At 45.5% G+C, this 72089-nt stretch overlaps 2 protein-coding genes across 11 annotated transcripts in view; one reads left to right on the top strand and one right to left on the bottom strand.

Moving 5' to 3' along the window:
* ZYG11B (zyg-11 family member B, cell cycle regulator) overlaps positions 1–32512 on the bottom strand; it is a 39205-nt gene extending 6693 nt beyond the window's left edge. The window contains exons 1-7 of one of the 10 annotated variants that reach the window (XM_030206651.1): positions 32421–32512; positions 30610–30775; positions 28057–28222; positions 26152–26906; positions 15803–15958; positions 6126–6302; positions 5563–5627 (exon numbers count right to left, since the gene is read on the bottom strand). In XM_030206651.1, the coding sequence (XP_030062511.1) occupies positions 5563–5627; positions 6126–6302; positions 15803–15958; positions 26152–26906; positions 28057–28222; positions 30610–30621 (1331 nt within the window). In that variant the 5' untranslated portion in view covers positions 30622–30775; positions 32421–32512. Of the gene's footprint in view, positions 1–5562; positions 5628–6125; positions 6303–15802; positions 15959–26151; positions 26907–28056; positions 28223–30609; positions 30776–31868; positions 32040–32163; positions 32396–32420 lie in introns of those variants that run through there. The other 9 variants (XM_030206652.1, XM_030206653.1, XM_030206649.1 and 6 more) reach the window with 9 other exon arrangements.
* A 16797-nt stretch (positions 32513–49309) lies between these two features.
* LOC115472251 (cytochrome c oxidase assembly factor 7) lies at positions 49310–64119 on the top strand. Its single transcript, XM_030206454.1, has 3 exons — positions 49310–49494; positions 53779–53919; positions 63147–64119. Exons 1-3 carry the CDS (start codon positions 49389–49391, stop codon positions 63593–63595), a joined length of 696 nt encoding a protein of 231 aa, XP_030062314.1. The 5' UTR covers positions 49310–49388; the 3' UTR covers positions 63596–64119.
* Positions 64120–72089: the final 7970 nt, after the last annotated feature.

Below are 72089 nucleotides of genomic sequence, written 5' to 3'. Positions count from 1 at the left end.
CAAGCTTCTGCTACTAACCTACAAATGTACTCGATCTGCAGCCCCTCCCTACCTCTCAACCCTCATCTCCCCATACGTTCCTACCCGTAACCTCCGCTCTCAAGACAAATCCCTCCTTTCAGTACCCTTCTCCACCACCGCCAACTCCAGGCTCCGCCCTTTCTGCCTCCCCTCACCCCACGCGTGGAACAAACTCCCTGAGCCCATACGCCAGGCCCCTCCCTGCCCATCTTCAAATCTCTGCTTAAAGCCCACCTCTTCAAGGTCGCCTTCGGCACCTAACCTCTACACCTCTACCCAAGAAATCTAGACTGCCCCAACTTGACATTTCGTTCTTTAGATTGTAAGCTCCTTTGAGCAGGGACCGTCCTTTTTTGTTTATTTTGTACAGCGCTGCGTAACCCTAGTAGCGCTCTAGAAATGTTAAGTAGTAGTAGAATAAATTTAAATTGAGGATACTGGTTCTCAAATTTGAACGCAAGATGACAAACTGGTCTTCAAGGGACTGAAGCCATACTCTTACAAAATACTGGGAACCCACACATTTCATGAATATTTATTGTGGGCTTCCCAACAATCAAACCTTTTGTGGCCCCCAAGGATAAGCAACTCAACAATGATTACAATTTGACTAATTTGAACCCCCCACCCCCTCTGTGAGCAGTTCATATAACACAGATTCTCAAAATGGAGGTGGTAATGGAACATCAGAGGACAGAAATGAAGAAAATCTTAATGGGGCCTCAGGGCCTACACGGTGGCAAGGAACATCAGCATAATTCTCTTCCAACCCAAGGAGCAGCCAAGTTCAGAACACTGTCACATGTGACCTTATACAGCAGGCGATCAATCAGTTTGTGCAGTGTGAAGTCTGACAGCAAACTTATATGGACCCAATCAGATCCAGTACTTTTTTGGGATCTTGCCAGGTATTTGCAGTGCATTTTGTCTAGCAAAAAAGGTGCCGGTACTCAAATGCCAGGCCACCCTTCAGGGATGGAGTGATCATTGAGGGACCCACCCCACAATAGCCAGGCCCCCTGCAACCAGACAGAATCTATGACAAGGCAGAATTTCTATGTAGAACCTGAGCTCTTTCATTAAAATATGAGAACTATGGGTCAATTTTAGCAGACAGTGGAAAAGGTGCCGGTACTCAGTACCCCCAAGTACCCCCTCAAAAAAAGCCCTGGGTATTTGTGACCTGGATTGGCCACTGTTGGAAACAGGATGCTGGGCCTGATAGACTTTTGGTCTGTCCCCTTATGGCACTACTTATGTACTTTTGAAGATGATGCAAGTAACGGCTCTCTTGCTAAGATGGCAGCTTGCATAAGTTCAAGAACAGCATCTTAAAAAGCTTCTATAATAATGACTTAACAGTCACATTTTTAATGGATAAATACAACACACTTGTATCCTCTGGTCATTGTCTTTTAAAACAATCAGTGATTCACTCAGTAGGTAATAATCCAGCATTTGGAGACTGAAGTTCGATGGCAGAGTTTTGAAACAAAAAGAAAGTCCTTGATCCCATCCTGCCCCTCAAATAACGTTTGCAGAGTGTAAGCATTTTAAGATCATGCAGACAAAGCCTGGAATGCCATACACTAGCTTTTATCTACAACAAATTGTAGGTCTTTCTTTTGTGATGAAAGGAAAACTACAAACAGCCAATTCTTCCTCTCCAAAAGAACTTACTGCAACCAAAAGGTCTGCTCAAAAAAGCTATAATCACAGAAAATGCTACTATAACATCTGAAGAAATATGCCTCAATGAATACAGCTCAACTCCAGGCATTTCAGCCTGTAAGACTGCAGCAAAGGTAGGGACGAATCAACTGAGCAAACCTTAGTAAACAGGGCCCTGAGTGCGTGCTTTACTCACAGAAAGGCATGAGCCAAACAGAGATTAGAACGGGGCTGCCCAAAAGTGATGAATGCTGTGGTTTAAGCCACTGATTCCCTATCCACCTGTTACCATGCAACCTTCAGAAAATCACTTAAACTTGGGCATAGAGAGAGGTTAAGTTGTAAATCCTTTGCAACAAGGAAGGAGAGTGATCCCATGTGAATTATATTGTACAACACAATGCACAATGGCAGATGTCTAAGCATGTCAAAAGCATACAGACTCATTATTTTCCCATCCCAAATCATACAGCATTTCAAACAATGGGAAAAAGGTTTGTTTTTGTTTGCTATGAAAACAAACAGGCATGGGTATCTTATCTCAAAACTTAAATATCAAAAAATAAGACAAATGCCTTTATGATACTTTTTCAATTAATACAAAATGTTTAAATCCTAAAATTTAAAAGTGTTAGGGCATCAGAGATTCCTTAAAAAAGGTCACCCCTCAACGTATTAATAAATGGGACCCCCAAATGCCCACTCTTTGTTGGAGAGGCTGTAAATCTTTGGGTACTGCCCCTTTATGTTTGGTCTCTGGTTCTAAATCATATTAGCAAAATTGTAGGTCAACGAATCCAATTAGATCATAAGTACATAAGTAATGCCATACTGGGAAAAGACCAAAGGTCCATCGAGCCCAGCATCTTGTCCACGACAGCGGCCAATCCAGGCCAAGGGCACCTGGCAAGCTTCCCAAACGTACAAACATTCTATACATGTTATTCCTGGGATTTTGGATTTTTCCAAGTCCATTTAGTAGCGGTTTATGGACTTGTCCTTTAGGAAACCGTCCAACCCCTTTTTAAACTCTGCTAAGCTAACCACCTTCACCACATTTTCCGGCAATGAATTCCAGAGTTTAATTACACGTTGGGTGAAGAAAAATTTTCTCCGATTTGTTTTAAATTTACTACACTGTAGTTTAATCGCATGCCCCCTAGTCCTAGTATTTTTGGAAAGCGTGAACAGACGCTTCACATCCACCTGTTCCACTCCACTCATTTTATATACCTCTATCATGTCTCCCCTCAGCCGTCTCTTCTCCAAGCTGAATAGCCCTAGCCTCCTTAGTCTTTCTTCATAGGGAAGTCGTCCCATCCCCGCTATCATTTTAGTCGCCCTTCGCTGCACCTTTTCCAATTCTACTATATCTTTCTTGAGATGCGACGACCAGAATTGAACACAATACTCAAGGTGCGGTCGCACCATGGAGCGATACAACGGCATTATAACATCCTCACACCTGTTTTCCATACCTTTCCTAATAATACCCAACATTCTATTCGCTTTCCTAGCCGCAGCAGCACACTGAGCAGAAGGTTTCAGCGTGTTATCGACGACGACACCCAGATCCCTTTCTTGGTCCGTAACTCCTAACGTGGAACCTTGCATGACGTAGCTATAATTCGGGTTCTTTTTTCCCACATGCATCACCTTGCACTTGCTCACATTAAACGTCATCTGCCATTTAGCCGCCCAGTCTCGTAAGGTCCTCTTGTAATTTTTCACAATCCTGTCGCGAGTTAACGACTTTGAATAACTTTGTGTCATCAGCAAATTTAATTACCTCGCTAGTTACTCCCATCTCTAAATCATTTATAAATATATTAAAAAGCAGCGGTCCTAGCACAGACCCCTGAGGAACCCCACTAACTACCCTTCTCCAATGTGAATACTGCCCATTTAACCCCACTCTCTGTTTCCTATCCTTCAACCAGTTTTTAATCCACAATAGGATATTTCCTCCTATCCATCTTTAATATTGTTTGGAACACCCATGGTTCCCATTGAGAACGTAACTCACTTAGATCTTATTATGTGTGGCTCATGGATGGTGCCAATTCTCTTTACCTCCTGCAGGAGGTAAATGCCCTCCCGCGGCAGGTGGTGGAAATGAAAATGGTAACGGAATTCAAACAGGCATGGGATAAACATAAAGGAATCCTGTTCAGAAGGAATGGATCCTCAGCAGCTTAGCCGAGATTGGGTGGCGGAGCCGGTGGTTGGGAGGCAGGGATAGTGCTGGGCAGACTTATACGGTCTGTACCAGAGCTGGTGGTGGGAGGCGGGGATAGTGCTGGACAGACTTATACGGTCTGTGCTAGGGCTGGTGGTTGGGAGGCGGGAATAATGCTGGGCAGACTTATACGGTCTGTACCAGAGCTGGTGGTGGGAGGCGGGGCTGGTAGTTGGGAGGCGGGGATAGTGCTGGGCAGACTTATACAGTCTGTACCAGAGCTGGTGGTGGGAGGCGAGGCAGGGATAGTGCTGGGCAGACTTATACAGTCTGTGCCCTGAAGAGGCAAGGTACAAATCAAGGTAACGTATACACAAAAAGTAGTACATATGAGTTTATCTTGTTGGGCAGACTGGATGGACCGTGCAGGTCTTTTTCTGCAGTCATCTACTATGTTACTATGTTACATGTAGTTAGAGAAAGTATGGCATGTAGCCGATATGGAAAAGCTTAAACTGGCTCATGAAACAAACCATGAAGATACTATCAAATATGGAACCCTCTACTACACTCCTCTTTTTAACTATAGGTTTACCTATATTCTCTAGAATTATATTTATTTAACTCCAGGATTTGCTATTTATTTCATTTGCTCATATGACTGACCTATATCAGTTGCTCTATGATGATATCTCTCCTAATTTCCATTAGATTATTAACCATACATCTCCCTTCTACTTTGCTCCTTTTCTCTTTACATTTTATAATCACAGCTTCGTTTTGATATACTTCTCTGTTTTTAAATATCGTTAAATGTTTGAGATTGTTATTTTAAATTATAAAAAAATTGCTTTAATATGTATAGTTTTTTCTCTACGAGGTTTTTCTTTTGTGTTCTTACGATGGTACTATTGGCTAATGAAGTTATTTGATATATATAAAAAAAAAGTCAGAGGACTTTCCCAAGGAAAAAGCCTTGAGAATGTCCAGGGTGGTCTGAATTTTGACTCTCTGTTTGCAGTGTTGCTTCAGAAAAGTACTTGCCTGCCATTTAATAACTTTCTTTATCTTTTCAAGTTTGCGGATGCACATTTGAAGCACTATTTGTGTTAACAATTAATGGGGCAGATGATTGAGAAAGGTTTTCAGGTCAGGACAATGCTCAAGGCTTTATCCCTGGGAACGCCCTTTCACCTTTTTTTTTTTTAACTGCAGGAATCTCTGATGCCTTAACACTTTAACAAAAAATATCATTTTTTGATATTTAAGTTTTGAGATATATTTTATTTATTATTAAGATTCTGGTCACACCTTTTTCAGTAGTAGTTCAATGTCAGTTACATTCAGGTACACTGGCTATTTCTCTGTCCTAGGAGGGCTCACAAGCTAAGCAAACCATTGAAAAGAATTTAGTGCTCAGGTAAGCTGCTGGATTTGCAGCACTGGAAATCAAAGTCAGCAGCAGCACAAGCTTCCCTACGCTATCTTGCCTAGTTAGTGCCAAAAGCAACAAAATCTCTGTGCAAATTCAACCCCAGGCCGTTCTGCTAAGACTGCCAACAACACCACAAATCCACTCAAAACTCCGTGGGGGGGGGGGGGGGGGGGGGGGGGGGGGGGGGGCGCTAAGAAAATGTATAAGAAATTGTACTGCACAGCTGAAATACTACCTTTATTCTGCCATAACTTGCCTATTGAATGGAACATCCTGCAGGATCCGATCACTGCACAGTGACAGAAGGCAGTTCTTCTGCAGCTGTCAAAAGAGAAGAGGCAGGTTTTAATGTTTGTATTTGAAGGATTTTTAATAAAGTTGTCCTTCCAGAGAAAAGCGATGTCATGTACTGACAGTCTTGTCAGCTGCACTGACAGACACTGAAGGTCACATCTCTGGACCTGTGCCTAAGAAAAAAAAAAATAAATTTCTCTCTAGACTTTTTAGAAAGGTTAAATGTGATTCTTGCTTGGTGTCTTAGTTCACTGCTTTCTTGCTCTCTCAAATCCTTCCAGACTACCATCCTGTATTAAAAGATTATCAGTGTTTGGGGCTGTGTGGTAGATGCAGGGTTCAGCCAGCCATCCAATTGTCTATTTGTGTTACTGAATCCAATAAGATGTCTCAACCTCCCTTTCAGTATACGCAAAATGCATCTTCTAACAGGTATTTTTTGCCACTTTATTGTATTAGTGGTGAGGTTAGAGAATGGCAGGAAAAGCTGAAAGGAAGAAATTGGTTGCATGGGTTGCCCATTACCTGCTGGTGGTTTGGAAAGTGTTCCATTGCTTGCAGAAGTAAATGGGTGACATCAGCCAAGAGTCGGACTGGCATGCCAGCTGCCAGGTCCTGCTTTGTCAAATTGAAGACACATGCACTTGCTGCTAACTGGACTGGTAAGTTGGAAGGGTGATTTCTCATTCCAAGAACCACAAGCTGAAACACAATTGGCAGGATCACATTACAGTAACAGTCTGATTTAAATCTAAAGGTTGCGCTTGGGGTAGGAGAAAGGCAGTCTATGTTTTAAGAAAGCGAAGATACTTACCTGTGGCAGGTATTCTCAGTCATTCTCACATATAGGTGACATCATTCATGTGACCCGGTGTGGAACGCTTTCACGACGAATACAACTTTAAGAGCACACACCAGCTTCCCCACTGTGCACGCGTGACTGCCCACTGTGAGAGCGCGGAACCAGATGTAAGTGTATCAGCTATACAAAAACAACTCCAAGGGGAGGTGGGAGGGTATGTGAAATTGACTGGCCTGCTGTCCTCGGAAAATACTTGCTACCGGTAAGTATCTTCACTTTCTCCGAGCACAAGCAGGCCACGTCAAACATGTGGGAATCCTTAGCTCCCAGGCTCATCGAAAATAACAGTAGGACAACTGGAACGTGCAATTGTGAGGTCAAAAAAATTAATTAACCTGGAACTATATACATACTGTGTGAGGATGCAGCCTGGAACAGAACAAAACGGGCCTAGGAGGGTGGAGTTGGATTCTAGACCCCAAACAAATTCTGCAGAACTTGTCTCTCCAAACCAACCATTGTAACAGGTATTCTACTCAGGGCAATAGTGAGATGTGAATGTGTGGATCGAAGACCACGTTGCAACCTTGCAAATTTTTTTTATAAAAGCTGCTCTTAAGTGAGCTACCAATGCAGCCAATAATCTGACATTATGACCCTCAAAAGTCAGCCCAGCTTCGGTGTAAGTGAAAGAAATGCAATCTGCGAGACAACTGGAGATTGTACGTTTCCCGATGGCAACCCCCATCCTGTTGGAATCATAATAAACAAAAAGTTGGGTGGACTGTCTATAGGGCCTAGTCCGCTCCAAGTAAAAGGCCAATGTTTACTTGCAGTCACTGCTTAATGCATACCCACTCCCAGTGTCAGACATGGGTCTAGCAGCCATGGGGACCGATGCACCTGATGCTGTGCCTGCACCGATGCCAATGTTGATGATTTGGACCGGGCTCCAAAAATGTTCTCTCTCTGGACAGGTAGGTTCTTTTCTGCATATGCAGGCAAAGAAGACAGCTGGCAGGGGAATGTTCTGGCCCCAAACACTGGAGACACCAAGAAAGGGTGTCTGCCAGAGATGGTCAAATTGCATTGAGCACAGCGCTTGAAGCCACTGGGAACCTTCGATGACATGGAAGGCAAAACTGCTGTGACCAAAGTCAAATGACTCGATGGAGATATCCAAAAGGGGCAAATCACCAAGAAAAAGAAGAAGGGGAAAAATTCCAATGGAGCTCATGCCTAAGTATGTGAAGCATCTGTTCACGCTTTCCAAAAATACTAGGACTAGGGGGCATGGGATGAAACTACAGTGTAGTAAATTTAAAACAAATCGGAAAAACTTTTTCTTCACCCAATGCGTAATTAAACTCTGGAATTCGTTGCCGGAGAATGTGGTGAAGGTGGTTAGCTTGGCAGAGTTTAAAAAGGGGTTAGCCGGTTTCCTAAAGGACAAGTCCATAAACTGCTACTAAATGGACTTGGAAAAAATCCACAGTTCCAGGAATAACATGTATAGAATGTTTGTACGTTTGGGACGCTTGCCAGGGGCCCTTGGCCTGGATTGGCCGCTGTCGTGGACAGGATGCTGGGCTTGATGGACCCTTGGTCTTTTCCCAGTGTGGCATTACTTATGTACTTATGTCCTCTACTTGGCTCACTTTTATTACATAGAGCAGTGATTTAACCTATTGTGATGTCATAGTGGCTCATTCCACCAATAAGAGCCAACCTCATTAGTGATGTCACAATGGCTTGATTGTATAGAATGTTTGTACGTTTGGGAAGCTCGCCAGGTGCCCTTGGCCTGGATTGGCCGCTGTCGTGAACAGGATGCTGGGCTCGATGGACCCTTGGTCTTTTCCCAGTGTGGCATTACTTATGTACTTAAGTAGGCCTCTGGAGCATGGAAAAAATAAGCAAACTAAACTTGGTGAAAAAAACCTTTAAAACTGTAAGGGGAGGGATAGAAAAGCCTCTTGAAAAAGAAAAACTACTCTAAGGAAGGCACAAAAAACTCGATCGAAAAGTAGAAACACAAGAGACGCTGCGAGAAGCCGTGAACAGCGCGCTCTCTCCTCACGGTGGATGGAGAGAGACTTCTGGTCCCGCGCTCTCACGGTGGGCAGGAAGGCACTCGCACATATGAAGTGCGGACACTGGTGCGTGCTCATAAAGTTGTATATGCTGTGAAAACGTTCTGCAGCAGGTAACATGGATACCGTCACCCACATGCTCATCCTCAGAGAATCTCTTATACAATTGCCCAAAATGTAATGACAGTTTTGAAAACATTGCAAACCACTAATGGTGGTCCACTATTTAAGTGTAGGAAAGCTCTTAAGGTGTGTTTATTTCTCCAAGACAGAAAAGGACAACCAGCAGTCCTAACACTTGGCACTCATTCATATACATGGGAAGCCCTGAAACATTTACACGAACAATGAACTTGCTTTTACAGACTCAGCTTCCACAGCAGGGCTATGGGTCATGGGCACCTTGAGAAGGCCACAGGATGATCATCACAGACCCAAATAATCAGACCATAGCATTAGAACCCTGGCAACAATCCAAAGTGCAGACCAGCAAAGACAGCAAGACACTCACAGGCCTACTGGTTCCATTGGTATGTACTCCAAACCAGTAATTCCCAAGCCTGTCCTGGGGACTTCTCAACCAGTCAGGGTTTCAAGATATTCATAATGAATATTCATGAGAGATTTGCAAGCAGTGAAGGTAGTGAACGCAAATGTTTCTCATGAATATTCATTGTGGATATCCTGAAAACCTGACTGGCTGAGGAGCCCCTAGGACAACTTTGGAAACCATTGCCCTAAACTAAGAAATGCAACAGCTTTTTAGGGATTATTCTGGCACAAGAGTTGCATCCTTTTAGCATCTTGAGGTGTAGCTGTATATGAAAACTTGGTTAAAATGGAAGAGTTGATGCCCGATACTGAATTTATTTTTGGGGGGGCTCAAATAAGAGCAACATAATTCTATCCCAACAATTTGGACAGGCTTTCTTACTAGTTTTTCAGAAATGTAAAACATAGCAGCTCATTGGTGGAAGGCTTAGACAGTATAGTGAATGATACATACCTGTAGCAGGTGTTCTCCGAGGACAGCAGGCTGATTGTTCTCACGACTGGGTGACGTCCGCGGCAGCCCCCACCAACCGGAAAAGGCTTCGCGGGACGGTCGGCACGCAGGGCACGCCCACCGCGCATGCGCGGCCGTCCTCCCGCCTGTGCGCGACCGCTCCCGCCAGTTGAATGACAAGCAATAAAATATGAAACACAACTCCAAAGGGGAGGAGGGAGGGTAGGTGAGAACAATCAGCCTGCTGTCCTCGGAGAACACCTGCTACAGGTATGTATCATTCACTTTCTCCGAGGACAAGCAGGCTGCTTGTTCTCACGACTGGGGTATCCCTAGCTTTCAGGCTCACTCAAAACAAGAACCCAGGTCAATTGAACCTCGCAACGGCGAGGGTACAACAGAAATTGACCTACGAAGAACAACTAACTGAGAGTGCAGCCTGACCAGAATAAATTCGGGTCCTGGAGGGTGGAGTTGGATTTACACCCCAAACAGATTCTGCAGCACCGACTGCCCGAACCGACTGTCGCGTCGGGTATCCTGCTGGAGGCAGTAATGTGATGTGAATGTGTGGACAGATGACCACGTCGCAGCCTTGCAAATCTCTTCAATAGTGGCTGACTTCAAGTGGGCCACTGACGCTGCCATGGCTCTAACACTATGAGCCGTGACATGACCCTCAAGAGTCAGCCCAGCCTGGGCGTAAGTGAAGGAAATGCAATCTGCTAGCCAATTGGAGATGGTGCGTTTCCCGACAGCGACCCCTAGCCTGTTAGGGTCGAAAGAAACAAACAATTGGGCGGACTGTCTGTGGGGCTGTGTCCGCTCCAAGTAGAAGGCCAATGCTCTCTTGCAGTCCAATGTGTGCAACTGACGTTCAGCAGGGCGGGTATGCGGCCTGGGGAAGAATGTTGGCAAGACAATTGACTGGTTAAGATGGAACTCCGACACCACCTTCGGCAGGAACTTTGGGTGGGTGCGGAGCACTACTCTGTTGTGATGAAATTTGGTATATGGAGCATGAGCTACTAGGGCTTGAAGCTCACTGACCCTACGAGCTGAAGTAACTGCCACCAAGAAAATGACCTTCCAGGTCAAGTACTTCAGATGGCAGGTATTCAGTGGCTCAAAAGGAGGTTTCATCAGCTGGGTGAGGACGACGTTGAGATCCCATGACACTGTAGGAGGCTTGAAAGGGGGCTTTGACAAAAGCAAGCCTCTCATGAATCGAACGACTAAAGGCTCTCCAGAGATGGCTTTACCTTCCACACGATAATGGTAAGCACTAATCGCACTAAGGTGATTCCTTACTGAGTTGGTCTTGAGGCCAGACTCTGATAAGTGCAGAAGGTATTCAAGCAGGTTCTGTGCAGGGCAAGAACGAGGTTCTAGGGCCTTGCTCTCACACCAAACGACAAACCTCCTCCACTTGAAAAAGTAACTCTTTTTAGTGGAATCCTTCCTGGAGGCAAGCAGGACCCGGGAGACACCCTCCGACAGACCCAACGCAGCGAAGTCTACGCCCTCAACATCCAGGCCGTGAGAGCCAGAGACTGAAGGTTGGGGTGCAGTAATGCTCCGTCGTTCTGCGAAACGAGAGTCGGAAAACACTCCAATCTCCACGGTTCTTCTGAGGACAACTCCAGAAGAAGAGGGAACCAGATCTGACGGGGCCAAAAGGGCGCTATCAGAATCATGGTGCCGCGGTCGTGCTTGAGCTTCAGTAAGGTCTTCCCCACCAAAGGTATGGGAGGATAAGCATACAGGAGGCCGGTCCCCCAATGGAGGAGAAAGGCGTCCGACGCTAGCCTGCCGTGTGTCTGAAGTCTGGAACAGAACAGAGGCAGCTTGTGGTTGGTCTGAGAGGCGAAAAGGTCCACCGAGGGGGTGCCCCACTCTCGGAAGATCTTGTGTACCACTCTAGAATGGAGCGACCACTCGTGCGGTTGCATGACTCTGCTCAGTCTGTCGGCCAGACTGTTGTTTACGCCTGCCAGGTATGTGGCTTGGAGGAGCATGCCAAACTGGCACGCCCAGCGCCACAGCCCGACGGCTTCCTGACACAGGGGGCGAGATCCGGTGCCCCCCTGCTTGTTGACGTAATACATTGCAACCTGATTGTCTGTCCGAATTTGGATAATTTGGCAGGACAGCCGATCTCTGAAAGCCTTCAGCGCGTTCCAGATCGCTCGGAGCTCCAGGAGGTTGATCTGCAGATCCTTTTCCTGGAGGGACCACAGACCCTGGGTGTGAAGCCCATCGACATGAGCTCCCCAACCCAGGCGAGATGCATCCGTCGTCAGCACCTTCGTGGGCTGCGGAATTTGGAATGGACGTCCCAGGGTCAAATTGGTCCGGATGGTCCACCAGAGCAGTGAAGTGCGGCAACTGGTGGAGAGGCGGATGACATCTTCTAGATTCCCGGTGGCTTGGAACCACTGGGAAGCTAGGGTCCATTGAGCAGATCTCATGTGAAGACGAGCCATGGAAGTCACATGAACTGTGGAGGCCATATGACCCAGAAGTCTCAACATCTGCCGAGCTGTGACCTGCTGAGACGCTCTGGTCTGCGAAGCGAGGGACAGGAGGTTGTTGGCCCTCGCTTCGGGAAGGAAGGCCTGAGCCGTCTGGGTATTCAGCAGAGCTCCTATGAATTCCAGAGACTGGGTTGGCTGGAGATGGGACTTTGGGTAATTTATCACAAACCCCAGCAGCTCCAGGAGTTGAATAGTGCACTGCATGGACCGGAGGGCTCCTGCCTCCGAGGTGTTCTTGACCAGCCAATCGTCGAGATATGGGAACACGTGCACTCCCAGCCTGCGTAGGTACGCCGCCACCACCACGAGGCACTTTGTAAACACTCGTGGGGCGGAGGCGAGCCCAAAGGGCAGCACACAGTACTGAAAGTGCCGTGCGCCCAGGCGGAATCTGAGATACTGTCTGTGAGCTGGCAGTATCGGGATGTGAGTGTATGCGTCCTTTAAATCCAGGGAACATAGCCAATCGTTTTTCTGAATCATTGGCAGAAGGGTGCCCAAGGAAAGCATCCTGAACTTTTCTTTGACCAGGAATTTGTTCAGGCCTCTCAGGTCTAGGATGGGACGCATCCCCCCTGTTTTCTTTTCCACAAGGAAGTACCTGGAATAGAATCCCTGCCCTTCCTGCCCGGGTGGTACGGGCTCGACCGCATTGGCGCTGAGAAGGGCGGAGAGTTCCTCTGCAAGTACCTGCTTGTGATGAGAGCTGAAGGATTGAGCTCCCGGAGGACAATTTGGAGGCAGGGAGGCCGAATTCAGGGCGTATCCGCACCGCACTATTTGGAGAACCCACTGGTCGGAGGTTATGAGAGGCCACCTTTGGTGAAAAAATTTTAACCTCCCCCCGACCGGCAGATCGTCCGGTACGGACACTTTGAGGGCGGCTATGTTCCCGTGGATCCAGTCAAAAGCCCGTCCCTGGCTTTTGCTGTGGAGGCGCAGGGGGCTGCTTAGGCGCACGCTGTTGACGGGAACGAGCGCGCTGGGGCTGTCCCTGTGCCTGACGAGGCCTTCGGGCCGGCTGGTTGTACCTACGCTTTGCAAAAGAATAGGGTGCAGCCTGCCGGGCCCGGGAAAAACGTCCACCTGCTGAGGTGGATGCTGAAGGCGCCCGGTGGGAGAGCTTGTCGAGAGCGGTTTCCTGCTGATGCAGTTGGTCCACCATCTGCTCGACCTTCTCACCAAAAATGTTATCCCCCCGGCAAGGGACGTCGGCCAGTCTCTGCTGGGTGCGGTTGTCCAGGTCAGAGGCACGCAGCCATGAGAGCCTGCGCATCACTATACCTTGGGCCGCAGCACGAGATGCCACGTCACAGGTGTCATAGATACCCCTGGACAGGAACTTTCTGCACGCCTTCAGCTGCCTGACCACCTCCTGATAAGGCCTGGACTGCTCCGGCGGGAGCTTATCGACCAGGTCCGCCAGTTGTTGCACATTAGTCCGCATGTGGATGCTCATATAGAGCAGGTATGACTGGATGCGGGTCACGAGCATGGAGGATTGGTAGGCCTTCCTCCCAAACGAATCCAGAGTGCGAGACTCCCGCCCCGGGGGCGCCGAGGCGGTATCCCTCGAACTCCGTGCCCTCTTGAGAGCAGAATCCACGACCGCCGAGTCATGGGGCAATTGGGGCCGCATTAACTCTGGGTCCGAGTGGATCCTGTACTGGGACTCTGCTTTCTTGGGAATGGTGGGGTTAGTTAACGGTCGCACCCAGTTCCGAAGCAGTGTCTCCTTGAGGACATAGTGCAGCGGCACCGTGGAGGACTCTCTAGGTGGTGATGGATAGTCGAGGACCTCGAGCATCTCGGCCCTCGGCTCTTCCACAGAGACCACGGGAAAGGGAATGCTAATAGACATATCCCGCACAAAGGAGGCAAAGGAGAGACTCTCAGGAGGTGAGAGCTTCCTCTCCGGTGAAGGCGTGGGGTCCGAGGGAAGGCCCGTAGACTCCTCTGAGGAGAAATATCTAGGGTCCTCCTCTTCCCCCCACGAGGCCTCATCCTCGGTATCGGACATGAGCTCATGTAGCTGAGTCCTGAACCGGGCCCGGCTCGACGTCGAGGCACCGAGGTCTCGGTGTCGTCGAGCGGTGGACTCCCGCGTCGGCGGGGACGGAGCTCCCTCCATCGACGGGGACTCCACCTGCGTGGCGGTCGAGACCGGCGCCGCAAGCGGCGGCGGTGTCGACGGCCCCGGCGCCGGGCTAGAGCTCGCCGGCGCCACAGACATCGGCGCCGAGGGCGCAAGCACCCCCGGCGCCGGCACAGCCTGGCGCATCAGCCCTTCCAGGATCCCCGGAAGGATGGCTCTGAGGCACTCGTCCAGGCCCGCTGCCGGGAAAGGCGGTGGGGCCGGCAGGGGTGTCGGTGTCAGAAGCTGATGGGGGCCAGGAGACGGCACCGAGGTGCCGGAACCCTGACGCGTCGGTACCTCCACAACCGACGGGGACCTCTCCTCTCGGCGATGACGCTTCGGCGTCGCCTCCTCTCCGATGTCCGGATGCACCGAGGGTGACCGGTGACGACGCTTCTTGTCCTTCTTTCGATGCGCGTCACCGGCGCCGGGAGGTATGGAGGAGGAGGAGGACGATCCCCCTCGGTCTCGAGGAGCCGGGTCAGACAGGGTTCAGTCCCGTGGACCACGGGCTGAGGGAGTGACCGGGGCCGACTGCCCACGCGGCCGCTCACCTCCACCCTCGCCGGCGGACCGGCGGGCCGACGGGACCTGTTCTCCTGGGGTCGATGCCATCGGTGCCGATGTCTCGGGCATCGATACCGGTACCGAAGGACCGGGCGTCGATACCGATGCCGTCGAGGTCGACGTCGAGGGGCCGGCACAAGTTCCAAAAAGACGGTCCCGCAGAACTTGCCTCGCAACTTGAGTCCGTTTCCGGAGACCGAGACACAGGGAACACGACTTGATATTGTGCTCCGGCCCGAGGCACTGGAGGCACCAAGCGTGGGTGTCGGTCTGCGAGATCGGCCGGCCGCAGCGACCACACTTTTTAAATCCACTCGGGACCTTCGAGGACATCGACGGAAAAATCGCGTCGGCGAAGTCAAAGTCGTCAATGGTGGCGAAAATCACACCTCGAAAAAGAAAACGACCGTGCGGCCACTAGGCCGCAACGCGGCGTCCCCGCTGGAAACGAGGGAAAAAGGGAGCGCGTGCTCCACACGCTCAGGTTTTTTTTTTTTTTTTTTGAAAAAGAAAAGGGAAACCGGCGGTAACAAAAAATTAAATAGAAAAACAACGATCCGCGTAAACGCGATCGACTTTCCGGCGGCTGAAAGCAGAGAGAGCGGCAAAGCACGACTCTCTCCAGACGCGGAAAAAAAGGAACTGGCGGGAGCGGTCGCGCACGGGCGGGAGGACGGCCGCGCATGCGCGGTGGGCGTGCCCTGCGTGCCGACCGTCCCGCGAAGCCTTTTCCGGTTGGTGGGGGCTGCCGCGGACGTCACCCAGTCGTGAGAACAAGCAGCCTGCTTGTCCTCGGAGAAATCTGGTATACACCCTGCACAGCAGACCTGAACATGGAGAGGAGAGAAGGAATGACAGTAATCCTCAACTCCAGGTGAGCAGAGACCATAAAGGTACTATAACTTGGCTAACATCACTAATTTGATAGCAAAATTGGGGCTGCATAACATAAATAAATACTAACATTTAACTCACTCTGAGGCAGTCACATGCTGCTATTTTTATCCATGAATAAACCCATCCCCTTCTCCAGCAGGCAACATTTCATTTTACATTTTACCTTCAGCATCTCAGGGGTTGCTCTGTCCATCACATGCGTGAGACTGAAAAGGTGAAAGAGCGCCTCCCTCACAAAGAACGACCTCTCACTGTATCGCCTTAAAGCTTCTGCAATCTGAGTCGCATTTCCTTCTCCGGACACCTTAATATTCAAAAACTGGTGTGAAACTAGTTAATGAATGTACAGGAACAACACCTAGTGTATTAAAAGTTCAGAATGCACAGAATGCAACAAACAGGTTCCAAAAACTAAAAAGCCATACCCCTCCTCATTGTTCAATATATTAAAACTATGTAAAGCAAAAGAGCCTTTTAGAGACTTAACAGAACTTATTGTTTCGTAAATTCTCTAGGTGGCCTGCCTAGAATTTCCCTGACATAGTGTACAAGACATGTTCACCCACTCCTACCCTAGCTGAGATATTTAACCATCTCTCTGACCTCATGTGCAACTTTCTTTAAATCAGTCACCTTACCTTCTAACTCTTCTCACTCTCTTACCTGTCTATATGTTCCATCTTTGCTTTACCCTTTACTATCAATTATGTTCTATTACATAGTGTGTTGACATTTGTAAGTAGTATACTATGCCATACTTTGTATTGTTACTTGAATATTTTTACTGCTGTAATTGCCTGTTGCTCATGCTTGACCTATTCTTACTGTACACCGCCTTTCAAAAAGGTAGTAAACAAATAAATAAATTACCCTAATGGAACGGAATGTGATCGGTCCACACCGTGTGGACCAATCAGATCCAGTGACCGATCTATAACTCATTTTGTGGCTACCTACAGGGACTCAGGGGAACTAAAGAGGAGCCACTCCAAACACCATGATAAAAGGAATGGGACGACTACCTTATGAGGAAAGGTTAAGACGGCTAGGACTCTTTAGCCTGGAGAAAAGGCGGCTGAGGGGTGATATGATAGAGGTCTACAAAATAATGAGTGGGGTAGAGCGGACAGATGTGAAGCGTTTGTTTACGCTTTCTAACAATAATAGAGCTAGGGGAAACAAGATGAAATTAGAATGTGGTAGGTTTAAAACAAATCGGAGAAAGCTTTTCTTTACTCAGCGCGTGGTTAGACTCTGGAACTCATTGCCGGAGAAGGTAGTGACGGCAGCTGGCCTTGCTGAGTTTAAAGGGGGTCTGGACAGATTCCTGAAGGAAAAGTCCATTGATCGTTATTAAATTCTGGGTTTTTCCCAGGTTCTTGGGGCCTGGATTGGCCGCTGTCAGAGACAGAGTGCTGGGCTTGATGGCCCTTTGGTCTTTTCCCAGCGTGGCAGTGCTTATGTACCATTGCTTGACAGTGGAAACCCTAAATACTCTGGAATACTGCAGAACAGACACAGTATGGTTTTAAATTCAGGTTTCCCCACTCCTCTGCCTGTGCATTGATAGAATTAGGTCAGTTAGAGGCAGAAGTCATTCCTAGTGACACTCCTGCATCTCAGTTGGAACAAGCTACTGATGATAGATGAGTGTTCTGGCTAAATATGTATCTGTGGCAAAACGGGGGGGTTTTCAAGCCTGTGAATTGTAATATGTTCATGCAGTGTTTCTGTTTGGCCAGCAGGTGGTGTTTGCTCCGTGTTTTACGGCTGTTGAAGAGAAAACTATTTATTTTTAGCTTAAGCCCTGAGGAAAAAGTATCCTGCCCAGCTATTGGACAGATTATTTCAAAACTTAATGCTCTGGGCTCTGATTGACCCTGGAGTTCAAAATCCAGCCAGGTGGTTCTAGATTTTCCCCAGTCTCAGCTAGGGAGTGCAGAGGGTAAACATCTCTGCCCTGGGACCCTGTTCCAGTTGTTATTTTCCTGAAACTCCCCAGGTGCTACCCAGGTAGTAACAAAGTGTTTAGATAGCTTTAATATTGATCCTTACTCATAAGTACATAAGTACATAAGTACATAAGTAGTGCCATACTGGGAAAGACCAAAGGTCCATCTAGCCCAGCATCCTGTCACCGACAGTGGCCAATCCAGGTCAAGGGCACCTGGCACGCTCCCCAAACGTAAAAACATTCCAGACAAGTTATACCTAAAAATGCGGAATTTTTCCAAGTCCATTTAATAGCGGTCTATGGACTTGTCCTTTAGGAATCTATCTAACCCCTTTTTAAACTCCGTCAAGCTAACCGCCCGTACCACGTTCTCCGGCAACGAATTCCAGAGTCTAATTACACGTTGGGTGAAGAAAAATTTTCTCCGATTCGTTTTAAATTTACCACACTGTAGCTTCAACTCATGCCCTCTAGTCCTATTATTTTTGGATAGCGTGAACAGTCGCTTCACATCCACCCGATCCATTCCACTCATTATTTTATACACTTCTATCATATCTCCCCTCAGCCGTCTCTTCTCCAAGCTGAAAAGCCCTAGCCTTCTCAGCCTCTCTTCATAGGAAAGTCGTCCCATCCCCACTATCATTTTCGTCGCCCTTCGCTGTACCTTTTCCAATTCTACTATATCTTTTTTGAGATACGGAGACCAGTACTGAACACAATACTCCAGGTGCGGTCGCACCATGGAGCGATACAACGGCATTATAACATCCGCACACCTGGACTCCATACCCTTCCTAATAACACCCAACATTCTATTTGCTTTCCTAGCCGCAGCAGCACACTGAGCAGAAGGTTTCAGCGTATCATCGACGACGACACCCAGATCCCTTTCTTGATCCGTAACTCCTAACGCGGAACCTTGCAAGACGTAGCTATAATTCGGGTTCCTCTTACCCACAATCATCACTTTGCACGTCAACATTGAACTTCATCTGCCACTTGCACGCCCATTCTCCCAGTTGTTGCTTGTTGTTTTCCCACCTGTTTTATATCGTTCACTGTTCTATTTTATGATAATAAACCCATTGAGTTTATTAGCTCTATTGTCCTGGACTGACAAAGAATCCTGGTGGTTTGGGTTTTAGATCTGTGTTTTCTAGGAACTTATGTATATGTATAACTGTGGGACCCCTATGAGTGTGGCCCCAGTGTCCTAAGAAATCACAGGGGCATAACTTAAGAGTGGGAGACTTGCCCAGAGACAAGCCGGACCCAGACAGTGGGAGGTGGGTAATAGTGTAGAGCACATGCCCAGGTGCAGGCGGGCCTGAGCAGTGCTGGGGACAGACCCTCCAGGTGGCTGCATAGTTAACCCCAGGTAGGTGCTAGGCATTTTGTGACAGACCTTGTCTTTCTTTTTTTGTGGCAGCGTGGTGGGATTGTCAGGCTCATTGTATGGGGTGAGGGTCACCATCCACTCAGTGGTTCACAGTTTGTTTTTATCTGTACCCTCCAGACACAAAGCACAATGAACGACTGCAGCAGTAACAGGGTCCCTTCCCCATTCAGTTTTTTTTTGTAATGTTAGATTAGCAGCGTGCTGATGGCGACTGGAAGTGGCCCTCAGCCACAAGAGCGACTGGATGACCTCAATGAGGAGTGGAAGGACCTGCCTGTTTGGAGTTCTCCTGGGAGCAGACTCCATAGGGCCGGATGCCACACCAACTGAGATCCGACAGATCTACATGGTAGAGCGACAGCAGTTAGACCAACAGTGACGAGAGGACCGGGAAGAGTGACAGCAGCTAGACCAGCTGCAGCATGACGAGAATAAGCGGGAATTCCAGCTGTAGAAAATGAGGTTGGAGATGGAAATGGCTCAAATCCAATACTCCAGCCCAACCCCTACGCCAAGGCCAGAGGTAGGATCCACAGCCCGGATTGGGCCCAACCTGTTTGCGCAGTTTGATGGATATCTAACTGCCTTTGAGAAAATTTGCTGCCTCGATGAGATTCCCAAGAAAGACTGGGTGCGCTATTTGGGAGGAAAGCTCACTGGTAGAGCATTTGAGGCATTCCAAGGCCTGTCCACAGAAACATGCTCCCAGTTTGAGGAGGTGTGCGAAGCTTTGTTGAACCGTTATGTCATTTTACCCCCAAGACTTACAGACTGAAGTTCCGGACTTTGCAAAAGGGGATGGATGATACTCACAGCGAGTTTGTGATTCAGCTAAGACACCAGCACCAGCAGTGGCTCAGTGAAGCTGAGGTTAAAACCCCGGAGGACAGCTAAAACCTGATGGTCCTGGAGCAGTTTTTTCAGTGTTGTCATCCAGAGGTGAGGGAACATGTTCAAGATCACCAGCCTCGTACCCCAAAGAAGGCGGCTGAACTGGCTAACTTCTTTGTGGCTAACCATCCCTGGTTGGCGAACAGAAGTTGTCAGTATACACAGCAACCAGGATCTAAGAGCATCCAAGGACCTAAGCCAAATATTCCTGCAACCTCAGAGAAGTCACCAAACCCTCCAGTGTTCCCCAAAACCCAATGACTTTTAGGCATGAAAGTCCTTGTTACCAGTGTGGGCATGCAGGACATTTCAAAGTGGATTGCCCAGATAACCCCAAGCCTGCACTGAAGAGTATTCCAGTTCCTGCACCAAAGCTGGCAGCTTTCATGTGTAGGTCCAGCCCCACGAAGGAGGCCTAAGCAGTTGCCGCAGCACAAAAAGTTACTAGCCATTCATCAAGTAAGGAAGCAGATGGGTTTCCACAACACTATAGCACCCCAGTAACTGTGAATCAGACCCAGGTGGCTGGGCTTGTGGACACTGGCTCTAGCATAACTTTATTACGACCAGAGTTAGTGCTGGAAGACGCTATTCTTCCACTGCATACTGCAAAAGTAGTGTTAGCCAATGGATCCAGAGAGACTGTACCCATTGCTCGAGTATTCCTGGATTGGGGTACCAAGCCTGGATACAGAAAAACATAGTAACATAGTAAATGACGGCAGAAAAAGACCTGCATGGTCCATCCAGTCTGCCCAACAAGACAAACTCATATGTGCTACTTTTTCTGTATACCCTACTTTGATTTGTACCTGTTCTCTTCAGGGCACAGACTGTATAAGTCTGTCCAGCACTATCCCCGCCTCCCAACCACCAGCCCCGCCTCCCACCACTGGCTCTGGCACAGACCGTATAAGTCTGCCCAGCACTATCCTCGCCTCCCACCACCGGCTGGCTCTGCCACCCAATCTCGGCTAAGCTCCTTAGGATCCATTAGGATAATGGAAGGAATAATGAAAAACATGCCAGTACCGATGCTGTCTGGGACCAACATGGGTCTAATGAACATTACCCTTGATAGCAGAGTCAGCATTTCTGCTATGGTGATCAGAAGTCAGGCAAGGGTGGCCTAAAAAGCGGAAGCAGCAGAGACCACCTCTCCATTTCCAGATCCTGAGCCAGTCCAGGTGAAATCAGCTGACCCAGGGGCAGGAGGAGGTGCTTCCAGCAGCACCAGTTCCTGAGGTGACTGGGACCGTGAGTATGGGACTGCCTGACTTATTTGACACACCTATTGATCAGATTGTTGACTCTGATTTGTCAGAAATCACCAGCCCAGCCCCTTCCAACTATGGATACTGATATAGAACAGAGACATGCTTTTCAGGAAGCACAGCACTCTGACCCAGACCTGGAAGCCCTGCGGCAGAGGGTTGGTCAGCCAACTGATGAGACTCGTAAAGACCATATCCTATGGAAAGGGGGATTGATATACAGATAGACTTATCCCGTCGATCCTAACAGAGCCTGGACATCAGGCAAGCAGCTTATATTGTCCCAAGCATACAGACAACAACTCCTACAGATTGCACATGACATTCCACTAGCAGGACATCAGAGGGTGACAAGCACATGCACTAGGTTGACACAAAACTTCTATAGGCCGTATCTCGAGCCGTAGCTGATTATTGTCGAACCTGTGATGCGTGCCAAAGAGTGGGTAAGACCCAAGATCACCCCGAAACCTTTACCCATTATCAGTGAGCCATTTGAAAGAATAGCTGTGGATAAAGTGGGGCCTCTAACTTTTCCTAGCCAGATTAGGAAAAGGTATATATTGACAATGGTGGACCTTGTTACCAGATATCCTGAAGCGGTAGCCTTATCCTCAATAGAAGCAGAGAAAGTTGCCACTGCCCTGCTAGAAATATTTTCCCAGGTAGGACATCCATTAGAAACACTCTAGGACCAAGGGACACAGTTTATGTCTGAGTTGATCCAAAATCTGTGGGCACACTGTGGAGTGAAATCTGTATGTACCACCCCATATCACCCTGAAACTAATGGGTTGGCGGAGAGATTTAATGGAACATTAACGCATATGTTAGACTTTTGTGGAGTCTGAAGATATGGACTGGGAAAAGTACTTACCCTACCTACTGTTTGCATACAGAGAAGTACCCCAGGAGTCTACTGGGTTCTCCCCATTTGAGCTGCTTTATGGACAGAGGGTGAGAGGGTCCCTTGATCTAATAAGAGAACACTGGGAGGGGAAAGTTGACACCTCCCAACACCCCTGTAATTGAATATGTAGTTAATATGCGGCAGAGATTAGAAGACTTTGTGGGCTTTGTAAGAAATAACTTGCAGGCAACCCAGACTAAGCAAAAGACCTGGTATGATCGTAGAGCCCAAAAGAGTTTCATGAGGGCCAGCAGGTACTTATTTTAGTCCCAGTACGTTGTAAACTTCAGGCTAACTGGGCGGGACCTTACAAGGTCATTCAATGGCTAAATGATACAAACTGTTATATCCATGGACTCTTAAGACAGAAAGCGGTGTACCTTTCATGCAAATATGTTAAAGGCCTATGCAGATCGCACAGCTATGGTGTTAGCTGTATGTAGCCCACCAGAAGAGTGTCAGGATAGTGAACCCATACTTGACCTCCTAGGAGACATTACCAGAGGGATCTACATAACTTGTAGTGGGAGAGCAGTTAACCCCCATTCAGAAACAGCAGCTAGAAGCAGTACTGCAAACGTACTAAACCAGGAATTACTCATTTAGCTAATCACAATGCAGACAATGGTGATTATAAACTACTGAAGCAGAGTGCCTATCGAACATATGCTGAGGTGGAGAAGCACATGAAGCAGGAGATTGATGAGATGCTAGCCCTAGGTGTCATAAAGAAATCTCCGAGTCCCTGGGCTTCTCCTGTAGTTCTTGTTCCTAAGAAAGATGGCACAACCCGCTTCTCTGTGGATTACAGGAGGCTTAATGAATGTACTGTATCTGACACCTATCCGATACCCCGGATGGACGAGTTGCTAGACTACTTAGCTGGGGCCCAGTACCCAACCACAATGGACCTTAGTCAAGGGTACTGACAGATTCCCCTAATAGCTGCTGCTCAGGTGTGATCAGCATTCATTACTCCATTTGGCATTTATGAACTTACTGTTATGCCTTTTGGAATGAAAAATGCCCCTGGTACATTCCAGTGCTTGGTGAATCGTCTGTTAGATGGACTCCAGGCGCATGCTAGGGCTTATCTTGATGACATTGTTGTGTACAGTCAGACTTGGGATGACCACCTGATCCATTTAAGTAGGGTGTTAGATCTGATCAGAAAGGCCTGCCTGACCATCAAGCCCAGTAAATGTCAGATTGGGATGGCAGAAATGCAATACTTGGGGCACAGAGTGAGAGGTGGACAGCTAAAGCCTGAGCCACCTAAAGTGGAAGCTATATAGACTTGACCCACTCCCAAAACCAAAAAGCAAGTATTGGCCTTCCTTGGGATAACAGGGTATTACAGAAAGTTTGTGCCTCACTATAGCGCTATAGCCATCCCCTGACTGACCTGACTAAAAAGAGACTGCCTCAAATCATTACCTGGTCGCCAGAATGTGAAACACCTTCCAAGAATTAAAGACTGCATTAGCTACACTCGTTGTGCCTGATTACCAACAAAGATTTGTGGTACAGACTGATGCCTCGACATACGGCACTGGGGCTGTACTCAGTCAAGTAAACAGCAGAGGAGGGGAGCACCCCATTGTGTACCTGAGTTGCAAGCTCCTTGACCGAGGAGCAGTATATGCCACTACTGAGAAAGAATGTTTGGCCTTAGTGTGGGCCCTTAAGAAATTGCAATCATATCTGATGCAACTTCCTGTTGCGAGGGCCGGTTGCCTTCTCAGTTCAGGTGGCGGCGGGAGGGAAGTCAGGATTTGCCTCTGCACCCCTGAGAGTTCACTTGGCACACCAGGGTGCTGCAGCGCACAGTTTGGGAACTGCTGGCTTAAGCCCTGAGGAAAAAGTATCCTGCCCAGCTGTTGACCAGATTCTTTGAAAAATTAATGCTCTGGGCTCTGATTGACCATGGAGTTCAAAATCCAGCCAGGAGGTACTCGATTTTCCCCAGTCTCAGCTAGGGAGTGCAGAGGGTAAACATCTCTGCCCTGGGACCTTGTTCAAGACCTGTAAGCAGTTATTTTCCTGAAACTCCCCAGGTGCTACCCAGGTAGTAACAAAGTGTTTAGCTAGCTTTAATATTGATCCTTATTTAGTTGCCTATTATTGCTTGCTGTTTTTCCACCTACTTTATATCGTTCACTATTCTATTTTCATGATAATAAACCCATTAGTTTATTAGCTCTGTTGTCCTGGACTGACTAAGAATCCTGGTGGTTTGTGTTTGGGTCTGTAGCTGCTTTCTAGGAACTGTGAGACCCCTGAGAGTGTGGCCCTAGTGTCCTTAGAAATCACCGAGGAATAACTTGAGAGTGGGAAACTTGCCTAGAGGCAAGCGAAACCCAGTTGGTGGGAGGAGGGTAGTAGTGTACAGCACATGCCCAGGTGCAGGCGGGCCTGAACAGCGCTGGGGACAGACCCTCCAGTTGGCCGCAGAGTTAACCCCAAGTGGGTGCTAAATATCCTATGAAGAAAAATAGAAGGATCTATCTCCACAAACAGGTATCAGAAGCAAAACACAGGAGAGATAACCAAAGACCAGTGCGGAGCCAAAGGAATCTCTATACAAATTTTAATTAACAAAAATAAGTGGCAAACAGGGACTTAATACAGGCCATGTTTCAGCTACAGCACCTGCATTAGGAGTCTACAATATATAAGTTGAAATGCGCGTGTGTCACATGCACGAAGTTGTATTTGGGTCACAAAGAATAGCAGTAAACCTTTTGGGGAAACATTAAAAAAAAACCTCTCCCCCGGCAAAGGAGGACAATAAAGCAAACAAATTCAGCATTCAGTAGAATCAGTCCAGCAGCATTTCACCTCTACTGAATTTGTTTGCATGTTTTGATCTATGTATTGCAGACTTCTGACGCAGGCACTCCAGTCTAGCCAAAACATAGCCCGTCTCGAGTCCCTATTGTTTGGGACTTATTTTTAATATGCAACACTTTCTAGCCCTCTATCAACTAGGATTCAGGACACCACTGTCCTTCCCATCACTCACACCCTCCCAATACTGCTAAACAGCCTTTTAGAAGGCACCTAAAAAAAGTTTTGTTTTTTTTTTAAGACAGGAAAGGAAATGTAGCCATCCTAGTTTTGGAATAGACGACACAAATGAGCAGATTTAAATGGCCAGGCAAAACAGTGCAAAAAGTCTGTATGAAAGTTCTCTCTTTGCCTCATGCAAATTCTGGAAGAGAAATACAATCCTCAGGAGAAAATGGGCAATTCAAGATGTGCTGATGAACTTTGGCTATAACTTTGCATTTAACTCTTTCAGGCTAAAGTTTTGAAGTTCTGAGGGAGCTTATTTATCTACTTTAGTTTGCATCACATTTAAAGATCAAGGGGCAAGGAACAGCAAAGAACCTCAAGGAAGAAAGACTGGGAACCACATGGATGCCTTAGTGTCCGCTGTGTGGTATGGAAGTATTTCATGTTATGGTTCCAGTGGTTTGGAGGTTTCTAGAATAGTGCATGGTATAAGTGGCACAGACAAACCCAATCAGAACATGGTGTGAAGGAACTCGTGTGTACTAGAACAGGGTTTTCATCAATGGGATAACAATGTGTTAAAAAAACTACAACTCAAGGGCTTATTTCCAAAACCTGCTAAGTCCATTTTAGTTGCATCAGAGAAAACTCAAATTTTTCATGTAAACATGCATATTTTTCATTCCCTACAAGAAGTATTTTAACTGGCTGCAGGCAAAGGACAAACACACTTTCGATCTCAACAATTAATTACACAGGTATATAACAATATCCTTTGTCCATACAAAACTATAGCTCAAGTTTTGCCAAAAATGGACTTAAGTTTTGGAAATAAGCCCTTGAATTATGACACATGAATTTGCGGCTAGCTGGACTGGCAAGTTGAAGAGTGATTTCTCATTTATTAAGCCATTGGCTAAAACTTGTATTTCTCTCCTTGCTATGCTTTTCAGACAGGTGATGTCATTTATTTCTACAATAGATATTCTAACTGCGTTTGTTTTATTTTAACCAATATTAACTTTCCCTGATCAGAATTTGTGACTACTGAACTAATTCCAACCTTCAGACTTCCTTCTCCAGAGAGGAATTCTGAATACCCAGCTTCTGTGGCGAGCAATCCCACGAAGCGCATCCTGGGCCGCTGTCTGACAAAGGCTTCCATAGCTTTTTCTGTAACATGCTTCCTCCCAGAAATGTCCAGGGACATTAAGTTAGGCAGGATGTCCTTTTCTTCGAGCAGACGACAGGCTATATCCGATGTAAACTGCTTGTCATCAGAAATGTCTAGGTGATTCAGGTGTTTCAGCTGCCTAATGACATCCAGTATTTGGGTTGTTGTCATCTTTAAACACTTCAGATGATGGATGGTCAGAGACCTGAGTCTGTCCTTACAGGCCACCAGGGCTGTTATGTCAGTCACTGAAGTGTTGGATATGTCTAAACTCTCCAGCCTTGGAAGCGAGGCCACGTCAGCCAGATCCTCATTATAGAATAGGACGTTCGTAATGCTCAAAGAGCGCAGCCCAGACAAGTGGCTGAAGCACCGTTCATAAGGGTCCTCCAGTGAAAGGGTTAAGGAATTCAGCACAAGGCACTGAAGGTTCTGCTGTAACCATTTGCTTCTGCTGAGTCCGCTTATAATGTCTGTAATTGTAATGTCTGCATTCACCCCTGTGGCATCGAGCTCCACCAGCTTGTGGTGGCAAAATGCCTTCTGGAACGCTATTGCAGAGATTTTGGCTTTTTGGATGCATGCACGCTTCAAGCGCATTTGGTTGCCACGAAAAATCCCTACAGTCACTTCATTCAGCTGCCCTGGAGAGAAGCAGTAGCAAGAATATGATTAAAATGAAGATTCTTATCACAGATTTCTTTAAAGATGCTAATTCTAAATGTGTTTGGACCCACCCATGGTACCTGATTTACTTGGAGGTAGGCCACAGAATTAAAGGAGCATCCAGTCAGTCAAGTGACAGAAAAAAAAAACCAGCACAGGAATCTGACAATTATTGCAAACCTACAGAATTGACAAAACCTCTACATATGAATTCTGAAGTGAACTAAGATTTTGATGTACTTTGGGGTTCTATCAGTATGTCTAATGGAAGGTTCGGCAACTACTAACCTAAGAAAAAGATAGTTATCTACAGTATAATCTTATGTACTGTACAGATCTAAATTCTGAAAAACCAGGTTCATATCCCATCTAGGTAATTCAGCCAGACCTTCAGGAAGCTGCTTCTACCTTAAAAGGAAGGGAACTGATGGCCACGTGATCCATCTGCTCCAGCAACATGCACCCTGACAAGGCTCTGGTGATATGTTACAATATTCTGAAGACAGTGTCCACATTTCCTAAATACACAACACTATTATCGCTCAGTGGATTGTTTTTTCTCTATAGTCCCCTGTAAATAAAACTCTTAGCAGAATGCCTCGTACACATGCATACGCTGTGTGAAGACAAACAGTTTTGCTCAGGATAGGTGAACTCCATCACTTCCCACCCTCAAATTACTGTTCTTTTCTGATATTACACTACTGTTCTACTCATTACACAAATGTCTTCATCTTTCACTGAAGATACTGTTTATATAATTCTCCAGTCAAACTGGAATTATTAGGCCGGGCAGGATGTTTCACATGCGCACACGTGCTAAGCAGAGAACAAGAGGCATGAGAAACCCCCTACACAGGTAAACTACTTGCCAGGATCCGGTTCAGTCTCTTGACAGCAGAGACCTGTAAGCAGGGCCGGCATTAGGGGATGGCAACCAGGGCGATTGCCTGGGCCCCCATGCTATAGGGGACCCCAAGCCTGCCTCAAACTGAAGGGGGCATAACCTGCAGGTAAGCTTTGGGGTCCTCTCACCAGGTTTTTGCCCTGGACTCCTGCGTGTCAGCACCTGGGTAAGTGGGAGAAAAAGACTGTGAAAGCGAAGACAGCAAAATGCAGCAATTTTACCCTGAAATGCCATAGTCTGTAGTAACCGGTCAGCCACTTCCTGAGGAAACACAGCTGATTCCTGCAGGCAAAATGTTCCATCTTGTCTTTCCCAGCAAAACTTCTCTAGGTTAGCACTCAGAAAATTCAGGCAGATATCAAGTAATGACCTTGGTGATGATTCCTCCTGTTAAAGCACAGCATTCAGGGAAAATGAGTAAATTACACAGCAGACAAAATAAGCAATTTTCTAAGCCCTGTACAGCCTGCAGAGTCCGAATCACTCCAAAAGGACAAACTCCGAGCAACTCTGAAGTTAACATTTTTGCCTACCTAACCATTCCTATTCTTGCAGCCAAATGGAATCTGTTTTAACCCCGCTCTCTGCCCTAGACCAAAGGTCACTGGCACAGTTGCTCGATGTCCATGATTCCCCACCTCCCAGGGGCTGAAAGTGCTTCATCTACAGATCTTCAAAACACCTGTCAGTCCAAATACTAGGACTTGGGTTTGGGAACTGATGCTCTGTCATCAGGTGGCACTTTTTTTTTGTTTTAATTGGATCAACAGCACATAATTCTAATAACATATAGCCTATAACGATATTTAAGTGGATTAGGTCAATATTGTCGACCACAGATATTTTTATTTGATATTATGTGAACTACCAAACCATTAATAATCAATTGTAAAGCAACATGGCTCTATTTCTGCAGAAAATGTCATGGTATGCATGGGACGGGGAACAGGGAAGGCAGGAAGGATTAGGGTATATATACACACATACAGTTCAGGTTAAAGAGAAAGGAAGTAGGGCTCAGTGGGATGAGGTTTGGTAAGATGGGTGCAAAAAAAACATGACAAGAACAGCTGTTATAAGAAAAGGCAGACTAAGTGATGGATTATAAAATGAAGAACTACACCTATCAGAAGCAAGATTCAGCAGTCATGATCAAACAGGCAGGATACCAACACACCATTACTTTAAATTCCATTTTCTTATTGAACAAGCCAGTAATTCTTATAGTTAGCAAGATATTGATCTCAAGATATTTAGCATTCAGTCCCCACAGATATGCAGAGGAAAGACATACTGAGACAAATTGACAAATTAAAGAGTAGTAAATCACCTGGACCAAATGCCATGCACCCTAGGGTACTGAAAGAACGCAAACATGAAATTGCTAATCTGCTGTTAGTAATATGTAACATGCTGTTAAAGTCATCCGTAGCACCTTAAGATTGAAGGCTGACCAACGTAATGCTGATTTTAAAAAGGGTTCCAGGGTGATCTGGGTATTTACAGACCTTATGGCAAGCCTGACTTCAGTGCTGGGCAAAATAGTGGAAACTATTATAAAGAATAAAATTACAGAACTCATAGACAAACATGGTTTAACTGGACTGATTCAGCCAAGTGAAGTCTTGCCTCACCAATTTGCTTCATTTCTTTGAAGGCATGAACAAGGCATGAACAAACATGTCAATAAAGATGAGCCGGTTGATGTACTTAATGTTCGGAATGCTTTTGACACGTTCCTCATTAAGAGACTCCTGAGAAAATTAAGAGAGTCATGGGATAGGAGGCAATGCTCAGAGGATGTGGTAACAGTGGTTAGCATATCTGGGTTTAAAAAAAAGGTTTGGTTAAGTTTCTGGAGGAAAAGTCATTAGTTTGCTACTGAGATAGACACAGGGAAGCCACTGCTTGCCCTGGGACTGGTAGCATGGAATGCTGATACTATTTGGGTTTTTGCAAGGTATTTGTGACCTGGATTGGCCACTGATGGAAACAGGATACTGGGCTAGATGGACCACTGGTGTGACCCAGTATGGCTTTCTTATGTTCTTACTCACCTGGCAGACAGCAATACATTAGGTTCCACCGACATTACAGAGAACCATGACACTGTAGTTTTTAATCTGTGTGATGTTGGAGGAGTCCTACCTTGAGATCACAACCCTTTAACAGTCAGAGTCTTAAAGCCCTGTTTCCAGAACACTCTGAGAATTCATGAACATTTATACATAAAAACGCATAAGACAGCGATTAACAGGCCCATCTAATTTGTTCTCACAAACACATCTGCTGGCAACTTCCAAAGACTGCAGCATACATCCCTCTATCTACCTAACAAATGCCTCTAATAATATTCTCTCATATGATTAGGGTAGCTACCTTCATATTCTGGCACGAAGTATCTGCATGCCATGTTCTATGAAGCTGCCATGACAAATTATAAATATTTATACTCCTCTTACAAGGTTGCTTTTTAGCCTAAAGCAACTTGTATAAGAACAGACTAGTCAATCAACCCAAGAAACTATAATTTGGAGACCTCTTTAAAAGCAGGATTGATTTTATACGTTGTACTTTTGACAGCAGGAACCTGTATTTTAATATCACAGATAGAATTTCACCAGCTCCACACTGGAGTAACATGTTACTATATTTACACACTGTATTCCTTGAATAAAAAAGTTCAACGCAAAGCCATTAACCACAAATAAATTAATCACAGTACCACATTAAAAATTAGGCAAATGCTGCAGTTACATGAAAGTCAATCTTACCCTATCTGACATTTGGCAGGCTGTGAAGAGTGAGCTGGCAGTTTGGTTCCAAACAGGACACAACTGCTACATCAGAGAGAGGATACCATCAAGACTGGCTACTTGTCAACCTCAGGCGTATTCAATAATTTTACACACTACAGCTGCTTCTATTAAAATATGTAGTCTGGTTTAAAAAAAAAATAAGAAATGAACAAATTGATGTGATATGTTGAAATACATGGGCGTGCCCAAACTGGCTGACTTCCTTAGCTCAGGGCAGATCTGAGGCATGGGCACTGCCAGCACATTCAGGCAGCAGGCTCTCCCCTCCCTTTCTGTACAGGTGGCACCAAACTCAGCACATCTCCAGCTATAACGAGAGGGGTATTCCCTTACTGCACTGCTACCCTATTGAGACAGTATGCTCTCCCCTCTCTGTATAGATGGCACCAAGTTCAGTACTTCTCAGGCAGCAGGCTCTCCCTTATCTGTACAGTTGCCACAGAATCCAGTACTTCCCTGGCTACAGTGAGAGGGGTATTCCCTTAAGCACTACCACACTATTCAAGTAGCAGACTGCCTCTTATCTTTACAGGTGGTACCAAAGTCTGCCCTTCCCCAGCTATACCAAGAGGAATATTCTCTAATTGCACCGTCTTCCTATTCAGGCAGCAGGCTCTCCCTTACCTGTACAGGTGCCACAGAATGCAGCATTTCCTCTGCTATAGCGAGAGGGGTATTCCCTTAAGCACTAGAATGTTATTCAAGCAGCAGGCTGACTCTTTTGGTGGTACCAAAGTCAGCCTTCCCTGGCTATACCAAGAAGAATATTCTCTTATTGCACTGTCATCCCAGCCAGGCAGCAGGCTCTCCCTTACCTGTACAGGTGCCACAGAATCCAGCACTTCCCCATCTATGGTGAGAGAGGTATTCCCTTAGGCACTACTACACTATTCAAGCAACAGGATGGCTCTTATCTTTACAGGTGGTACCAAAGTCAGTCCTTCCCTGGTTATACCAATGGGAATATTCTCTTATTGCACTGTCATCCTAGTCAGGCAGCAGGCGCTCCCTTACCTGTACAGGTGCCACAGAATCCAGCACTTCCCCAGCTATGGTGAGAGAGGTATTCCCTTAGGCACTACTACACTATTCAAGCAACAGGATGGCTCTTATCTTTACAGGTGGTACCAAAGTCAGTCCTTCCCTGGTTATACCAATGGGAATATTCTCTTATTGCATTGTCATCCTAGTCAGGCAGGCACTCTCTCCCTTACCTGTACAGGTGCCACAGAATCCAGCATTTCCTGGGCTACAGTGAGAGGGGTATTCCCTAAAAACTACCACACTATTCAAGCAGCTGACTGGCTCTTATCTTTCCAGGTGGTACCAAACTCAGCCCTTCCCCGGCTATATCAAGAGGAGTATTCTCTTACTGCACTGTCATCCTGTTCAGTTCTCCCTTATTATCTGTAAGGAGAAAGATCCTCCTCTCTCTTCCTCTTCTGCAGTTGAAGGCCAGGGTAAGCCTTGGGGGGGGGGGGGGGGGGAGAGAAAACACAGCCCTCCTACCCCTGCTGTGGTCTAATTCCTGTCCCCCTCTCAGGGCATTTTAATGCGACCCAGGCCTTTTTCCCATCTGCTCCCCGTGCGCTGATCAGAAATGCACGTGGGCCCTGAGGCGGGGCGGACAGCTCATTATATCGCTCTTTTGAAGGTGAGTGGGTGCTCTGGGGCGATTTCGGGGGCCGCTGCGCTCTATATGCGAGCAGGCACTGTACATATAAAAACATATGTATGTATGCACACGAAGGGGGGGGGGGACTCACCATGTTTGCGGTGTGAGGGCCACTCGGGCCCTGGAGGACCCCCCCGGCCAGCAGCTGCCCGGCGTAGAGTAAACAAAGCGCGCAGGGGGGGGGAGGGGAGGGGGAAGGGGCGGGAAGAGCTGCCGGCGCCGACCTGGAAGTGAACAGGAGGGATCCGCCTCCTTAAAGGGATCGTCCAGCTCTAACCTCTGTCTCAGTACCGCCGGGTCGACTCTGCGTTTACATCTCCCGCCCACCCTCCCACCCCATTGGTCGGCCACCAAGTTGCAGATACCCATGCCACGCCACGCCTCCGTCCTTTACCGTCTTCCTTGTTTAAAGTTCATAGTTTAGTTTATCACTCTACATAGCACCAGCTAAGAATCAAGTAAGATAACGTATGTCAAACTTGCAACAAATAATAAAGAAAAATAAATGCATGATGATGCCATCAGCAGAGGTCGATCGATGTTTCTTATGCTGTGAAACCCAGTCATCAGTGGCATAAATAAATTCCACTCCAACAGACACACAAAAGGAAGGAGCCTAGTTATAGTTTATAATATAATATTTTGGGTGTTAAGGAATACCCAAAGGAATGGAATACTGTGAAAATCTTAGAAGATAATATCAGTGTCATCACTTCCATGAAAAGTATCATTTCTTTTTTTTTTTAATGGAAATCCGTATTCTTAGGGAAATAAAGTACTAACCTATGATTCCTGCTGCCACCCTTGTAAAAATTAGTAATTACTAGTAAAACAGGCCCGTTTCTGACACAAATGAAACGGGCGCTAGCAAGGTTTTTCTCAGAGTGTCTATTTTTGAGAGAGTGACTGTGTGTGAGAGAGAGTGAATGTGCGAGTGTGTATGTGTGACAGAGAGTGAGACCGCTGGATGCGAGTGTGTCTCCTCTGTCCCCTGCCCCCCTCCAGCCACCCAGTGATTCTCCTCTCTCCCCTGCTCCCCTTCCAGCCACCCAGCGATTCTCCTCTGTCCCCTGCCCCCCCCTGTAGCCACCCAGCGATTCTCCTCTCTCCCCTGCCCCCCTTCCAGCCACCCAGCGAGTCTCCTCTGTCCCCTGCTCCCCCTCCAGCCACCCAGTGATTCTCCTCTCTCCCCTGCCCCCCTCCAGCCACCCAGCGATTCTCCTCTCTCCCCTGCTCCCCCTCCAGCCACACAGTGATTCTCCTCTCTCCCCTGCCCCCCCTCCAGCCACCCACCAATGTTCTCTCCCCTGCTGTGAGAGCCTGCTCCAGCCACCCAGCGATTCTCCTCTATCCCCTGCCCCCCTCCAGCCACCCAGGGATTCTCCTCTCTCCCCTGCCCCCCCTCCAGCCACCCAGCGATTGTCCTCTCTCCCCTGCCCCCCCTCCAGCCACCCAGCGATTCTCCTGTCTCCCCTGCCCCCCCTCCAGCCACCCTGTGATTCTCCTCTCTCCCCTGCCCCCCCTCCAGCCACCCAGCGATTGTCCTCTCTCCCCTGCTCCCCCTCCAGCCACCCAGAGATTCTCCTCACTCCCCTGGCCCCCCTCCAGCCACCCATCGATTCTCCTCGTTCCCATGTTTACCTCCATCAAAACGGCCGGGTCTTTGAAAGCCCTGCCCGTCTGTAGCCTTCCCTTCTACTTCGTTCCCTCTAAGTCCCGCTTGCTGACATCATTTCCTCTTTCCGCGAGGGCAGGACTGAGGGAACAAACTCAAAGGGAAGGCTATAGACGTTGAGGTTGTGCCTCGTGCTGCTATCCTGTGGTTGGTCAGTGCTGTTTGTGACAAACCCGGAAGTGCGTGACGTCAATTCAGGAGATGGATACAGTGTTAGAGGCAGCACGAACCCTTCAAACTTTCACTGCCACGGAGTCAGCTTCAGAACGTTGGAGGTGCTTTTTATTATATAGGATTGTGCATAACAGATTTGCATTAGGAAAGGGAGTTAATTCTCCCATTTTGACAATAGTCTGATGGAGTTGGGTGGCAGAGCAAGAAGGGATAACCCTCAGATTCAGTGGTGTGCTGGAGCAGGCTCTCACAGGCTCTCAAGAGCCGTTTGTTAAGTTTTTAAGAATTTTGGGAGCCGGTTCTCCATGGCTACTTTAACAAATGGATCCCAAAATGTGGGCTTGGGCCCCTCCTGAATTCTCTTTTACTTTGCTGGCGAGAGAGAGCCCCCTGTTAACAATTTACCAGCACACCCCTGTGTCAGATTATAGCACAGAACCTTAGGTGGTCAGTGTGGCCCTCTGATTCTCTCCCCTGTATATAGTCTGTCCCTACCTTTTTCTCAGACTTGCTGCTGTCTTACCACCATAACAGTTATTCTGTGTAATATCTATACCACGCAGCTCTCAGTGACTGAGCTATGTGCTGCCCAAAATCCCACTCTATTCTCAAAATACTGAGAGAGTATCATGCAGTTCAAACTTACTGTGAGCTTTGTGGTGCTAGAAGAGAGAATAGCTGTTCAAAAAGTCTCACCACAAACAAGCCTCCATTTAAATTTATATTCTGCCCTTATCCAGGACAGAATATAAATGTAAACAAACATACAAAATCATTACATAAAAACTTAACAGTACACTGTTACCAATCATAATTGCAAACAGGTTATCAATAAACACAGTCAGTTCCAGCAATAGCCATTCAATTTCCACAGAGAGCAGTCACTGTTCCAGAAGCACTAAGCTGCATGCTCAAACAAATTCTACTTCAAGAGGTTTTTAAATGCCAGAAAGTTCAGTTAAATCCACTTAATTGGACCGGCTACTGAAAAAAAGCCTCTTCCTTGCAAGTTCAAGCCGGAAGAGCTGGAAATCAGGTACTTCCAACATACAAGAAGCTTCAGAACGAAGTGCTTGCACACATTTATACCAGTACAAACATTCAATCAAATAACATAATTTTATTTATTTTTGTTACATTTGTACCCTGCGCTTTCCCACTCATGGCAGGCTCAATGCGTCTTATATGGGGCAATGGAGAGTTAAGTGACTTGCCCAGAGTCACAAGGAGCTGCCTGTGCCTGAAGTGGGAATCGGACTCAGTTCCCCAGGACCAAAGTCCACCACCCTAACCACTAGGCCACTCCTCCACTCCCGATATAGGCTCGGATGAATTAATGCCAACAATTTAAACCTAAACCAGTGCAAGTTCTTAGAAAAGGTGAAACGTGATCATTCTTGGACAACACATATAACAATCGAATCACAGAATTTTGAACAGCTTGCAAAGACTGGATGCAGGCTGCTGGCAACCAACATATCCAATACTACAATAATTACATCCTGTCTACACTAGGCTCCTGCAATACTTGTTGGAAATTAATGCGAGAGATTAATGGTCGTAACTTACACAGGAGTCTCAATTTTAAAATAAGATTTCTTTAAACAGACTGAATTTGAGCACTAAAAGACAATGCCAAATCAAACAATGCTCCCAGATTCCTCACCAAACAACTGGAATTACGACATCCAAATAAACAATTTCAGGAGGGAACGCTTTGGAAAAATCGGTTGGCACTAATAAAATTTCAGTCTTAGCCATATTAAGTACTAAACAATTATAATATCAGTCAACCAATAATTTATGTGGCTAAAAATGTTCTGCAACTAGGTTGCCATATCAGGGACCGATTCTGTCAACTGTAAAAAAAAAAACCTAAACATCATCACCGTAAATTCGATATGACAGGCCAAACGATTTTAAAAGCCCACATGTCGGGGACAAATAAAGATTTAAACAAAATCTTGGACAAGGTTGATCTTTGTAGTACCTCAGTATGCATTTGTCATTGAATGGAAAGTTGGTTTCCCAAACGCACCTGCACCTGCCAATTATGAAGATATGAATCAAACCATTCCAGCACAGATCCTGCAATTCCACACCCAGCTAAAGGGCTCAACAGGAGTGGTCAAGTGGTTAGAGCACCAGTCTTGCAATCCAGAGGTGGCCAGTTCAAATCCCACTGCTGCTCCTTGTGATCTTGGGCAAGTCACTTAACCCTCCATTGCCTCAGGTACAAACTTAGATTGTGAGTCCTCCTGGGACAGAGAAATAGCCAGTGTACCTGAATGTAACTCACCTTGAGCTACTACTGAAAAAGGTGTGAGCAAAATCTAAATAAATAACAAGATTTGATGGTTCAAAGTACAATTTAGTAAACATACCCCTTGGTGTTGACTCTCACGTTTAAGTTTTTTTTTTTTTTTTTTTACATACTGCTCCCCCCCAGTCTGGTTTTAGTATTGGCTCCCACGTTGAAGGTTGTTTTTTGTTGCTTTTTTTTTATTTTTAAGAAACTGCATCACCACCACCATCCCCCCCCTCCACATACACCCCCTTTGAAAAATACTGAAGAGCTCTGGTCAAAGAAGTGACTACCCACCTGCTTCTCCAGGCCAGAGTAGTAAAGTGGTTGTTATTGTTATGATTTGTATAGTGGATAAAAGGTGTACTTGGTGCTTTACAGAGAGATAAAGGTTTAGTGTTTCCAGTCAAGACAGGATGCAAAGCCACCAATACTTTACAGGACAGTGATTATTATTAATAACCTCAACTACCATACTATAATCTTTAGCAATATGATAATGGTCTGTTTCATTTGGGTGGTGTTGCAGGCTATGAAATCCACTGTCTACAGGTGCTTCTTTGGTATAAATTGCTGGTGGCACTTCTGAACTATGGTGGTGGGCAGTGGAAGAAGTTCAGATTAAAGGCTCCAAAAGTGGATGGGAGCACTTCAGAAGATACAGGAACAGCCAGTGGCGTTCCTAGGCTGGCTGACACCCGGGGCGGATCGCCTATGTACCCCACCCCCGCGTGCAGCACGACCCCCCCCCCGGCAACATTACACCCCCCCTGGGTGCAGCGTGACCCCCCCCTGGCGAAATTACACCCCCCCCCGGGTGCAGCGTGACCCCCCCGGGTGTATTTTTACCTGCTGGGGTGGGGGTGCTGCGCGCCTGTCGGCTCCGAGTCCGCTCGTTCCCTGCTGCTCCCTCTGCCCCAGAACAGGAAGTAACAGAGGGAGCAGCAGGGAGGGAACGAGCGGACTCGGAGCCAACAGGCGCACGGCACCCCCCCAGCGGCGTGCACCCGGGGCGGACCGCCCCCCCTTGATACGCCACTGCTGTCAGCTCTTTGTTTTTAAATCTATGTCTACTTGTATAGTACGCCATTGTTATTTTCTGTTATCTGTAAACTGTGACTGTATAAATCTGCTGCAGCTAATATCCATGAATTTTGGCTGCAACATTGTCCTAGACATATTGCCATCTGCATTAGGGACTACATCCTATGGATCGAATTAATTTGTTAGTTATAATTTAATTCTCTCTGTACTGACGTATTTAAATGTTGTCATTTAAGGATGCTCAAATCTGCCTACTATTTTTATGCTGCTTTGGTTTCTAGGGGACTGTGTCAGTCTCTACTCTTTAATACCCAAAGACACAAAGAAAAACGCAAGCGAAATAACTAACTACAGACCAGTAGCGTCTATACCACTAATAACCAAAATAACCGAAGGGATGGTAACCAAACAACTCACAAACTATCTCAACAAGTTCTCCATACTGCATGATGCCCAATCAGGATTCCGGTGAAATCACAGCACAGAAACAGTATTAATTACCCTAATGACCAAATTTAAACAAATGATTGCAACCAGCACCAATATACTCCTCTTACAATTTGACATGTCAAGTGCCTTTGATATGGTTGACCACGGAATCCTATTACACATTCTTGAATATTTTGGCATCGGAGGCAATGTCCTAAACTGGTTCAAGGAGTTCTTAACCTTACGCTCATATCAGGTCACATCAAATTCAACTACGTCTGCTGCATGGACACCTGAATGTGGAGTACCGCAGGGATCCCCCCTCTCGCCAACTATTTTCAACCTAATGATGATCCCCTTGGCAAAACTTCTATCAAACCATAACCTTAACCCATACATATATGCCGATGATGTAACGATATATATTCCTTTCAAACAAGACATTAATGAAATCTCCAACAAAATCAACCAAAGTCTACACATCATGAACACCTGGGCAGATGCATTCCGATTAAAACTGAACGCAGAAAAAACTCAATGCCTCATACTTACCTCCCAATACAACACGAATAAATTTACCGCTATCAACACACCTAAACTAAATCTGCCAATCTCAGAAACTTTAAAAATCCTTGGAGTCACTATTGACCGCCACCTAACACTTGAGACTCACGCGAACAACACAACCAAAAAGATATTCTACTCCATGTGGAAACTGAAAAGAATAAGACCATTCTTTCCAAGATCTATCTTCCGCAGCCTAGTGCAATCACTCGTACTCAGTCATCTGGACTACTGCAACTCACTATACGCAGGCTGCAAAGAACAAATACTGAGGAAACTTCAAACAGCCCAGAATACCGCAGCCAGACTCATCTTCGGAAAACCAAAATACGAAAGTGCAAAACCCTTACGTGAGAAACTACACTGGCTCCCACTCAAGGAACGTATCACTTTTAAAGTATGCACCTTAATTCTCAAAATCATTCACGGTGAAGCCCCTGCATACATGTCTGATTTAATAGACCTGCCACCCAGAAACGCTAAAAGATCATCCCGAACTTTCCTTAATCTCCACTTCCCTAAGTGCAAAGGCATAAAATACAAAGTACTGCATGCATCAACCTTCTCTTATATGAGCACGCAATTCTGGAATACACTACCACGCAACCTGAAAACGATCTACGAACTAACCGACTTCCGCAAACTATTGAAGACTCATCTCTTTGAGAAAATTTATTGCAAGGATCAAAACACATGAAGTCCATACACACTAATAGAAATGCATCAATACACTCTCTTCTGAGTTCTCTTCCCCCGTATTTTCACCACACTTAAAACTCTACCCACACATAAAATTGTTATACCCTAATGTTCTCTTGCTATTGTTCTATTGCCCTATCATTTCCTCATTGTTACATTCCATTGTTCTATTTCACAAATGATATTTTGACTTTAACTTTGTCTTCCCATAACTCTTCACAATGATATTTCCATAATTCACAATGTATTGTAAGCCACACTGAGCCCGCAAATAGGTGGGAAAATGTGGGATATAAATGCAATAAATAAATAAATATAGTTTAATACATTATGGTAGGTAGGTAATTTTAAAATGCTTCCTACGCTGCTGTTATCTGCCATTTTGATTTCGCTGAGTTCAGATAGGAGTCACACTTACCTGTTGTTTTTTATTTCTCTCTTCTTCTGCCTTGTGGCTCAGCCAGTGACTTACGGTGGCTATCGGGTTCATGCTTTTGTCTTCTCATCGTTTTAATCCTAACCTCGCTGCTCACTTTTACTTGCAAGCACCAGTGGCGTAGCCAGACAGCCAGTTTTGGGTGGGCCTGAGCCCAAAGTGGGTGGGCACAAAATTTTCTCTGCTCCATCCTACCTCCATCTCAAAATATAAATACTTTAGCTAATGAGGATCCTCAAGCTCACTCAGCTGAAGCCTTTCTCTGAAGGTGGCCAGAACTCTCTTTTACCAAGCTTGGCAGGCAGCAGCAATGACCCTAAGCCACTGATGCCAGCACCCCACACATGCTTAGCTGTCGATGGCTCAAGGATGTTGTTGGCAGAGCTTGGTAGAAGGGAGTTCTGGCCGCCTTTGGAGGAGGTCCTTAGCTGGGGATGCCTGGGAATCCTCACCAGCTATACAGCAGGGGTTAGGACTGGTGTTAGACCTACTTCGCCCAGGTCAGAAAATAAAGGAGGGCTCCCCTCCCCGATTCCCTCTCCTCTTTGCCTCCCCTCCAATCTCCCACCTGCCATTATTATCACACCAACAGACCCTCACCAAATACAGAACAAGGGATCACAAATTTAGAAAAAAAATGTTTAGACAAAAATTGAAAGGGAACCCTAAGAAGTTAAACATAGCATTACTGCAACACTGGAGACATAAAACAGAGATGCATTTCCTTTTCTACAGAACCCAATAGAAACACACTTGCTATGCACATTTCCAAAAGCTAACATATTCCATTTAAAACATTCAAAATAAAATGCTTTGTTTCTACCTTTCTTGTCTGGACATTTTATTTTTCCATCTTACTGGTTCCAATTTCTCTTTTCTGCTTTCCTCTCTGTCGTCTGCTAATTCTTCTTCAAGCGGCTGTAGTCCATTTGTCTTTTCTCCTCTCTCCTGTCTGTTCCCTCATTATTCCTGCCTCTGACATATTGATCATTCTTTTTTAGCTCTTTTCTGCCTCTCTCTCACCCTTCTTCGTCTCCTTTTTACGTTTCAACTACCTATCAAATTTCCATCTTCTTCTTTCACCCACTAGCTCTCCCATTCCCCATCTTACTCCTCCCCATCCCTACTTTCTCTTTTATCTTTAATCTACTCCCCATTACCATATTTCTACCCTGTGTAATCACTATCTCTCATTCATTTCCATGCCACCCCCTCCTCCCCCCTTGGCCTTTCCCACAGGGTTCCACCATTCCCATCGTCTTCCTCCCTCCACCTTTCTAACCCGCATCTGATCACCTCCCCACCCCACCTTGGTACCCTTATATTTTCCTGCCCCTTCTCTCTTCATTCCTGTCCTCTCCCCCATGGCCCATTCCCCCCCCCCTCACCACCTACTGTGTACCTCTCCCTCCCTCTCATCCACCCCATGTCTATCTTCCCCTCTCATTCCCACTGTCCACCATCTCTCTCTCCCTCTCCTTTGTGTTCTGGGTCCAACATCTCTCTCCCCTTCCCATACAGCATCTCTACCTTCATCCCCTCTACCATCATGTCCAACATTTCTCTCTCCCTTTCCCTTGTGTTCTGGTCCAACATCTCTCTCCCCTTCCCATGCAGCATCTCTCCCTTCCTCCCCTCTACCATCATGTCTCTCCCTTCCCTCCACCCCCATGCCCACCATTTCTCCCTCCTCTCCACCCCTATGTCCACCATTTTCCCCCTCTCACCACCTATCCCCTCTCTATGCAGCATGTCTCCCTCCCCTCCACCTCATACGCAGCCAAGACTTCTCCCTTCCTCACCCCTTTGCTGCATCTCTCCCTTCTTCCCCGTGCAGCACCTCCCCCACCCACCATGCCTCATCTTCCCTCCCCCCCTGTGCATGTTCATTGCTGGATTTCTGGTTGAAGGATAAGGGAGAAGAAGGGATTTCAAGGATGGAAGCAGATGACCAATGAGGATCTCAGTAGCGGGGAGAGAGGTAAGGAGGCGAGAAGAGAGGAGTGAAGATGGGTAAACACAGGGAGAAAAGATAAGGGCAAGAGTTAGGCGGAGAGAGAAAGAAGTGGGGCAATAAAGGGAGAGGTAAAGAGCAGACTGAAGTAGGGGGAGGAAAGGAACAAGGAAGGGGGTGATAAAGAGGAGAAATACTGGGATTACAGTAGGAGAGAACTGTAATCACAAGGAAACTAAAAAAGCAGGCATGTTAAAGGAGGTAATTCATCCCTTGCTTCTCCTGGCTCACTTGGTATCCCTATCCCTCTATCCTTTTCCCCATATTCTCTCCCCATTCCTCATCTTCACCTCCCAATCCTGTATGCCTTCTCACACACACACACTGCACTCTGTTGCAGGAAGGAGAGCCAGGGGGAGGATCCCAATAAGTCATAATAAAATTAAGTCGCTTTCCCAGTGCAGGTCAGCTGCACGTTTATAGCAAGAAATCTCTGGAAAGAAGATGCAACAGTGCCGAGACGTACCTGGAATAATGGAAGGTCTTATCCTAGGATACCTCAAGTAAATGGGCTCCAAGTTCTTCATATTTCTGTGCAGCCTCGCTTTACTATCAATCCCTGTAAGCAACTCTGGAGCAGTGGCGTAGCCAGACAGCCAATTTTGGGTGGGCCTGAGCCTAAAGAGGGTGGGCACAAAATTATCTCTGCCCCGCCAAACCTCCACCTCAAAATATAAATACTTTAGCTAATGAGGATCCTCAAGCTCTGTTAGCTGAAGACTTTCTCCGAAGGCAATTAATACCAATCAGTCCAACACTTTTCTCTCTTCCCCGCCTCCAGTCCCCGGTCTGGCACCTCTCCCTAGCTCCACCCCATTGACAATTAATACCTTTAATTAAATTTAGATATTAGATATGTATCATATGTCAAAGAATTTTAGATATTAGATATGTGTCATATGTCAAAGAATAAAGTGGTTCCTCAAAGCATATACTAACCACAATTGCTCAACTGCAAAACACTATGCACAACTTTGTGCAAAAACACACACAGAACCTTACTGTACCATAAATATTACACTGGGCAGAACCTAATACACCAATATACCACTCATACGGAAAATGCAGACTGTCAACAATATGAAACAAGGGATCATATCACAATTCTCATGTAGAGCCACTAAACACCTTTTTAGGGTGGATAGTGTTCACAATGAGCTCCTTTTATTAACAACCATATTTTATAACGATCCTTCAAGAGGTAGTGTGTCATGATTTAGGCTCTACACCATTTCTGATGTTTTGGTGCCACCTCAGTAAGGCCAACACACAATCTCTCCACTGCAAAACACTATACACAATCTTGTGCAAAAACACACTCATAACCTTACCAAACCATAACAGCACTAATTCCAAGGGCAAGACGAGCTACAACCTTATGCGTGGAAAAGCAGCACTATAATTACACCGGGCTCTAAAACACCAGTACACAACCTAGTGAAACAAAAAAACAAAACAAAAAGGGCTGTAAATACTACACACTAGTAGAATACTGCACCTTGATTACACATGAAAAACACATGACACAACAGATATGAAGGCAAAACTGGAAAGTTACCTCAAGAAGTCAGACTCAGCATGCAGCAATACTAGAAAAATTGAAACTTACATGCAAAATATCACAGATGCACATTTCCAAAAGCTGACATATTCCAATGAATAAATTCTGAATTAAAAAAATGTTTTCTACCTTTGTTGTCTGATCATTTAGTTTTTCTATTCGCTTTGGCCCCAGTGTCTTCTGTTTTATGGAGTGTCTTCTTTCTATTTGATATTTTTTCACTCACCATGTCCACCATCCTCCTGTGTCCTTATGTTCTCTCCCCCTGCCCTCCCCTCTCCTCATCCATGTCCAGCAATTTCCTCTCTCCCCTCCATCCATCCATCCATGTCCTGATGTCCAGCAATTTCCTGTCTCCCCTCCCGCAATCCGTTCTCTCCCCACCCCCGCCCTCCTCTTCATGTCCAGCGATCTGTTCTATTTATTTATTTAGTTGCATTTGTATCCCACATTTTCCCACCTATTTGCGGGCTCAGTGTCCCTTTTTCTCCCCCTGCCGTGATGGCCAGCGATTCTCCCTGCCCTCCCTCAGCTCCCCTCTCCCTCTCCCTGCCCTCCCATCCCATCCATGACCAGCCATTCTCCCTGCCCCCCCCCCTCTCAGCTCCCCAACAGCCCTCTGAGTCCTCTCCATTCCCCCCTCCCCTCCCATCCATGGCCAGCAATTCTCCCTGCCCTCCCTCAGCTCCCCAACAGCCCTCCGAGTCCTCTCCGTTCCCCCCTCCCCTCCCATCCATGGCCAGCAATTCTCCCTGCCCTCCCTCAGCTCCCCAACAGCCCTCCGAGTCCTCTCCGTTCCCCCCTCCCCTCCTATCCATGGCCAGCAATTCTCCCTGCCCTCCCTCAGCTCCCCAACAGCCCTCCGAGTCCTCTCCGTTCCCCCCTCCCCTCCCATCCATGGCCAGCAATTCTCCCTGCCCTCCCTCAGCTCCCCAACAGCCCTCCGAGTCCTCTCCGTTCCCCCCTCCCCTCCCATCCATGGCCAGCAATTCTCCCTGCCCTCCCTCAGCTCCCCAACAGCCCTCCGAGTCCTCTCCGTTCCCCCCTCCCCTCCCCTCCCATCCATGGCCAGCAATTCTCCCTGCCCTCCCTCAGCTCCCCAACAGCCCTCCGAGTCCTCTCCGTTCCCCCTCCCCTCCCATCCATGGCCAGCAATTCTCCCTGCCCTCCCTCAGCTCGAGACCTCTCCATCCATCCCCCCCCCCCCCGCGTGCACACGAGTGTGTTGAACCTGTCCTTTTTCTATCAGTAGCAGCCAGTGGCGTAGCCAGAAGTTAATTTTTGGGTGGGCCAACAGGTTGGATGGGTGGGGACTAGACAGTGGTGTGCTGGTAAATGTTTAACAACAGGCTCTCTCCCCAGTCCACCTCTGCGCCCCCCCCCTTCCACCTGTGTACCTCCCCTCAAAATTGCAGAGCTGGCTATAGCCGGGGAGAGAGCCTGGGGGGTGGGGGAGGCAATGCATTACTCTCTCCAGGAAAAAAACATTAAATGATCCCAGGTTCCAATCTAATTCATGTTTAATGTGGGATAAAATGCCATAAATAAGTAAATAAATATAAACTTTTAATGTTGAGCACTTGATTCTCAAAGTGGACATGTTCCAATCATTATAATGAAAATAAAATAATTTTTTTCTACCTTTGCTGCCTGGTGACTTTGTTTTTCTGATCATACTGGCCCAGTATCTGATTCTGCTGCTATCTGTCCTCTTTACTCCGTTTCCAGGGCTTCCTTTCCATTTATTTCTTTACTTTCCGCCTTTCTTCTTCATTTCTTGCTCTGGGTCCTCCGTAGACTTGACTGTGCAGTGGATCCAGCTTCTGCCTATTTTCTTCATCCATGTGCAATTTTCTCCTCTCTTCCTTTTCCCTCATCTCATTTCCTTCCTCACTCTTCCCTCCCCTCCATCCATGTCCAGCATTTCTTCTCTCTCCCTTCCCTCTCCTCCATCCATATCTAGCAGCCTACTCTCTCCTGCCCTTCCCTCCATCCATCCATGTCCAGCAACCCTCCTCTGCCCCCTGCCCTCCCCTCCATCCACCCATGTCCAGCAACCTTCCTCTCTCCTCTTCCCTCCCCTCCATCCGCCCATGTCCAGCAACTCTCCTCTCTCCTCCATCCATCCATACCCAGCAATTCTCTTCTCTCCCCTGCCCCTATCCATCCATCCCCAGCAATTCTGTTCTTGCCCCTGGCCCCTCCATCCATCCATTCCCAGCAATTCTCCTCTCTCCCCTGCCCCCACCTCCATCCATCCAACCAACCAACCAACCAACCAACCAACCAACCAACCAACCAACCAACCAACCATCATCCCCAGCAATTCTCCTCTCTCCCCTGCCCCCCACCTCCATTCATCCAACAACCATCATCCCCAGCAATTCTCCTCTCTCCCCTGTCCCCCCACCTACATCCATCCATCCCCAGCAATTCTCCTCTCCCCTGCCCCCCATTTCCATCCATCCATCCCGTGACTCTCCTCTCTCCCCTCCCGCTCCCATCCATGTGTCCAGCGATTCTCCTTCACCCCCATGCATCCTTCCCTCCCATTCCACCTGCCCGCCCTCTCTCTGACGGCAGCGCTTCCCAGACGCTGCCTACTGCCGCCACGATCTACCTCCTCCCTCTGTCTCACTCTCAACAGCAGCGGTAGCATCGCGATTCAAACACGCTGCCTCCTGCTTCTAACCCGGAAGCGTCTCCAGGTTAGAAGCAGGAGGTAGCGTGTTTGAATCGCTACCGCTGCTGTTGAGAGTGAGACAGAGGGAGGAGGTTGATCGTGGCGGCGGTAGGCAGCGTCTGGGAAGCGCTGCCGTCAAAGAGAAGGAGGCAGATGCAGGATCAGCGCTGCCTGCTCCCTCCGCTCCGCTGCTGGGTGGGCCTGAACCCAAACTGGGTGGGCCTAGGCCCATCCAGGCCCACCTGTGGCTACGCCCCTGCTAACAGCCTTCCCCACATAAGGCTAGATCTAGGGGACATAGAACTACTACTACTATTTACTACTATTTAACATTTCTAAAGCCCTACTAGGGTTACGCAGCGCTGTACAAGTTAACATAGAAGGACAGTCCCTGCTCAAAGAGCTCACAATCTAATGGACAAATGTACAGTCAGTCAAGTAGGGATAGTCAAATTGGGGCAGTCTAGATTTCCTGAAAGGTATAAAGATTAGGTGCCAAAGGCAACATTGAAGAGGTGGGCTTTGAGCAAGGATTTGAAGATAGGTAGGGAGGGGGCTAGGCGTAGGGGCTCAGGAAGTTGATTCCACGCATAGGGTAAGGCGAGGCAGAATGGGCGGAGCCTGGAGTTGGCGGTGGTGGAGAAGGGTATTGAGAGGAGGAATTTGTCCTGAGAGCGGAGGTTCCGTGCGGGAACGTAGGGGGAGATGAGGGTGGAGAGGTAATGAGGGGCTGCAGACTGAGTGCATTTGTAGGTGAGAAGGAGAAGCTTGAACTGTATGCGGTATCTGATTGGAAGCCAGTGAAGTGACCTGAGGAGAGGGGTGATATGAGTATATCGGTTCAGGCGGAATATAAGACATGCAGCAGAGTTCTGAATGGATTGAAGGGGGGATAGATGGCTAAGTGGGAGGCCAGTGAGGAGAAGGTTGCAGAACCCCAGTAAAGTCTCATTCACACACACAAGGATTGGCTTGGGCTGCACATACTGCAGCGGGACATGTTTATCCACTCCTAGCCTAACTGAGATAATATTTAACCATCTCTCTGACCTCGTGTAGCTTTCTTCAAATCAGTCACCTTACTTTCAAATTCTTTCTTACTCATCTATATGGTACAACTTTGCCTTATGGTACAAAGTTTGCCTTATGGTACAACTTTGCCTCACTACCAATTATAATGTTCTATTATGTATTGTGTTGTCATTGCATTTGTATTGTTACTTGAATATTTTTACTGCTGTAATTGCCTATGTATCAAACTGAGGCAGCTTGGGCAAAGAAGTCATATTAATTTGGTGTTTAACTTTTCAGTCCTGTAAAGTGGAGGAATGCCATCTGGGTTTAATTTACTCAGAAGTCTAGCTTTTGCTAGACTAGAGGTTAGAAAGGTCAGAGAGAAGTAATTATTTACCACATCTGGATAATCTCGAGGGGATCAGCAAGCAAGGCATACTGTAGTTTTAAAAGGATTAGATTGAATGCTGGTTAGAAGGAGATAGCTTAGATATAGATAATTCTAGATGAGTTAGAATTTGTCTTATAAGGAATTCTGATTTCTGCTTATTTTAGAATATGTTTTATTCTGTGGAATTAATAAGTTCTATTTCTATGTAGAATATCTTTTCAATTCAGTGTTACATCTTTGCCTGACTTTTCAAGTGAGATTGTCTGCAGTTTAAGAGGTCATCATCTGGTTTGAATTATCCACAGTCCTAGCTAGTTTTGTGTATGAAACTAATAGGTGAAAGAGGTCAGGACAAGTCAAGTCATCTCCTTGATGAATAGCTAAATGAAGGACTGGTTTTCTGAAAGTAATAACAAATCATGTATGTGTACCATTAAGCAAGATTGGCCCCTTGACCCCTTAATGAATGCCAGAGTCCAGTTAGCAGTTTAAGCTATGACTGGGATTATGAGAAATAATAATAAAATGCAAGAGATAGGTGCCACATTGTCTAGTGTGAGAGGCCCCAGGTCATAGGTCAGTTTAGGAAATATCTTAAACCTATGTAACTGATATTTTGGAGTAATGTATAGAGATAATTAGTTCAAGGCAGGGTAATCAATCTATTCTTTACCATCTGGTGAGAAAGGGGGGCTAGAGAGGTGTAGGACCCTATATAACTGAGAGCAGAAGCAGCTGAGACAGAAGCCATAAGATCCAGAGAGCTGAAGAGAAGAAGAGACCTAGTGCTGATGTCCTACTTTGTTTGCTGGCAAATAAAGAAGACTTTTCTCTCATTCTGGTGTGTGGTGTTTGACTCCTGAAGTACCACAGATTCTGCTAACAATAGTGGTAATTCCTGCAACAAAACTGCTCATGTTTGATATATTCTTACTGTACACCGCCTTGAGTGAATTCCTTCAAAAAGGCGGTAAATAAATCCTAATAAATAAAATAAATCAGGTTACTTATCTAGCCCAAAAAAGAAAAGAAAAAGTCCTGTAAAAAAAAAAAAAAGGAACAGGAAAACTCAGCTCTTAAGATTGGGGAAAATGTTGAAGACCGGCTTTCTCTTCAATGTACCTTCTGTTGAGTGCAAATAAAAAGATGGGTGTTAAATTGAAAAAAAGGAACTATTTGTGGTAGTTTACAAATCTGCAGCTGCTGCAGCACTAACTATATACATTCCTACCAGCTTTCCGCTAGTGAAAATGAAATTCTTGAGAATGGGGTGTGCGTTTATATTTATACATTTTAATGAATGAAATTTATCAGTTCGTCTGCACCTTTTCATCTCAAAAAGAATAATCTCGTTTAAAAGTTCAACAACCATCCAGAGTCACCTCAGCTGCCCTGCTGGAGACCTGTATACAAAATTGTAGCTTGACTGATGGCGCTGGGGAGGTAGGTTCACCGATCAAAAGCAGCAGCAAGAAACTTCAAACCTTACCAAAGATGCTGGCCGCCAGCAATTTGAGAATAATAACAAAATTAGGGGGGGTGAAACCTTAGCTTGAGTTAGCTGACTCGAGCCAAGCTTTAGTAAACAACCTCCTTGAGGTCCAGAAAAACCGTCGTAGATTCTAATCAGCTAAGAATTTTACGTCTAGCACTGGTTGGTTTATTTATTTCTTCGCCCCCATAGAACATTAGAACCAAACAAACCCTTCAACTCCAGAATGCTATTGAAAAAAAAAAAAATCACCCTCTGCTTGAAGTTAGAACTAAGACCTGAGTTAAATCCAAAATCCTCCTATCTCTTCCCCTCTCTCTGACACAGTCTAAACAGGATCATCACCCAATTCTACAGCCCTAATGAGTTCCGCGTTCCAAGTCTCCTTTTGGCTCACAGCCACGCCTCCTTGGTTCGCCCCGCCCCCAGGTTCTCAATCTTATCTAACCTACTTGTGTGCGGCGGCGGCAGCGTCCAACCACCGCCTTGGTGCACCGGCTTAGATACTTCCGGGTAAGGTCAGGTGACCTTGGGCTACACGTGTGTTCTGCAGTTGCTCTCGTTGTCCCGCTTGCAACATGGCTGGACTGGTAGATTTCCAGAACGAGGAGGAGGTGAAGGTGTTTCTGGATAACCTGGGGATAGAATATAGCTACCAGTGCCACAAGGAGAGAGATCCCGATGGTGAGAAAGGGTGGGCAGTGTGGGTGCTACGGGCTAAATCCGTTAGGCGTTCTGGATTCAGTGTTGTTTAGCAAGAGAAATGCATGCGATGATTTTCTTCGGAGCAGCTCTGTGAGAGCAGGTGCTGTATGGACGAGACGGTTTACCGTTTCTGTTGTGACTATTTCCTTTTTTTTAGTCTAAAAATTGACAACTTAGACCACAATCTCGGCGAAGGTGGGAATCACTTAAAACACAAATACGAGGTTTAAAAAAAAAAACTTGCAAAAGAAAGAGATGGCAACATTGTTTTAAATATCTTTTGCCCTATTAACACCCCGTCATGGCTTTAGAAGGAGAAAGTACCACATTAACTGTTCCCTTATGTGGACGGGAAATAAGATGTTGCTGAGCCGTATTCTGATAACCCTTCCAAACGTTAACTGGGAAGCAACCCCGAGGGAAATGTTTATTTACTTGATATACTCTCCTGTGATCCCGTACACATATAGAAATAATGTGAAAGTATGATACCTTTTTATTGGACTGAATACATCTCTATTCCTCTACTCCCCTCCTCTTCTCTGCCCTTCTGTTGCGCCCTATGGAATGCCCGCTCTATCTGTACTACTACTACTACTACTATTTAGCATTTCTATAGCGCTACAAGGCATACGCAGCGCTGCACAAACATAGAAGAAAGACAGTCCCTGTTCAAAGAGCTTACAATCTAATAGACAAAAAATAAATAAAGTAAGCAAATCAAATCAATTAATGTGAACGGGAAGGAAGAGAGGAGGGTAGGTGGAGGCGAGTGGTTACGAGTCAAAAGCAATGTTAAAGAGGTGGGCTTTCAGTCTAGATTTAAAGGTGGCCAAGGATGGGGCAAGACGTAGGGGCTCAGGAAGTTTATTCCAGGCGTAGGGTGCAGCGAGACAGAAGGCGCGAAGTCTGTAACAAACTCCCCTATATCCAGGACCTCTTTATCTCGCGTCACCTCCATCTGCTCGCCATAACAGAAACCTGGCTCTGCCCTGATGACTCTGCTTCAGTCGCAGCCCTGTGCCATGGCGGTTATCTATTTTCACATACTCCTTGCCCTGCTGGCCGTGGGGGCGGTGTTGGACTACTTCTCTCTCCCTCCTCCAGATTTCAACCCCTTCTTCCACCTCAATCTCACTGTTTTTCCTCCTTTGAAGTCCACTCTATCCGCCTTTTCTCTCCTCTGCCTCTTCAAATAGCGGTCATTTATCGTCCCCCTGATAAGTCCCTTTCATCCTTTCTCAGTGACTTTGACGCCTGGCTTGCCTTCTTCCATGATCCTTCCTCCCCCTCTCTCATCCTTGGTGACTTTAATATTCCTGCTAATGATCCTTCCAACTCTTATATTTCCAAGTTACTCGCTTTAACGTCGTCCTTTAATCTCCAACTATGCTCCACCTCCCCCACTCATCAAAATGGTCACTGTCTTGATCTCATCTTCTCCTCCAACTGTTCACCTTCTAGTTTCCTTGCCTCTGATCATCCCTCCTCTGATCACCATCTTATAACTTTCACACTTAAATCTCCTCCCTCCCAGTCCCGTCCTATCCTATCTAATTTATCTAGGAATCTTCACGATATTGACCCTTCATCTCTATCCTCCCATGTTTCAAACCTCCTCTCTACTGTGGCACCATCCACATCTGTCAACGAGGCTGTTTCTTCTTACAACAATACTCTATCCTCTGCCTTAGACACTCTTGCACCTTTGATGACCCGCCCTGTAAGGCGTACAAAACCCCAACCTTGGCTGACTTCTAATATCCGCTACCTACGTTCCTGTACCCGCTCCGCCGAACGCCTCTGGCGGAAATCTCGGGCCCTTGCTGATTTCTTATACTTTAAGTTCATGCTGACTTCCTTCCAATCTGCTCTTTTACGTGCCAAACAGGATTATTATATCCAACTGACCAACTCTCTTGGCTCTAATCCTCGACTTCTCTTCACCACATTGAACTCTCTCCTCAAGGTGCCCCCTCCCCCAACTCCCCCTTCATTATCTCCTCAGACCCTTGCTGAATTCTTTCACAACAAGGTTCAAAAGATAAACCTTGCTTTCTCTACCTCACCAGCTCTCCCTCCACTAGTCCGTTCCCCTCTCTCTCCTTCCCCTCATTCCCTTTCCTCCTTTCCTGAAGTTACTATTGAGGAAACTGCACTTCTCCTTTCTTCCTCAAAATGTACCACCTGTTCCTCTGATCCCATTCCCACCCACCTTCTTAATGCCATCTCTCCTACTCTTATTCCTTTTATCTGTCACATTCTCAACCTCTCACTTTCCACTGCGACTGTCCCTGCTGCCTTTAAACATGCTGTGGTCACACCTCTCCTTAAGAAGCCTTCACTTGACCCTACTTGTCCCTCTAATTACCTACCCATCTCCCTCCTTCCTTTTCTCTCCAAATTACTTGGGCGTGCTGTTCACCGCCGCTGCCTTGATTTTCTCTCCTCACATGCTATTCTTGACCCATTACAATCTGGTTTTCGCCCTCTCCACTCAACCGAAACTGCGCTTACTAAAGTTTCCAATGACCTATTACTGGCTAAATCCAGAGGTCAATATTCCATCCTCATTCTTCTTGATCTTTCCGCTGCTTTTGACACTGTCGATCACAGCATACTTCTCGATACCCTGTCCTCACTTGGATTCCAGGGCTCCGTCCTTTCCTGGTTCTCTTCCTACCTCTCCCTCTGCACCTTTAGTGTTCACTCTGGTGGATCCTCTTCTACTTCTATCCCTCTGCCTGTCGGCGTACCTCAGGATTCTGTTCTTGGTCCCCTCCTCTTTTCTATCTACACTTCTTCCCTTGGTTCATTAATCTCATCCCATGGCTTTTCCTACCATCTCTATGCTGATGACTCCCAAATCTACCTTTCTACCCCTGATATCTCACCTTGCATCCAAACCAAAGTTTCAGCGTGCTTGTCTGACATTGCTGCCTGGATGTCTCAACGCCACCTGAAATTAAATATGACCAAAACCGAACTTCTCATTTTCCCCCCCAAACCCACCTCCCCGCTCCCCCCGTTTTCTATTTCTGTTGATGGCTCTCTCATTCTCCCTGTCTCCTCAGCTCGAAACCTTGGGGTCATCTTTGACTCTTCTCTCTCCTTCTCTGCTCATATCCAGCAGACCGCCAAGACCTGTCGTTTCTTTCTTTACAACATCCGTAAAATCCGCCCCTTTCTTTCCGAGCACTCTACCAAAACCCTCATCCACACCCTTGTCACCTCTCGTTTAGACTACTGCAATCTGCTTCTTGCTGGCCTCCCACTTAGTCACCTCTCTCCTCTCCAGTCGGTTCAAAACTCTGCTGCCCGTCTCATCTTCCGCCAGGGTCGCTTTACTCATACTACCCCTCTCCTCAAGACCCTTCACTGGCTCCATATCCGTTTTCGCATCCTGTTCAAACTTCTTCTACTAACCTATAAATGTACTCACTCTGCTGCTCCCCAATATCTCTCCACACTCGTCCTTCCCTACACCCCTTCCCGTGCACTCTGCTCCATGGATAAATCCTTCTTATCTGTTCCCTTCTCCACTACTGCCAACTCCAGACTTCGTGCCTTCTGTCTCGCTGCACCCTACGCCTGGAATAGACTTCCTGAGCCCCTACGTCTTGCCCCATCCTTGGCCACCTTTAAATCTAGACTGAAAGCCCACCTCTTTAACATTGCTTTTGACTCGTAACCACTCGCCTCCACCTACCCTCCTCTCTTCCTTCCCGTTCACATTAATTGATTTGATTTGCTTACTTTATTTATTTTTTGTCTATTAGATTGTAAGCTCTTTGAGCAGGGACTGTCTTTCTTCTATGTTTGTGCAGCGCTGCGTACGCCTTGTAGCGCTATAGAAATGCTAAATAGTAGTAGTAGTAGTAGACTATCTCTCAAAAGCTGCCCTGGGAATTCCACAATCTAAGTGTGTGTGTGTGGGGGGGGGAGGGGGAGGAGGTCAGGATATCCATGATGAATATGCACAATACATTTTCACAGACTAGTAGTGTCCCAGTATGTGCAAATTTATTTCATGCATATCATTATGGATACCCTGAAAACCAAACTGACTAGAGTCTTCGGGAGCGTGTTTTAGTCCTGGGTTAGTCCAATAAAAGCAGGTGACCTACATCTTCTTTGGTGCCCTATGAATTTTACATGTTTTTATGGTGTTCAAAGCTTGATCGTACTAGTGTATTAGCCAAGCTAAGGCAGTGCTGTGAGTTCATTTATAAATACATTACTAGGAGACATTTTTCTCCATAGGCTGTCATCGGCTGGCTGAGTATTTGGAAGGAATAAAGAAGAATTTTGAAGTTGCTGCACAAGTATTGAAAAAGAACTGCGATCAGAATAAGCACAGTGAGAGCTGCTACAAACTAGGATCCTATTATGTAACCGGGAAAGGTGAGCCAGGCCTACTGAATTCTGGGAAGTCCATACTGCCAATGGAATATTTCTTTATCTTTTTGTCACATTTTCTCTGTCTCTGATTACATTTGTTGGTGCTTGGAGATCTCCTGTTCCTCCATATATTGCACAGAATAATCCCTTGGCGGTTCTATTAATAATGCTGTTCTTGAGTTTTTCTCTTTTATTGTTATGCCTGGTGTACTCACATCAAGCATCTTATTGATTGGAATAACTCATGATTCCAGTGTTTTTCTGGTAGTGTTTGCAGTTTCTGGTGGGTAAACCGTGCTTCTTTAACATGCGCTTCTGTATACAGGCCTTCTAATACCACATCAAAGCCAGTCATGAGATGTGTAACCATTTATAGTTTTGTTTTACAGACTCTACATTTGCCTGTTTTATTACTTTTTTTTAAACGTTTTTCTGTGATCTGTGTACACACGAACCTTATTGTACTACAACATTACTGTATTCATACCAGAATTGGCGAACGCCTTTACGGTACTATGTAAGCCACATTGAGCCTGCAAATAGGTAGGAAAATGTGGGATGCAAATGTAACAAATAGATAATAAATAAACTGTGTTGCCATTGGTCCACTGTCCTGTGCTGCAGCTTTCAATCTCTGATCCTTAGGTTTAAGTTAACCTTTTATTAACCATTCTGGTGCTGAGATTTTGATTGAGGTATGGTTTCTGAAGAAATATTTTGAATTTGCCACTGTATTTGTGCATTTGACTTGTTTTTCTTTAGAATGTTTTTTTTTAAATCTTATTTTTCAAATTCCTTTTGCTTCTTTCTTCATTGCATCCTGATGCCTGTGTATAGCGAAAGATTTTGACATTGACCTACAAAGGTCCTTTTTGCTGGTTGCCCCTCCTGTTTATTGTCTGTTTTCACCCCATACACAGCAGCTTGAGCTCTCTGTTCATCCTTGGAACACTGTCTTACAGTACCCCCTCCCCCCTTCTATTTTCTTTTCCCATCTGTGATCAATATTCCACTCTGCAATTTTTATTTGCATTGCTCTCCATCTCTGGAACTCCCTTCCTGACTGTATTACTACTACTACTACTTAACATTTCTAGAGTGCTACTAGGGTTACGCAGCGCTGTACAATTTAACAAAGAGAGACAGTCCCTGCTCAAAGAGCTTACAATCTAATAGACAAGTGAACAATCATAAGTCAAGTTCAGGTCATCTCTGGAAACTTAGCTTTTATACCTAGGCTTTCCCAGGGGGGGTGGTGACATGGTGTGTAGACGGCGGCTCGGCGTGGTCCAGTGCCAGGACAGCAACGGTCTTCAAACCTCCACTTCTTTTCTGTACTGAGGGGTCCTTTTACTAAGGTGCGCTGAAAATGGGCTGCGCTAGTGTAGGCGCGTGTTTTGGGCGTGCGCAGATCCATTTTTCAGCGCGCCTGTAAAAAAAGGCCTTTTTAAAATTTCTGCCGAAAATGGACGTGCGGCAAAATAAAAATTGGCACGTGTCCGTTTTGGGTCTGAGTTGACTTAGCGGTAAGGTTTCACGTGGTAACCGTGTGGTAATCGTCTACACATGTAGAATGACGATTACCGCCCAGTTTCCGCCGCATTCAGGAAAATGAAAAATTATTTTCCGGCACTCATAAAAAAACCCCCAAAATTACCACCCGGGCCACACGGTAGCCGGGCAGTAACTCCAAATTGACGCACCTATGCGCCTACACGGCTTAGTAAAAGGGCCCCTAAATTTGTAGTTCTTTTTTTTGTTTCTGGGAATTCTTTTTTATTTATTTATTTTTTTATTTTAATTCTTTATTAATTTTGCTTTAAACAAAGATAACACACTTTGAATGATACATCAATGTTTTAAATAACAACTTTCAAGTAAATTATTTCAAATTTTAAATTCCAAAAGGAATTTATATGAACATTGATTTTCAACAGTCCACAAATGAGAGAGAATCCAAATTATCACCAAAGGAAGTTGGTTAAAGTGGAAGTAATTAACATTTAAGTTAGAGCAGGCGGTTTCTAAATTTACATCTTGACCGTATTTCCAACATTTATTTGGTCAGTTCTTTTCCCCATGCATAAGTAGAAATCTAGACAATTGTTCGGGTTCATAAAATATATATCTATTATTCTTGAAAAAAATTAAACATTTGCATGGAAACCTTAATTGAAAGGTAGCTTCTATTTCCACAATTTTCTGCTTCAATTCCAGAAATTTCTTTCTCCTTTGCTGAGTCCATTTAGAAATATCTGGGAACATCAAAATCTTATCTCCCATAAATTGAGGCTGTAAATTCTTAAAATACAATCTTAGTAAAGCCTCTTTATCTTGTATAAAGACAAAGGATATTATTAAAGTAGCACGAGTTTTAATTTCTTCCTGAGATTGCTCCAATAGTCCGGATACATCCAAAGATTCAGAAGATGCTTGTAACTCAATAGGGGATGATTGAGAATTTTTCCCTTGTAGTTTAAGGTAATATATTTTTTGCAGTGGAGGCAAAGAGTCCTCTGGATATTTGAAAATCTCCTTCAAAAGTTTGTTAAACAGCTCTCTAGCAGACATATATTGTGTTTGAGGAAAATTTAATAAACGCAAATTTAAATTTCTTGAAGAATTTTCTAGATTTTCAAGTTTTCTATGAATAATCAGACGATCTCCTGCTATTTGAGATTGCTGTTCTTGAGTTTTCACTATATCAGTTTCCATTGCAAGTTGTTTAGCATAAATCACTTCAACTTTTTCTTTAAGGTCTTTTACTTGTCTAGATCTGGGAATTCTTTGATTTTATTGTAAACCGCTTTGATTTTAATTTGGAATGCGATTATATCAACCCTCAATAAACATGCATTCTCACTCATTCATGCTATTCCTCAGAATGCTTATCCAAGTTTAAGGATAAAGACTGTAGGCATTTAGGCATTTATTTTCACAGTTCAGCTCTTTTTGCATATTTGGATCTGTTGATTCTGTGAAGTATTTATTATTATTATTATTACATTTGTACCCCGCGCTTTCCTACATAATGCAGGCTCAATGCGGCTTACATAGTAATTTGAAATACAAAATTAATAGAATTTTAATAAAACAGTAGTAAAACAATGTAAAGTTGGGCTTAGTAGTGTATGATAAGTTGAGCTAGATAATATATGACTAGGATAAAAGTATGCCTGTATGCTTAGGATAATAGCTCTGTATCTATAATCTATTTCTGTAAGCCCCCATCTTCTTTTGGGTTTTGGGATGTACAATCTCAGCATACATGGATTCTTATAGATCACTTTGCGGGCATGGAGGAGTTTGCTTGTTCTTAAATCCAATTTATAAAACCTTTTGTCAAGCCAGTCTACAATTCCAAAGCTGTGTGAAAGTACAAGAAATGCAAACTAATTGATGGCTTATATCTTATTCTGTACTGTTGTGAGGGAGTGACATAGTGACAGGTGTCCCTTGCTGATGTAGCAGGTTAGCCAGCAGGTGGTGCTAAACCTGCCATGTCAGAGGCTGAAGCAGAGCCAGTGTAAGCATAGGGATGTTAAGCTGTCTGGTCAGAGGACGGGGCTCAACAGTGAGCAGGAAGTAAAAGCCCTCTGGCAGAACAGAACAGGGAGGCCCTGGGAAGAGAGAATGTAAAAGTCTTGCAATGTAGGTCTCCCCTTCTTATGTGTAAGCTACCAGAACCTGGTTAAGGTAGGCCAAGCTTTTAACTTTAGCTTTACCAGAATCCTGTTCTTCAGGTCTGGCTGGAGACATACCTGTGTTTTGCAACCCTGCAAATAGCTGTATGTACTATGGGTTTGAGGTCTGTCGGCTACAGGCCTGTGCAAAGTTTGCCTCTGAAAGTAAAGAAACCTTATTCTTATTGTCCCTACGAGGTAACAGGGTTCAGCATTTGTCTGGCTATATGAAGGCCTTCCGTTTCAACCTCGCTCACACTTTCACAGCTGTTAAAGCACTTTTCAAAACTGATATCAGTTTCTTGTAATATCCTTTGTTGATCTTTACTGTCAGTAATTTATGCTGGCTTGTTATTCTTTTCCTCTACTCGATGTTAATATACACTTTTCTGCTCAAGTTTATTTATGTCACTATCTTCCATTTGACAGATGTGTTCAGTTTTCAGTTTTGTCTTTAAGGAAGTTTTTCTTAGCGTATTTGTCCAGTCATCCTGATAATCATCTGAGATGCTTATATCTACTTGGAGTTCTGTTAAGCAACATTACAGGAGCAATAAAGCTTGCAGTCATTGGCAGTCCAGGTTCTTAGTATCTCTGAGATTTAAGGCGAAATCTATGGCCTAACAAGTTACTAAAATTATTTGGTGGATTTAGTACTGGACAAAACAAGAGTGGTGACAGGGAATCTCCCTTAACTATTCCTTGTTAGATCTTGATAGGAATGGTAAGTCGTCCAGCTTCAGTATCCAAATAGAGTGTAGTTTTGTTATATTTTCATTATGAATTGATGTTCATGATCAGTCTAGGGTTTACCGTATTTTTCGGACTATAAGACGCACCGGACCATAAGACGCACCTAGGTTTTAGAGGAGGGAAATAGGAAAAAAAAAGTTTTCCTTTTTTCCTCCTCTAAAACCTAGGTGCTCCGGTGCGTCTTGTCCGAGTTTGGGATCGCCCTCCCCTACTCGCGTCACGCGATGTTCTCTGGTGGTCTAGTGACGTCGGGGCAGGAAAGAGCCCCCTCTTTCCTGCCCAGCGCGCTGCTCTCCGTCCTCCTGTATGCTGCCTGACGGTCTCAGCGAGATTCAAAATGGCCGCCGAGACTTCAATTCTCGGCGGCCATTTTGAATCTCGCCGAGACCGTCAGTCAGGCAGCATACAGGAGGACGGAGAGCAGCGCGCTGGGCAGGAAAGAGGGGGCTCTTTCCTGCCCCGACGTCACTAGACCACCAGAGAACATCGCGTGACGTGAGTAGGGGAGGGCGATCCCAAAATCGGACCTCGCTACCTTCGGACTATAAGACGCACCCCCCATTTTCCTCCCAAATTTTGGGGGAAAAAGTGCGTCTTATAGTCCGAAAAATACGGTACTTTGTTAATTCGTAGGTGTTTTATTATCCAAGAGTGTGTGATAGTATAAAAAAGCTTTGTTTTAGTCAATCCATGCTGAAGTTTTGTTTTTCGTACAGTTAGCCATGGTGACTTTATTCAGTACTAACTGGCCTTCGGTTCCATATGTCTACTTCTTACAGCCCTTCGGTTCCATTGCCGTAATGTTATTAGAGTCTATGGGACCTTTTACTAAAGCTTAGCACACACTAATGGAAATAGCGCATGCTAAATGCTAAGAAGCCCATAGATTACTGGCTGGTGTACCACACGATTTGAATATGTCACCAGTATTTTGTTTTTTGCACTGCTTACCAGTTGCGTCTCGCGTGCATTATAAGATTGCACTGTTGATTCATCATGTTTTGTATTCAGTTTCAATCCTACTACTACTACTATTTAGCATTTCTATAGCGCTACAAGGCGTACGCAGCACTGCACAAACATAGAAGAAAGACAGTCCCTGCTCAAAGAGCTTACAATCTAATAGACAAAAATTAAAAAAGAAAGCAAATCAAATCAATTAATGTGTACAGGAAGGAGGAGAGGAGGGTAGGTGGAGGTGAGTGGTTACAAGTGGTTACGAGTCAAAAGCAATGTTAAAGAGGTGGGCTTTCAGTCTAGATTTAAAGGTGGCCAAGGATGGGGCAAGACGTAGGGGCTCAGGAAGTTTATTCCAGGCGTAGGGTGCAGCGAGACAGAAGGCACGAAGTCTGGAGTTGGCAGTAGTGGAGAAGGGAACAGATAAGAAGGATTTATCCATGGAGCAGAGTGCACGGGAAGGGGTGTAGGGAAGGACGAGTGTGGAGAGATATTGGGGAGCAGCAGAGTGAGTACATTTATAGGTTAGTAGAAGAAGTTTGAACAGGATGCGAAAATGGATAGGGAGCCAGTGAAGCGACTTGAGGAGAGGGGGTAGTATGAGTAAAGCGACCCTGGCGGAAGACAAGACGGGCAGCAGAGTTTTGAACCGATTGGAGAGGAGAAAGGTGACTAAGTGGGAGGCCAGCAAGAAGCAGATTGCAGTAGTCTAAACGAGAGGTGACAAGGGTGTGGATGAGGGTTTTGGTAGAGTGCTCAGAAAGAAAGGGGCGGATTTTACGGATGTTGTAAAGAAAGAAACGACAGGTCTTGGCGGTCTGCTGGATATGAGCAGAGAAGAGTCAAAGATGACCCCAAGGTTTCGAGCTGAGGAGACAGGGAGCATGAGAGAGCCATAAATAGAAATAGAAAATGGGGGGACTGGGGAGGTGGGTTTGGGGGGAAAAAATGAGAAGCTCGGTTTTGGTCATGTTTAATTTCAGGTAGCGTTGAGACATCCAGACAGCAATGTCAGACAAGCATGCTGAAACTTTGGTTTGGATGCAAGGTGAGATATCAGGGGTAGAAAGGTAGATTTGGGAGTCATCAGCATAGAGATGGTAGAAAAAGCCATGGGATGAAATTAATGAACCAAGGGAAGAAGTGTAGATAGAAAAGAGGAGGGGACCAAGAACAGAACCCTGAGGTACGCCGACAGGCAGAGGGATAGAAGTAGAAGAGGATCCACCAGAGTGAACACTAAAGGTGCGGAGGGAGAGGTAGGAAGAGAACCAGGAAAGGACAGAGCCCTGGAATCCAAGTGAGGACAGGGTATCGAGGAGTATGCTGTTATTGACAGTGTCAAAAGCAGCGTAAAGATCAAGAAGAATGAGGATGGAATAGAGACCTCTGGATTTAGCTAGGTTATTACTGTGTACAGCTTGCAGAGGGCTTTGCACTCAAACATCTATGTTACTTGCAAATGATAAAATGAACATTGTGAAGTATGCTGTAACACGGGCAGCGGCTTTTTTGATTGCTGGTCCACAGATCTGGAACAATTTGCCTGGATATTTGAGCTTCTGTAACAGTATGGAACAGTTTGGCATGGGTTTGACACTGTTGTAACGGACTAAGTATGATCAGTTTTCTGTCTCTTTGTGAATGTTATTATGTATGTTTTTATGTACTTTGCTTAGTTGTAGGTGGAATAGAACATTTTAGATAAATGCTAATTAATAAAAGGGCCCTTCTGTGAGTAGAGATGGCCAAGGAATGGAAAAAATGCCACAAGAACCACATTGGCAAAAGGGATCTTTATTAAACACTTGGAATTCCACATTTGTAACATAGTAGATGACGGCAGAAAAAGACCTGCACGGTCCACCCAGTCTGCCCAACAAGATAAACTCACATGTGCCATTTTTTGTGTGTATACCTTACCTTGATTTGTACCTGTCTTTTTCAGGGCACAGACCGTATAAGTCTGCCCAGCACTATCCCCACTTTTCCATGATTTACCCCAAATACAATTATGCAGACTTCAAATTAGTCAGATGTTTCTATTAAACTTCTCTTTGGCTTGAAGAAATTTGACCGGGTTTTTCCTCTGTTTTAAAGAGCACTGGCTTCCCATTGCATACCTCATATCTTTCAAAATCCTTGTTCTTGCTCACTGTGCATTCTACTCTGGTTTCCCCCCATTTATTTATAACTTTCTTATACCTTATACTCCATCCTTGTGTGTCCATTCTTCGTAGCTGCAGTACCTGCAGATCAAGCTTGTCTCTACCTCACACTCTTGTTTTCAAGTTGTTATTCCTTCCCTTTGGAACAGTCTCACCCTCTATCTGTTGTGAAACACCTTTCAACAAGTTTAAATCTGAATTGAAAACCTTTTCAAGACCTTCCCCTCAGATTAACTTCTTGAAGAAATTTGTCACCACAGCATCCCAGCTGGCAGATCTCAAAGTGTTGAGTTTTTTTGATGGGTCTAATCTGGTAATATATTTGTCCCTACTTGTTAATAAAAACAGTTGGATCACAGGTCACATAAGAACATAAGAGTAGCCATACTTTGTCAGACCAATGGTCCATCTAGCCCAGTATCCTGTTTTCCAAGCAGTGGCCAAGCCAGGGCACAAGTATCTGGCAGAAACCCAAAGAGTAGCAACATTCCATGTAGAACCCCAAAGAGCAGCAAGATTACATTCAGAATCTCAAAGAGTAGCAGCATTCCATGTAGTACCCCAAAGAGTAGCAACATTCCATTCAGAATCTGAAATAGTAGCAGCATTCCATGTAGAACCCCAAAGAGTAGCAACAATCCATGTAGTACCCCAAAGAGTAGCAACATTCCATTCAGACTGAAATAGTAGCAACATTCCATGTAGAACCCCAAAGAGTAGCAACATTCCATTCAGACTCTGAAATAGTAGCAGCATTCCATGTAGAACCCCAAAGAGTAGCAACATTCCATTCAGAATCCGAAATAGTAGCAGCATTCCATGTAGAACCCCAAAGAGTAGCAACATTCCATTCAGAATCCGAAATAGTAGCAGCATTCCATGTAGAACCCCAAAGAGTAGATGAAAAACAACAAAGCAGTGGAATCAAATGTATTTATTGGAACAATACCCGACGTGGCCACGTTTCACCCTCAGGCTGCGTCAGGGGTATAAACCATTTATCTGCTACTTCCAACTGAACTGATATGTATTAGTTCAGTTGGAAGTAGCAGATAAATGGTTTATACCCCTGACGCAGCCTGAGGGTGAAACGTGGCCACGTCGGGTATTGTTCCAATAAATACATTTGATTCCACTGCTTTGTTGTTTTTCATCTACTGTTTTGTAAGCAGTTGTGTGCCTTTTTGTTTTTTTTGTTTTGAACCCCAAAGAGTAGCAACATTCCATTCAGAATCTGAAATAGTAGCAGCATTCCATGTAGTACCCCAAAGAGCAGCAACATTCCATGTAGTACCCCAAAGAGTAGCAAAATCCCATTCAGAATCTGAAATAGTAGCAACATTTCATGTAGTTCCCCCAAAGAGTAGCAACATTTCATGTAGTTCCCCCAAAGAGTAGCAACATTCCATGTAGAACCCCAAAGAGTAGCAACATTCCTTTTAGTACCCCCAAAGAGTAGCAACATTCCATGCTACCAATCTCAGGGCAAGCAGTTGCTTCCCATGTCTGTCTCAAAAGCAGACTATGGACTTTTCCTCCAGGAATTTGTCCAAACCTCTTTTTAAACCCAGATACGCTAACCGCTGTTACCACATCCTCCAGCAATGAGTTCTTTGTGACTGGAAATGTATGTATGAAGTGTAAATTATTTTTAATTATTTTTTTTTAGGTGGCCTGAAACAAGATCTGAAAGCAGCCTATGAGTGCTTCCTGACATCCTGCAAGAAAGGTGGGAAGAAGTCCATAGACGCTTGCCACAATGTGGGGTTGCTCGTACACGACGGGCGGGTGTTTGATGAGAAGCCGGACCCTCTTCTGGCTAGAGACTACTACAGCAAGGCCTGCGAAGGTAACTTTGCGGCCAGCTGCTTCAATCTGAGTGCCCTTTATCTCCAGGGAGCTCCAGGACTACCGAAGGACATGAACCAGGCTTTGAGATATTCCCTGAAAGCCTGTGATTTGGGTCACATGTGGGCCTGTGCTAATGCCAGTCGTATGTACAAGCTGGGAGACGGCATAGAGAAAAACGATGTGAAAGCAGAAGCCCTGAAAAACAGGGCAAAACTGCTAAACGAGGAACAGCGTGAATCCAAGACCCAGTTAACATTTGGGAACTGACACCCATAGAACTAACTTCTTTTTTTAAAGTCTAGTGATTGAATTGATTTTTTTTTATTAAATGTAATCTAGAAATGGGAGAAAAAAATCATTTGGAGACAAACTCATAGATGAGCTGTGTCGTGTGTGAAGAAGCAGCTGATTCCATTGCTCCGTTTTACATTTACAACATAAATATGACCATTTGAAGGATTTCATTTTTTTAAGAAGGGAAACTGTTCCTGTCTTATTAAATTTTAATTCCAAACACACTTTCTTGAATCAGGCAAAGTTCAGTCCCTTTCTGACCAAGTGCTAAAAAGTAAAGGTGTGTACTGAAAAATTGTTTTTGTTTTTCTCTTTTTCATTTTTGTTACAAAATAAGAAAAAAAAAAAACGATCAATGGAAAAAATGTCAAGTCGGAACCCCAGTGTGCTCCCGATCTACCCAGCAGCACTGTCTTCAGGGGAAGGAGCGATCTCCAGTTCTTGCCCTACTGGTCCTGTTTTTCCAAATGGCTCTGAATGATTTGAGGCTGGTGCCATTTTATGTTTAAACAATTTTTATTGATAATTCAGCATGTTAAACCATAACCATACATTTCAATTAGCAAACTTCACAAGCAAATCATGTTGTATAAATCCCACCCATTACTGAATAGCATCCAAAACTTTTTAACATTTTCTCACCTATCCCCAAACTTCCCCTTTGTTCCCCACATATGTTATTTCAACATTTTTTTATTGAGGGCAGATCAAGTCAAAATATACAATTTACCACAAAGTACATAACAGTCAAATGTAAACTGTATTCAGTAACAGTCCAATATTCTATCTATCTCAACATCAAAAACTTGTCTGAACCAGGCCAACAGCTCCCCTCCCTCCCAGGAACCTAAGGGAACCATAATTTATCATGATGGAAAGTTCAACCTTCATTAAGAAGTAAGCTACGTCCTCTGGGACTTAGGATTTGCAAATAAGGACCCCAAATTGCCAGAAAAGTAGTTTGTCTCCTCTGGGAAAGCCTAGAATCTCTAGCCTCCCAGGATATCAACAGGTGTAGCTCCAATGCCAGTAGGCTGGGGGATCTTTAACAGTCCAATATTGTAAAATACATTTCCTAGCTACTAAGCACATCTTGTGGAGCATTAGTATCTCAAAGCAATTCCTACCTCCAAAAGCCCCTGGTATATCCAACAGTAATTGCTCTATCGTCCCCAACACAGGAATACTCAGCTGCAGTTCCCAGAACCGTCGGATTTGACTCCAGAATCTCTCCAGAGCTGGGCATCTCCAAAACATATGTAATAAAGTACCCGGGCTCCTCCCACATTTAAGGCACTCTGGACCCCGATTATCTCCCATATGCACCAGTTGAGAAGGCGCCACATATCCTGTATAAATGCATCTGTATGCACATTCTCTCAATCGGGCATCTGACACCAGCAAAAGTATTCTTGCCACTGATTTGGATATATGGCTGGTGCCATTTTATTATCTGGCAATTAATAAAAATCGGGGTGAGCCTTCTGCCATTTTGAAAAGCCAGACCAACTGGGGGTCCCTCCTACTCCTAATGGTTTCACAAATGGGGTAAGATTAGGGGGGAGGGTCTTGACTTTTTTTTTTTTTTTTAACTTATTTTACTTTTTAATTTATTTTTTCAATTTTAATGATTTTTTTTTTTGTGGCCGTTTGGGACCAAATAAAGTGTTGGTCGTATTTGTTGTATTTGTTTTCAAACTGGAATAAAAGCATATCCTTACTAGAAGGAAAGTGTCCAAAGTTAAACCCTTCGCTACCCTCACCTGCCATAACCCCTGTACTATTTATTTATCCTGTTTCTCCAGGGCATAAGTACCTCATCTCCCTGACATGTTTAGCTGCTGCTATTCTAGGCCGTAAGCAGGCCTGCATTTCCTGTGAAGCAGAAAAGGAGGGCTGCTCAGGGTGCAGCAGTAAAAAGCAGCACTTCTCCTCTTCCATCCCATTGGCACATTCAGGTACCTCATGCTGAGAAGGACAACATCCCCTCCACCCTTAAAAAAAAAAAGGGGCTTGTGACCTGGTGGCATGTGAAACACCGTAAGCTGGAATCGCTGCTAGCCCATCCGTCACCTTTGTAAGGGGGTGGTTACAATGGGATGCTGTTGAAGAGATGAAATATTTCGGCAACATAATGACACCGCCCAGAGTTTGGAAGGAGATCAGAGACAAAAAAAAAAAAAAGGTGTCCCTTGCTTCTGCCTTAAAAGTTAAAAATATTTCCTGTGGCTGTATTTAACATTTTGTTTTCTGAGGATATTCCTAATAAATAATAATCGCTGTTATGTGGCATCACCACACTATGAAAAATCAGTGTTCCCAGGAAATGTAGATTTGCTGGTGGGGAGCTCTATAGCTGCTAATCTACCCTTTCTGTAGGAAGTTCCCTAAAAGGTTTTGGATGTGGTTCTAATTGGGATTGAAGACACCAGGGGCGTTCCCAGCCAAAACTAATAGCTATGTAAGTCTGGCCATGGGCTGATGGCATATTGGAGGTGGTTTCTGGTCCTGTCTCTTGTCTTTCCTACCTCTTATAGTGGTTGGAAGTGGTACAGCTTACATCCTTTGCACCCTATTAAATGTGAATTCTCCAGCGTTGCTAGAGAGACTTTTTTTTTTTAATTTGAGATTTCTATTTAATTTTGTGAGGTTCTGTCATTTTCACAGTGTAATTAACTTTTAAGTTGATAACTTAACCATAATAGTCAGGTTTAAATAAATCATGCATATTCATTGCTGTGATCTGGATAGAGCTGGTTGCACCGCTGATGTCCAGATAGCTTTCTGGATAAATTTATCGCCACTTTCTGGATACGTTGCTGCACTGCCCTTGTTTCACCCATACTCTGCCCCGGAGCTTTCTGGATAGTCTGTAAGGAATGGATATTCATTAGCACTTTGTGTGTAGTGCCGCTGAATATCCACAGAAAATGATGGTCATCTGTACAGAGGCAACTGCTATACAGATATTTGGCTTTTAACGTCTAGTCCTATATTGTTAAATGATATGTGGAAGTCAAAGGAGATGAGTTCCCATCTCATTTACTATAATGATAACCTTTAATTCAGATTTCCTTTTTCTTTCAAAGTCATTCTTGCTGTGCTCCAGATTTTATTAAAGGAAAGATTTTGTTGTGAATATTGTAAGACTTGTTCTAAAGGAATGGCTCCTGCCTGTTCAGTTGAGGTTCCACCCAATCGGTCAAAATTAGGAGAAGCCTCTTGTTAAGGACGCCACTCCTGTTATTTAATGTTTTCATATTATTTCCTCATTCTCATTCCTTTTCACTATATTCCCCCACCTCTGTTACTGCAGAGCTGAGGCTGGAAACCTATTGTAGAATTTTTCCCTGCCTTGCTTTGTTGGTCTGTTTGTGCAGTGCCACCTGCTGGCAGGAATGCTGCACTACCTGATAGATGAGATGGCAGGCAGTCACTGGTGGTTACAGTTTCCAGTGGGGTGGAAAAAGTTGCTTAACAAATACAGCTCCAAAGACCTAGAGGCCGATGATCAAAGGCAAGGGCGCTAGAGGCCATTGGCGCCAGACTAGTGCCTGCATTTGTCTTTGCCCTTTGATCAGAGCCGGCAAGCGCGTGTAATAATGAGCTTGCTGGCTCTGAGTGCAAATGCATGCTAAACAGGGCATTAGGTATTCCTCCCCAATGCTCAGTGGACAGTTCGCCAAACAGTGGCGTTGCTCTCATGGCAAACCCTATGCCAGCTCAGAGCTGGCATTAGGGTTTGCGGAGCATTGGGGATTAATGGGGATCCCTTTCCAGCATGCATTTGCATGCTTACAGGGCGTCCCCCCCCCCAAAGAAAAGGATCTGTCAAACTGAGTAATACATGGGGCTGTTTTGCAAGGGAGCGGGGGGGGGGGGGGGGGCTGGAGGTCCACTGGACTACGAGATCACCAACCCCTTGTGTGCGGGGTTGGGTATAAGTGTCTGGAGGTCCACCGGACCACCAGCTCCTTGTATTACTCTGGCAGGTCCGGTCTTTCTTTTTTTTTTTGACAGCCCGGACCTGTCAAACAACTTGGCGCATGCACAATCCCCCTGCAGAAGTATCCCAATGATCAGAGCTAATAGCGCACCTAAATTTGCATTCTATTAACTTTGATCGTTGGGGCTTTATTTCCCCACACTGTTCCGGGGCTGATTTTACAGGCGCTGTTCAGAAAAGTGCAGGGTTTTTGTTCATCTGCCCTTGTGATGGAAATGGTCTTCTTAACTACATATCCCACAGTGCTTTGCATATAGATTTTTTTTTTTTTTTGTAATGAATAAATGTGACTACCTCAGATGTAGAACTATCTAGTTAATAAGCACTTGGTTGGGAACCACATTTTGAGAAGTACTGCAAGATCTTCAGTTACTTGAATTCCACAGCTATCCACGAGGGGGCAGGTATGTTCTATGAGGTAATTTTCAAACAGATTTTTATCACTCAGCGTTATGTCTGTTGTACCTTAATTAGCTTCTAGTGTGCTATTACTCTTTTAAAAGTGCAGAGGAGGTAGGGCAGTGTTTTTCAACCCCAGACATGCCCTGCAGAGTGTATCCTGGATTTTCAGGCTGTCTGATGGTATTTCTCCAAAATATAGGCAGATTTATTGGTTACCAGTATATGCCAGAATCTTTTTTTTTTTTTTAATTATTCTTTATTCAATTTTTCAATTATATTCCAAAGATAAACTTTGTCAAGAAAATAAAAAACAGGGAATTCCAAAGCAATATATATGGTCATTATGCTTAATCCATATGACAACAAAATCAGTTCCTTTATATATAGTCCTCAAATAAACAGGCCGATTAACATAAATCTTATATAGAGGATTAAGATACATTTAAGAAACTTATATTAGAAAGGAAAGCGTCAAGCTATTTTATTGTTACATCTTCATAATTCAAAGTCCTAAATTAGATATCTATGGAGGTATTGGAACCCTTGCATTCAAAAAGGTTCTTAGTTGTATAGGTTCAGAGAAATGGTATTTCTTATTTTCAAAAAATATCACACATTTACATGGGAATATCAATTGGAATTTTGCCCCATTTGTATTGTCTCTTGTCTCAAGAGTAAGAATTTCTTTCTCCTTTCTTGCGTAGTTCTGGATACATCAGGAAATATCTGGATTTTCTCCCCCATAAAAATTACTGATGAAATCTGTCTTAAATACTGTCTCAATAACGCCTCTTTATCCAAAAGAAAGACAAAAGATACCAATAACGTAGATCTAAGTTCAATGTCCTCCTGTGACTTCGAGCAAAGCAGAAACATCCAGATTTTCAGAAGCTTGAATTATAGGCGCTTGGTCTTTTGCTGAATCTTATTCAAATGTATGTTTGACTTACAAGGTTGTGTTTGGTCTAGCTCCCTTAGATTTTGCCAATCATTTTGTCTTTTTAAATTCAGGGAGAGACACAAGAGCTTGCAATTTATTCAGTTACTAGCCGTTAAGCCCGTTAAAATGGGCGCGTATTGGAATGTTTTTTTTCCCAAGGCCCCCCTCCCGTTGCAGCTGCAAGGCCCCCTGCCATCCTCCTTCCCTGCCAGCTCCAAGGACCCCTCTGTCCCTCCATCCCAGCTCCAAGGCTCCAGTCCTCCCCCCTTCCCAGCTGCAAGGCCCCCTGCCCGCCCTCCCTCCCTCCCAGTTCCAAGGCCCCAGGCCCTCCCCCCCAGCTCCCAAGGCCCCCTTCCCTCCCTCCCAGTTCCAAGGCCCCCTGCTCTCCCTCACAACTGTAAGGGGCCCCATTCCCTCACAACTGTAAGGGGCCCCCTGCCCGCCCGCCCTCCCTCCCAGTTCCAAGGCCCCCCCCCGTGCCTTCTTCCCAGCCAGCTGGAAGGCCCCCTTCAGTCCAGCCCTCCCAGCTCCAAGGCCCCCCCTCCTTCTGAGACCTCCCATGTCCCCCCCCCCAAGGTAGCCGCTACCGCCCCCCTTTCACCCGGCCCGGGCCCTCGCTTCGTTATTCAACTTACAGCAGCGCCAAAACAGCAGCAAGCACAGCTCCCGTTGGCCTTCCTTCACTGCCTGTGCCTCGCCCTCGTGTGACGTCACGTCGGAGAGGGCGGGGCACAGGCAGGGAAGGAAGGCCGACGGGAGCTGAAGCTGAGCTGCTTGCTGCTGTTTTCGGCGCTGCTGTAAGTTGAATAACGAAGAGAAGGCCCGGGCCGGGTGAAGGGGGGGTGGTGGCGACTCCGGGGGTGGGGGCGGTAGCGGCTACCTTGGGGGGGGGGAGCGGTAGCGATGTCAGCGGTTCCCTCCCTCCACTTCCGCGCAGTTTCCCTCTCTGTCCCGCCCCCCTCCCCTCGTCATCACGTCTTGACGCGGGGGCGGGACAGAGAGGGAAGTCTCTACTGCGCATTTGCAAGTGAGTACGGTCACTTGCCTTTTATATGTTTGATCCCATTTTAAAGAGTAGAAAGGGGCTCAAGTTATTGGAGAATCTCTTAGCTTTCCATGCAGCAAGACTAGATAAAACTGTTTTGTGCATTTTAGGTGCATGATTAAGACATACCTGTTTAGGAAATTTGTGTTACATTCTTTAGATTAACGATTGTTGGTTGTTTATTACCTTTTCATTGACTTTATTGTAAAATTTAAAGGGAATTTTATTTATAATGTAACATTGTTAATCTTTGGTAATTTCCAGATTTATTTTTTGTAGTCTGCATAGAACCAAAGGACTATAATATATTATGTTATATTATGGATATATATGAGACAAATTTGGATGCAAATCTCTCGTGCGTATTCTGAAAACCCATTTAGCTGGGGACATCCTAAAGACTGGGTTGAAAACCACTGATGCAAGTTGGTGGAAGCCATTTCTGCAGAAGGAGTTTTAAGGCAGTTCAGAAACAGTGGATCAAACCTGGTAATTGTTTTTATTAATGAAGTAATTTTAATGTGAACTAATGTAATGTAGACTTCTGATCCCAGGGGTTTAGAAATTGTCCCACTGATATTTAAACACCGTGGTCAGCGCTGGATGCAAACACCAACCACTGAATTTAAATCTATATCCAGAAATTCAGTGTTGGCAGATACCCAGAGGTGGGTGTTGAAAATCCAGCTATAGAACAGCAGCCAGAAGTCAGGTATCCCCCTATATTTGGTTCTGATTAGCTTTTTTTTTCTATCTTAACTTACCTGGATAGTTATTTGGGTGTTGGTACTGAATCTTGGTACCAAGATCTCTTCCAGCTCTGCTTTGGTTCCTCCCCCACACTGCCCAGGCAGTCCCAGATAGTGCCAAGGTGGGAAGGTATTATTTTAAGTGAGGCGTTTCACTTATAACCGAACATCAGAAGGCCTAAATCTAACCAGTGACTTCCCCCCCCCCCCTAACTTTTATTTTAATAATGCAAAATATACACTACCTGTAGCTAGAACCAACAGCAGTTCTGTGGTAACATCATCTCACCCACATACCCCCCCCCCCCTCATCTAACATACAGGCAGGTCTATACGGAAAGTTCCCAATAATCTAATAAAGACTACAGAATAATTACAAAAGTCTACCTAGGGTGAGTAGCTTTCTACTAACACAGGATTTCCCAAACTGTGTGCCTCATGGGTGCCACGGAGCAGATAGGAGTTCACACGCCAAGCGCCGGAACAAAGATTGCTGCAGTGTCATTTACCTTCCTCTCTCCACCGCCTGTCCGCCTGCTGCAGGCTGCCAGCAGTGATGTAAGCGCTGCTTTTGGCCTGCCCCCGAAGTCCTCTTTGTACAGCATCCCACCTACGCGGGACCAGGAAGTACTTGTACAAAGAAAGCTTCTGGGGTAGACTGAAGGCAGTGCTTACACATTGCTTGTTCCCGCCCCGGGACCCTGGCTGCTCATTACTCAGCTGTCGGGGAGGGAGGCCGGGGCTGCAGGACTGGCCTCTTCTTCATCTCCCCAGGAACAAGGTAAAAATGGATTATAATGGTTACAAGGGGGCATGGGTTGGAGGGGGGGGGGATGGTGCATGGGGGGGGGGGAGAAATATTGAACATAATGTGTGTGTGGGGGGGTGGAGACCTGTGTGGACAGGGGGGGGGGGGATCACAAAAAATTGCTCAGACACTAAGGGTGCCATGAACCAAAAAAGTTTGGGAACCACTTTGCTAACCAGTGACTTTTCTGTCGTGGTATCTATTCAGCTGTTCTTGCTTCACATTTTGTGTAAAGATACTATGTTGTCACATCTATTTCTTTTTTTAATTTATTGTTATACATTTTTTATGTTTCAACAGTTTTTTATGACCATATCTAGAAGATTTGCTCAACGTTTTTCCTCTATCAGAAAATTTATAATTATAATACGTATGCATGAAATTGTCTGGATTGTAAGCCACTTTGAACCTGAACTTTGGGATAATGTGGGATACAAATGTCATTACAATTAATGAAATAAATAAAACTGTAGTACGTTTTGCACTTACTGCAAAATTGAATGTGCTTTAAGTGCAA

The sequence above is a fragment of the Microcaecilia unicolor genome, chromosome 6 (assembly GCF_901765095.1).
Source record: "Microcaecilia unicolor chromosome 6, aMicUni1.1, whole genome shotgun sequence".
Taxonomy (NCBI): Eukaryota; Metazoa; Chordata; class Amphibia; order Gymnophiona; family Siphonopidae; genus Microcaecilia; species Microcaecilia unicolor.
This window is presented reverse-complemented; position numbering and strand designations above follow the sequence as displayed.

Bases quoted from the DNA above. Each gene is read 5' to 3' on its own strand.
- LOC115472251 (XM_030206454.1), top strand. From the start codon at position 49,389: ATGGCTGGACTGGTAGATTTCCAGAACGAGGAGGAGGTGAAGGTGTTT. The intron at 49,495-53,778 runs GTGAGAAAGGGT...TTTTCTCCATAG, and splicing joins CAAGGAGAGAGATCCCGATG to GCTGTCATCGGCTGGCTGAG. The intron at 53,920-63,146 runs GTGAGCCAGGCC...ATTTTTTTTTAG, and splicing joins CTATTATGTAACCGGGAAAG to GTGGCCTGAAACAAGATCTG.